The sequence below is a fragment of the Tachypleus tridentatus genome, chromosome 8, assembly GCF_004210375.1.
Source record: "Tachypleus tridentatus isolate NWPU-2018 chromosome 8, ASM421037v1, whole genome shotgun sequence".
NCBI lineage: Eukaryota > Metazoa > Arthropoda > Merostomata > Xiphosura > Limulidae > Tachypleus > Tachypleus tridentatus.
Genome location: NC_134832.1, coordinates 131,434,215 through 131,501,852, shown reverse-complemented (window position 1 = coordinate 131,501,852; position 67,638 = coordinate 131,434,215). Strand labels below are relative to the sequence as shown.

Sequence of the window (67,638 nt, the reverse complement as noted above, 5' to 3'; positions counted from 1 at the left end):
ATATACGTACTGCTGTCCAGCCGGTAAAATTACTGAAGTTTAATTATTTTATTGGTAATTCATTCTAACAAAGAATTTAACATTTTGAGTTAAGATGAATCTTCCAACGAGTTTTATTTCGTAGCTGGTTATTCAGTTTATCAACAGTAGTATTACAAACTACTGTACATATATATGCACTATAGAAGGATAATAGCTGTTATACTTTGCATATTTTCAAATCAAACACGTTTAATTGAACACATTACATATCTCCAAGCAGAACCCGGGAAACATTTGAATAAAATGTTAAGAGAATTGAAGGAAAATATAAATACTTTTACGAAATGAACTTTAGATCAAATGTACACAAATACAATGCCAGCCAAAATGTTAAAACCAATGAACATAAAGAAAAAAAGATGCGTTTTGCGTTGTTAGACTCAACCACTTATTTGAGCAGATCTTCGAAAGATGAAGGTCGGCCCGGCATGGCCTAGCGCGTAAGGCGTGCGACTCGTAATCCGAGGGTCGCGGGTTCGCGCCCGCGTCGCGCTAAACATGCTCGCCCTCCCAGCCGTGGGGGTGTATAATGTGACGGTCAATCCCACTATTCGTTGGTAAAAGAGTAGCCCAAGAGTTGGCGGTGGGTGGTGATGACTAGCTGCCTTCCCTCTAGTCTTACACTGCTAAATTAGGGACGGCTAGCACAGATAGCCCTCGAGTAGCTTTGTGCGAAATTCCAAAACAAACAAAATCGAAAGATGAAAATAAGAAAATGGAAAATAAAAATAAAAACTTTTTTAGCATTTAATATGGAAAATGTGAACACTATGAAATTAGCCTAAATACGAGCTGGTCAAAAGACCATACCAAAAAGAAGTCCTAAACAGGGAAGGAAATGCCCAACAAGAGTTCTCAGTAATGAGTTGCACGGCCGTCATTACGAATAACTGCAAACATTCGCATTGGCATGGTCGATATAAGCGTTTGCAGAAGGCTGGCTGGAATGTTATTCCAAGTGGTGAAAATGGCTTCACGAAGATCATGCACTATTTGGAATTGACGTCCATTTCTATAGACTTCCCTTTCCATCCACCCCTAAACATTTTCAACGAGATTCAGTTCGGCGAACACGCTGGATGGTCCAAAGAATCACGTTATTTGCCATAAAAAACTCCTTTGTCCTGCGGGCATTGTGGATTGCAGCGTTGTCCTGCTGAAAGATCCAGTTATTTACACACAAGCGAGGGCTTTCAGTCTATAAGGATGCTCTGTCCAACATGCCAATGTAGTCAGCTGCTGTTTGACGCCCCTGTATAACCTGAAGCTCCATTGTTCCATGGAAGGAGAAAGCACCCCAGATCATAATGGAACCTCCTCCACTGTGTCGTGTAGAAAATGTCTCCGGTGGGATATCCTTACCGTGCCAGTAATGTTGGAAGTCATCTGGACCATTCAGGTTAAATTTTTTCTCAGAAGAGAACAAAACTTTCGTCCACTTTTCTACGTCCCATGTTTGATGTTTCTCAGCAAAGTTTAACCGAGCTGTTTCGTGGTGTGGAAGGAGACGTGGCCTTTGAAAGAGTTTACGGTTTTTAAAGCCCTTCTCTCGTATATGCCGTCTTACCCGTCTTTCGTATTACTCTCAAATACCCCATTCCACCTTTAAAATGTCAAAATAAAAGTAAAGGAAAAAAACATGAAAATTTTAATAATTTCTTGCATGAGGGGACGAAGAGGAACTACAAAGTTCCTGAACACCCCAGTTGGAGAGAGAATTCTTCAGATTTCTCTATCTCTAAACTAAACCCCTACCACGTTCGTTTGCGTTTTGCCGTCTTATTGTTCTTGAGCTGCATTCTGCGTCCGTAATGGTGTTAATCTAGATCGACGATCGGCTAGTGTTTTGCCGAACAACCCGTCGAATTCTCCTGCTCAACGCCAGCGAAATTGTCTTAGGCCGACCACTTGAAATTTTTGTTCCGTATCCCTCATGGTCTTTTAAGAAATTTGCAACAGCAGTTTTACTACATCCAATCTCACCAGTGGTGGCACGTTGAGAGAGACCTTGCTTTTGCAGCTCGACAATTTTGCTACGTTCAAACTCTGTCACCTTTTTAGCTTTTGCCGTCTTTTTATCCAATGTAACACAGATGTCAGTGGGAGATGTTGACAACGCCGATGTTTGAACATAAATAACTAAATTTCGTTATGTGTTTACCGATTAAAGCTTTGTTTCAGTATGGATTTAAACTTTTGACCAGCTAGTATTTAGGCTAATTTCATAGTGTTCACATTTTCCCTATTAAATGTTAAAAAAGGTTTTTTCTCTTATTTTCATATTTCGAAGCTCTACTCAAATAAGTGGTTGAGTCTAACAACACAAAATGCATATTTTTTATTTGTGTTCATTGACCTTAAGATTTTGGCTAGCAGTGTATTTACAGAAGTATTTTTTTTTCGAAACATTTGATGTTAAATTACGTTAATTTTATTATGAGTTTCTGATTTCACTTTGTGATGTACATAGACTCAAGTACGTTATATTAAGGCGATTTTAGAGTCTTACGACATCGTTACATTCCGTGTCGCCACGTTTCATTATATTCTATCTGACTACCGTGCATCCTGATAATAGCTCTGTATCGTAGTTTCCATTGCAAAACGTTCCGACGTGATTCTGGGATGTTCAAAGCACGCCCCTTCTCTCAGTATCTTTCCAAAACCCACCCAGTGTCCAAGAACAAGTGGTTCACTGCTCCTTCTTCAACTAACTGATCATTCAGAAATCCATAGGTGCTACATCCAGTAATTTTACAGAATAATTCATATAGAATAGCATGAATACCCGTTTCATTATCTAAGTTCTTGAAGTATGCCACATTTTGAGTAGGCATGTCGTGAAAACAAATTGTGTGTGCATGACTTGCATCATTTTACACCTTTTCATATGTTGTAAAACGCTGCTCTTTGTTGATCACTGCTGGGATATGGCTTCTTGCAGGCGTTTTCCTGGATATTTTTTATTCCCTAAATTGATCCATGTTTCTTTGTACTTAATAGCATTGGAGAACAAAATAATATTGATGTGGCTAATTATGAACCCCTGATTTCAACGCATCCTTATGATCTGAACATAGAAATATATTGCATAGAAAAGGGCTGTTACGTACCCTTCCCAAAAGCAATAACTTTTCATTGGTCTTACACTACCTACCAATCACACCAAATAACGTCAAAATGTAGTATTGTCACTCTCTGTTTCTCAATGACTTTGCATTCGTTGTGGTTGGTAAGTGACTTGCTGAGTTACTCATTCAAAAATAGTTTTAATATAACGTACTCGACCCTCTGCATAAACTAAATTACTCGATTGCATTAGTTTCGTTGCATTCTGAACTTGGTATCATAGCCAAGAAGAAAGTATTCATCGTAATTTGAGGGCTAATCGTACTTTATAAAAATAATGTCATATTCCTTTACTTTTCCTCAGTCCATCGAGGTCACTCTAATAGCCACGATTATCTTAAACTCTTAAATTTCCATTGTAACAAGACATGGTGAGATAAGTCTTCAACCACATCTTTCACGAAAGATGGAGTAGTTAGTTTTCGACCACATATTTTTACATACGTCTCACAGATCTTCTCGCACAGCTTATGCGAAAAATGGTTAAATCAGTTTTCAACCACAGGTTTTCACAAACTTCTTACAGAATGATCGACTTAGAAAACAACATTTATACATTGTAGCTCCATCAGAAAACTTAACAAGTGTGGTCAAATGGAACTGTTATAATTCCAATTTATTCAACCACCTTCCTTTATAACGGCCAAATAAAATTGCCGTGATTATAGTTTGTTCACCATCTCCCTCTAGAACGGTCAACTGAAACTGGTGTGATTCTAGTTTATACAACCATCTCTCCTTTAGAATGTTCGAATGGAATTGTTATGATAGTTGTTTATTCACCATCTCCCTCTAGAACGGTCAACTGGAATTGGTGTGATTCTAGTTTATACAACTATCTCCCCTTTAGAATGTTCGAATGGAATTGTTGTGATAGTAGTTTATTCAACTACCTTCATTCAGAAAAACAGCTACTGGATTGTAATAGCGAACATTTGTATTGCGTTACTCCGGGTTGGGATGACATGGTCATCTCACAGCATGTTGTTGTCGTAGACGGTTTTTTTAATGTTTTTTTCTAAGAAGAGTAAATAATGTGTTCTTCAAGACATTTTATTCCTTAGTTATAATCATTTGAATATTTTGATATACGAAACGAGCAGTGACACAACCCTCAGCACTAACTAACGACATTGTACTGTGGATTGGATTGTTTGGGACGCGAACAATATAAACAAACACGTAAAGCGTGTTGTCTGCAACACCATGGCCCACATTTTAAATGACAAACCCAACACATTAATGGTTAGTAAAACTGTTTGTCATTATATTAAGAAACAAACTGAATACGCAAAAAATACGAACAACAGTTTCTCTCACGCTGAATAAATACACTGTCTAATACTTACCCATATGGTGACTTTTCACACCCTGAAGGGTAGATCTTCAATATGTGACTTACAGAATTTTCTGTTATGTTTCTTCTGGGCTAAATGTCTGGTCTACAATTTACGATTTGCAGGATTTTGTTCCTCACACGTTCAATATCTCCTCTGTACAACCTGTGATTTAAATATAATTCTTCTGTTAAGTAACACCCTTTCCACGTTGGTTCCTGCACGTAACGTAAATGTATTGATTAAAGCTTATTGATTCATATGTAAAACCATTTAGTCACGACAAAGTGCAGGCTCTCATGCTTAAAGACCTGATCTTAATGTCTAAACAGTGTGTAGGGCTTTTAAACTCATAAATGGAAATAACGACCATCAAAAGTTTCAAAAACGTTTCGAACGTTAAATTTTCAAAACAACTTTGTAACCCATTAAAATTATCTTGTTGGAGGAAAAGCGACGAACTTATCCGCTACACCTACTTTGATAAACATAACATTACTACTTCAATAATTCAACTTTATTTGTATTATTCTCCTTTAACTAACACAAACTTCTCGGACCAAGTATCACATGTGAATGAGTTAAATCAATATAAAAATGAGTCTGTTTGTTTTTGAATTTTCGCGCAAAACTACTCGAGGGCTATTTGCGCTAGCCGTTCCTAATCTAGCAGTGTAAGACTAGAAGAAAGGCAGCTAGTCATCACTACCCGCAGCCAACTCTTGGGCTACTCTTTTACCAACGAATAGAGGGATTGACTGTGACGTTATAACGTCCCCACGGCTGAAAGGGCGAGCGTGTTTGGTGCGACGGGGATTCGAACACGCGACCCTCGGAGCCGAACGTCTTAACACACTTGGCCACGCCGGGCCAAAAATGAGTCAGGTACACGTATAAATGTACACCAAAAATGGGTCATATATTAATAAATTTCCCTATGGAGTTTTCCTGACACGAAACGAGTAATAAACTGGTGATTTAAACATTCGGATGAAAACGACCATTTCTTATAAAAAGAAAAGGGAAATGTTTAGAGATGTCAAACTGATTATGACTGGGGACTTTATTTTGAATAAATACTAACTTGTTTCTTGCAGCATAAAAGGTCAGTTTTATTTAATGGAAGCAAAATGTCATTTGGAAGAATAACATGAAAGACTCATCAACATACTGAGTAGAACAACAAATAGAAACAAATACACAAATATATTAATTACTAACCTAACATCTAACTGAAACGCCCTCTGTAGTCTTGTATCCGTTCACACTCTCGTTCCAGCAACGGTAATTTGTAAACCACTTTTAACCTCCTTTATATGACCTAAGAATGTCGAAACGTTGTTCTGCGCTTTACTTTAATTAAAGCTTTAATACCCATACCAGCCGTCTTTAGAATACAATAACAAACATTACAATGTATGCGAGTATTATAATATACATTATAAATTAATATCATGAAGTATGTTTTCATTAAAACAAGGAAATTCTCAAAATGTAAAACATGTGATGTCTATTGTCGTATACAAAGTTACTTCACCCTATATGTAAGAGTGTGTTATAAAAGTACTTCAGAAGGATAAATACTTGGACAATAACGTTATTCTAAACCTGAGGAGTTAAAAAGAGTGCCGGTATTACAGCACAATATGTATAGTGACCTGTTCTTGTTTATTTGTTATTTAATACTAAATAACTTACACCTTTCCCTCTGGGTCATATAGAGGGACTTGGATTACTGTCCAGTATCGAAACACTTCCTCTAGTCTCCCCCCCCGAATACAGCGGTAAGTCTACGGATTTACAACGGTAAAATCAGGGGTTCGATTCCCCTACGTGGACTCAGCAAATAGCTCAATGTGGCTTTGCTATATAAAAACACACACACACACTCGCTTCCTCTAGGCTTAGGTTTAGACCGATGAGCAACCTAACCTTCGGCCTGAAATACACAGGATAAATTTTTGAGACTTATTTTGGGAAAAAACAGCGTCTTCGACGCCGGAAAATACAGTAATTTTCAAAAATTAGTTTTAAATTTTTTAAGCCCGTATGAAAAAATGCTTAAGTTAAAACATCATCACCAGGAGGGTAAAAAGTGCTGTAAAAACACATCTCACAGTATCCACCTCCAGCGTAAACTGTTGACTTACTATTCCAAACTTCCATCTAGAGAACGCCTGAAGACTAAATGTTACTTCAGTTTCCAAGGAAAGCTTCCAGTGTTGCCATGGTGTTAACATTGCTGAAACCCTCGTGTTTTCAGATTGCACTATTTCTTTTATTTGTTTGTTTGATTTAGAGTAAAGCCATATTAGGCAACCTGCTGTGTGTATCTTGAGATTTCGAGTCCGAAATTTTAACGTTGTAAGTCCCTATACTTACCGATGTTCCACCAGGGGTCATTTTTCTTTTCATGAGTGATTTTTTATGAGTGATTGTCAAGTTTTCGTTTGATGAACACACCACCCTTTCTGTGAAACCATCAATTGTTTGTTTGTTTGTTTGTTTTGAAATTTCGCACAAAGCTACTCGAGGGATATCTGTGCTAGCCGTCCCTAATTTAGCAGTGTAAGACTAGAGGGAAGGCAGCTAGTCATCACCACTCACCGCCAACTCTTGGGCTACTCTTTTACCAACGAATAGTGGGATTGACCGTCACATTATAACGCTCCCACGGCTGGGAGGGCGAGCATGTTTGGCGCGACGCGGATGCGAACCCGCTACCCTCAGATTACGAGTCGCACGCCTTAACGCGCTTGGTCATGCTGGGCCAAACTATCAAACTCTAAAGTTTTACCCAACTATACTTTTCTGATTTCGAGGTTTTCTTTAGTGTTAATAAAACTAACATTTTTGCGGCCTGTTGGTTCTAAAGTTTAACCCTATTCATACCTCATGATGTTTTCTTTATTTATTTGTTTTGAATGCATTTGCTACTAAATTTTCGCGAAGAAAAGATAAATATATATATATATTTATTTATTCAAGATATAGATGTTTTCGTTATTACTATTCATCATAATCTTCTCAAAGAAATAGTTACTTATCTCAGTCCTCGGGTTTTTTTTATTATTGGTATTTTATGATGCTTGGTTCTTATAAATAAATAAGATATGCCCGGCATGGTCAGATTGTTAGTGCGCTCGACTCGTAATCTGTTGTTCGCGGATTTGAAACCCCGTCACATTAAAAATGCTCGCCTTTCAGCTGTGAAGGTGTTATAACATAACGGTCAATCTCGCTATTCGTTGGTAAAAGATTAATCCAAGAGTTGGCAGTGGGTGGTGATAACTAGCTACCTACCCTCTAGTCTTATACTGCTAAATTATGGACGGCTAGCTACACGAGAGCTTTGTGCAAAATGCAGTAAACAAATAAATCTTAAGATATACGAAATGTTTGGACTTTTATTTCACGTAGTTTCTCTGTTATTAGTAAGTTTTAGAGAACAATGGAATTAGCCCCCCCCCCAGTGGCACAGCAGTATATCTGCGGTATCACACAGCTAAACCCGGGTTTCGACATCTGTGGTGGGCAGAGCACAGATAGCCCATTATGTAGCTTTGTTCTTAATTCTAAACAAACAAATACAACAATGCAACTAATATACTTGTATATTTCAAATTGAAACAGATATTATAACAAATGGAAGACCACATTATAAGAATATGCCTTTCAGTTCAACTTATTTGTATTTTACGAAAAAAACGTTTAACGCTATTTGCTGTCACGATATTAAATGCTGGACCATGGAGCTAAGTTTACGTGGGTTATAACTTCTTACAGTGAAAAGGAAAAAGAAAAGAAATGCGTTCCGCACTTAGAAGTCGTGGGTACATTCTATGCGGTTCGATAAGAATAAGACAAGAGTTGGCAGTGAGTGACATTGGCTAGCTTTCTTCCCTCTGATCTACGTTTGAAAATTAGGGAATACTAGCAGTATTTGTACTCTTACAGCTTTGCACCAAATCATACAAACAAGTAACCCCTATTATGAACTACTTCTCAGAGGGAAGCCAGCCAGCCAGTCAGCAACCTCCGACAATCTCCCGCCAATACTAATAGATTGATATTACTCTTATAGTACACTCACGGCTGAAAGTGTGATGAATATTTTGTAGTACCTCACAGATTCAAACCAGCTCCTAAATCCGGAACTATACAGCAAAGCCAAATCTGGCCTTCCAGTAAACAATTTGCCGTACAGGGCAACCTTCTGGCTCGCTTTCTGGAAAAAAAAAATCAAACCAGAAACTGTTTTGGTAATTCGTGAACTTTAGTGAAATTTTTGAAATATTTAAATAATTTGTTTTATTTTTATACACGGAAGAAAATTATGTGTGTCAGGCCTCAGTCTGAATCTGAAGTTCTTGAAAGATATTTCGCAACGTACAAAATCATTTGGGGCCTGGCATGGCCAAGCGCGTAAGGCGTGCGACTCGTAATCAAGGGTCGCGGGTTCGCGCCCACGTCGCGTTAAACATGCTTGCCCTCCCAGTCGTGGGGGCGTATAATGTGACGGTCAATCCCACTATTCGTTGGTAAAAGAGTAGCCCAAGAGTTGGTGGTGGGTGGTGATGACTAGCTGCCCTCCCTCTAGTCTTACACTGCTAAATTAGGGACGGCTAGCACAGATAGCCCTCGAGTAGCTTTGTGCGAAATTCCAGAAAACAAACAAACAAAATAATTTGTTTCCGTAAAATCTAATCATTCCCCTTTTATTCTTACAGTTTCGAGTACTAAGTCATTGTATCCTTCCATGGCTTTTGTGGTCAAGGTTGGTTGACCACTAGTTATTGGTTCCAGCACGTTCCATCGGCGTGATCTTGGACAGTTCCAGAACCGCCTTAGGTTATCGTTCCAGTGGAAAGCTTGTAACTATAAACAACATACTATCATATCCGGCGGTCAGTAACCTGTAGAAAGTACTATGTAAACTTATCGTGAAACATTTTTTTTGTGTGTGTATGAATATTAGTTTATCTTAAACTTTTCAAAATAATAGATGAAAGAGCCTCGCAAATTAGTCATGTTTAAAAAAAAATTTAGAAATATAACTATTTTTCTTAATCCTCACGTTTCGTGTTTACTGAAGCTTATAATATTAGTAAAAGAAAAACATCAAATAATTTAATTTTTGATGTCGTTATCGTTTTCAAAGTGATTTCGTTGGCCTGTTTCTTCATGTTTATGATACAAAATTGTCTTATTTCTTTCCTTCGGAAAAGCACAATATTCTCTGGGGCAGAATAGATGCTATTATTGTGGAGAACAAATATATGTAACAAATAAAACTTAACGATTTTCTGGACATGTGTTTAAACTAAAAGTGCATATAAACTAAACAAATTGTTTAAAAAATCCTTTATATCTAAAGCAGGTATAAAACGTATGACATGCCTGCATATCACAGTGTCACTAAGTTCTGATAATTGCATATTTGATCTTTTATGGTTAAGTGCAAAGCTACACAATGGGTCATCTGTGCTCTGCCCACCACGGGTATTTAAACCCGGTTCCTATCGTTGTAAGTCCGCAGACGTTCCGCTGTGCCAAAGGCTTTGGGATAATCGCATCAAGTTATTTAAGGACTACAGCGTTCGCTGTTTCTAGTGTTGAATTCAGATACTAGAGGAAGTGCAGCTAGTCGCAGTACCCATCGCTAAATCTTTATAGAACAATGGAATTTGAGCCCTACTCTTATAACGCATATTCGAAAGAAGAGATGAGAGCAATATTCGGAAGTGGAAGGTGAACTGGACACTCTAGTATTCACAATCCTGTATGCATAGCAGGAGCCAATAATTTTTGCGCCCTGGTAAAGTTTCAGTGATTCAGCTCGTCCTCCCCCGCCCCTCCTCTTTTCCTCCACAGCCCGAGCATATTGATTGGTAGGTCGGTCGGTCTGCGGAGGTTTCATATAGTGTACTGGACTTTATGTCTGCCTAACCTTTTCATGTCATACTTCCTCGAAGAGCAAATTTGTTATTCGAGGTCGTTATTCTATCAAACTCAAGTATTTTCCCAACATAAGATAGTTAATAAATATATTTGAAAAATAATTAATAGAAAATAAATGAATTATGGAACAAATCAATGTTCCGTATTTAATTACAATAAATCTCAGTGTTTTACTTTTTTCATATAGCAAAGCCACAAAGGGTTATCTGCTCAGCCCACCGAGAAGAATCGAACCCCTGATTTTAGCGTTGTAAATCCAGAGACATACCGCTGTACTAGCGGGGGGTTCAATAAATCTCACTTTTACTTTGTTTTATAGCAACAACAGATACAGTAAAAAATCCATTTACCCTGTCGAGTAGCCTAGCAAGGCCAGATGGTTAAGGTACTCGACTCGTAATCTCAGAGCGCGGGTTTGAATCCCCGTCACAACAAACATGATCGCCCTTTCAGCCGTGGGGGTGTTAGGATGTCACGGTCAATCCCACTATCCATTAGTAAAAGAGTAACCCAAAAGTTGGCGGTGAATGGTGATGACTAGCTGCCTTATTTCTAGTTTTACATTACTAAATTACGGACGGCTAACGCAGATAGCCCTCGTGTAGCTTTGCGCGAAACTTAAAACAAACCAAACCCTGGCGAGCATGTTTTCTGTAATATTTGGTAGGTAGCAGAATTTTAGAATGTCCCAGAACACTGAATATGCCATTTCTCGAGCCCTAGTTTTCCTTTTCCTGAAAAAGCATACAGATATTACGAAAGAAATATGTAGCTATCTGATATGGTAAATACCATAACATTAGAAAATATAAAAATAATTATATGTTGTAACTTAAGAACCAGACGATGAAGCCGGAGAATAAGAAGTAAAGGCGGAAACTCAAGAATCATACCTAACTAAATACAGAACAAGTTAGGCCTAACTTATGTTTCTAAACATATTAATAATATGTTAACTGAAGTTTGGAAACGATTAAATTATGAAAGAATTCTAACGAGCAAAAACAAATGAAACCACATCAGATAATATTATCAAGATATTCAAAACATTCATATGTCTAGTCATATAATACGCATGCTCAGCATGGACAAATATAGCACTTACACAGATAACTAAATTACAAGTAATACAAAACTCAATACTTGCAACAGCCTACATAGTACCACGTAGCACGTCATCCATATTCGTGTAGTATTGAGAAACCATGTAAACTATCACCGGTAAAGTCTGTACATAATTCTCTAAATCACTTTATTAAAAATGGGCATACGAACGACTTATTCAGTGACCTGAATCGCTACTACATACGCGATGTAAATAGACCTAAGCACCTCTTGACAGTTGATATATATTTTAGAAATAGAGAGTTAACAGGGCCACCTGTTGCTAGACTGAACCACCTACATTAGTTTTAAAACAAGCTGAAGCATTTAAAAATATTTTATATGTTACACATTCTCAAATTAGATTAGAACTGCTGAAATGTGTATGTTACATACCTAACTATGTGAACTACAGAATTAGGTAATATCGAACAAAAGCGACGTTGTACGAATGTAACTTCCGATACCTCCGTGGACATTGCCCTGAAAGATGTTGGAGTAAATGTGGTTTTCTCTGACCATCATCTTGTATCTACACAAACGTTCCAGCAGCTATATAACAAAGTATGGGATGGAAAAGTAGGCCAAAGAACCTGACCCCCTGGTATTTAAAGTCCTATATTCCGACGAAGAGAAAGTGAATCAAGTTATTTTGTTTAATTCGAATGATAAGATGAAATGGTAAGTTTTCTATTTTTCCCTCCGGTCTTTATAAGTTATTGAAGAACAGAGTTAGTGCTCGGACTACCTCCCGTCTCACTACTCCCTAGCTAATGATCTGCCAATACGTTAACCAGTAAGCCACAAATGTACGTTACATAAAATACAAATATAGTGTGTACATATTATATAAAGTGTAATAATAATAGCTTAAAAATCATTGTTGGAATTCGGTAATGATTTCTATTAAACGGAAATAGACATAAACTACAGGCAGTTGGAAAGATAATAGATGGAATAATCACTAAATGTCTAGCACTAACTGTGTTGACAGTACAAACGTGAAAGATAAAGACGTTAATGAGATGTGCTTCAATCCAAGCAATGTCAGACAGGTATTCAACTATATATAGTAATTATCTACAGGTATTCAACTATATCTAATAATTACCTACAGGTATTCAGTGATATCTGGCAATTAACTGTTCCGATCATTTTTTAGTTTTGAAAATGTAAGAACCTCCACTTACAAATCGCGTTTTTCATTTCGTAATTCAGTAAACTGAGATTTTTTTATCATATTTTGCTTCTTATGTCATCGAGTCGAACTTTATATTTTGAGTCTTCGGTGCTTATAAGTAGTGTCATGAAAATAAGTAATATTAGTCTTGAAATCTCCTTCAAATAGAATAGTTTGGAACATAAAAATCATGTTTCAAAATCTCGGGCAATAATGTGAAAATCATATTTTGATCATTTCTTTATTGTGAAGAAGTGAGGCATAGATTAAACTTTTATTGGCATCATCTCATTAACAGAAATGAACATTTAACAACACTTTTACTGTTAACATATAAAGAAGACTGCGATAAACTTAGGAATAATTTCCAGATAATTATGACTTGTTAAATGACGAAGAAATTGCTATCCGCGACTGTAAAAATTTCATAAATTTATTGTGTTATAGCTTCTTTCTTTTGTCATTGTGAATTCTTGCATCTATTAAATCTCGGGCAGATGCGATAAAAAGGTTGTAGTATCATAACACATGTATAAAGAGTAAAATTCTTAGATTAACCAACAGCTTCGTACTTAGGTCATTTCTACTCATATTTTACAAAACTATTAAATCCGACAAGTTTATGGTTTTCAAAGTCCACATAAAAGTTGTTTTTCTTATACATAACATTTTTCTTCAGTTTGTTCCCCTTGCTGACCACAATTTTTCGCCCCACTGAAGCATTTTACAGCAATTTATGTTTAGAAAGTGATTCGCTCCTTCAAAGATACAATGTCCAGAACAGTTTTAGTGCGTTTTGGCCTGCTCATGCTTTTTTCTGCCTTGTTGGCCACAATGTTTCGCCTCAATGAAGCGTTAAGTTCTTTGCATCCGGTGCAACTATGTAGTTTACAAACATAACTCTTGGAATTTAATAATACTAATTATAGAACTGAACCACGTGTTAACAAATGAACAACAAAGGTAGCCAACCACACCACATTTTAAATAATATTAGAGAAGGTAACTAAAAAGCTGACTATCTGATTAACTGACTCGATACAACTCTTTGCAATTTCGTATATGTTTGATTCCAAATGGTGTTCAAAAAACTTTCAACAATACCCTCATTATACAATCATTAACTAATAACCAACCTGATACTTGACTGCATCTTTCAAATAATTCATTGAAAGAGTTTAAACATTTATCAGAGACCTGCATTAAATATTTTTAAAAACAAATAGCATTCATAAGAAACAGACCTTCGAATTGTACTTATTTTGTAAGAGACCACATTCATACAACGTTTATAAGTGGTCCACTTTTAACGTCGCAACAAATTGTATTCAACGGATATCCACATTTTGACATTGTAACGATAGGTGTTCACTTGATATCTACATTTTCACACTTTAGTAACTGCTGTTCACCAGAGATCTACATTTATATACTGTTTACCAGAGACCCAGAACTGGACATAATAGCAATCGGTTTTCATCAGAGATACACATCCAGACATAGTAACGAAGTGTATTGCCCAGAAGCCCACGTTCAAACTTTGTAACGACCAGTGTTTATCAGAGATCCACATTCACATTTTGTAGCAAAATTTTTTCATCCACTTATTTATTAAGCGTTTAAAAAGTTTAGTCCAAGAATACATTATGATCAATCACTATCACAGTTGTTTTAATGTTAGCCAGACATTTTCCAAAGCAAATATAAATCTGCTTACAGATTTATAATTTATTGTATATCTATGAGAACTTACACTGAAACAGCTGAATTATATTTTAGTTCTTTTTATATTCAACGATGTAAGATTTTATTCTTTACGTTTTCGCAACTGGCAACAACAAAAACAACCATAAATTAAGCAGGGACAAAACCCAGGATTTGATAATATTAAATAGTTGTTAGGGCATCGTAATCGTTAAACTGGACAAAGGTAATCGTTTTGTGATTTAAAATTAAGTGGATTGTATGAACAAAGTAGAAATTATTACAAGCAGTTTATAGACATTAAAAGTGATTTTACAACACCCATTGGAAGTCAAACATACTTTAAAAGTTAACGAAACGGCATCATAATAAAAAAAAAATGTGTACAAAAGTAAACAACAACATAAAAAAAAACCGGGACAAACTAGCTCACAGTGTAGGATTGTATACGGACTCCCGAAGTCCACAAACAGTGATGTCCATTTAGTTCATTTCTAGTGTAAGCACCAATAACAAACCATTAGCAAGTTTTAAACCTTGTGTTCTTACAACAAAACTGTATATACATTATTTGTTTAACGGTAGAATATACGAACAAACTGATGAGGTCGATATGAGTTCTTCTCCACTCCTGATTCTTTCCTTCCTGACCTTCTTCCTACTTCCATGTAAAAGTTTGGTTTGAGTCATGTTCCGAAAATTTTGCACCCCAGTGGCACAGCGGTATATCTGCGGACTTAGAACGCTAGAAACCGGGTTTCGATACCTGTGGTAGGCAGAGCAGATAGCCCATTGTATAGCATTGTGCTTAACTTCAAACAAACAAGGAAACCCAAATGTTTTAAGCCTGTATGCCACCTGAAATATGCTGACTATTGTATTTGTTTTATTTAACAATGTTGAGTCAGTTAATGAAATTTCTCCATTTTTTAAAGCGGTAAGTCTACGGACTTGCAACACTAGAATTTGAGGTTCGATTTCCTAAGATGGACACAGCAGGCAATCCAATGCGGCTTTGCTTTAACACACACAGCTGTTTAAAGGGCAATCATCCAAATATAAAGTTTACTGTTAAAAAATCAACAAAATAACACACTATCGTTCTCAAATATCCATGTCTTAAATTACCAGGTATACTTGCTGCCCTCCAGTGGAATAGTGATATGTCTGCGGATTCACACCGCTAGATACCGGGTTTTGATATCCGTGGTGGGCAGAGCACAGATAGCCCAACGCGTAGCTTTGTGTTTAATTAAAAAACTAGCCAACTGTACTTGCTATTGAAGTGTAAACTTTCTTACAATTTTGAAAGTTTGATTCTTTCAGTCTTTAAACAAAAGGGTTAAAACACTGCTTTACAGAACGTTTAGAATACTAGGAAATTAAAACCTTTTATTAACAATAACTGAGAACATTAAACAATTGCTTAGGAAAATTTGTTTTTAGTTGTTGTTCGTAAATAGAATAATTCAAATGTAAAGTGAAAACTTAAATGTCACATGAAAGTAAAAGCATAAGGAAGAATAAACTGTGCAAATACATCTACCGCTAAAGTGAGTCTTAATATTTATAATCTAAAATAAATACATCGACCGCTAGAGTGAATCTTAATATTTATAATCTAAAATAAATACATCTTCTACAAGGAATAGGCCCGGCATGGCCAGATGGTAAGAGCGCTCGACACGTAATTCGAATCCTCGCCACACTAAATATGCTCGCCTTTTCAGCCGTATGGACGTTATAATATGACGATCAATCACAATATTCCTTGCTAAAAGTGTAGCCCAAGAGGTGGCGGTGAGTGGTGATAACTAGCAGCCTTCCCTTTAGTCTTACACTGCTAAATCAGGGTCAGATAACGCAGATAAAGCCCTCGCATAGCTTTGCGCGAAATTCAGAAACAAATAAACTATTAGGTGTAGCTATGACAACCAAACATAGGAACTTGTCTGATGCAAAGGTCAACCGGACAAGCTTGTAAACAACAACAGGTATCATGGAAAGTCGCATTTAACCAATTCTTTCAGTAATGGTTTAGAATTATTTCTAACAATATCTGTGCTCTCTAAGGAGTTCAGACTGTTGGTGGTGATGTAGCGATCAGGGAACCACCCGAGGGTGAGGTTAAATACATTGATTCCATACACGTGTAAAACATAAAATGCAGTTGAATGCTTGTGCTATCCATCTGATAATGCTGCATTTATAGTCTGTTGAATAGTAGTTCTTCCAAAACAGTAATGGAACAATATAATACATATTTGGAGAGCACAACAGTGACTTCAGTAAATTCCTGTACAGCACAATTAATAGCATTAAATTGTATTTATCAAGAAACGACATAAAATGAATCACTATATATTTTCGGTAACGTGTGAAGCCTAGTCCATGGTCTTGTGGTGGCAAAACGTTGATCAACCCGAAAGTCTTAATAAGATGGCTGTTAAGTATATTTTACTTGCATTAAACAGTATTAAATCTGATATCTAAATGAATTAGATAAAAATTGATAACAGTTATATTTCACCTACTTAATCTGGTTCGCGTCATAGCATTTGTTGTTCATGAAAATTAATAAAGATATAAGCGCCTAGACCACTACGATGTCTGTCGTATACAAGCCAATCTGATGGTACTACTCATCGGCACTAGATATGATATGATGTGTGGTTCAAAAATAATTTCCCCGAAAGGAGGCCGAAGACTGCCTAAAGGGACCACCTGTTTTAAGCCCTCGAACCTCTGTGCAATAGTGTGTTCTCTGTTGGTCAGTAAGTAGACACTAAAATGTCGTCACATAAGGGACTTTGACGTTGAAATTTAAACTGTCGTGATGACGTAGATAAAATGTGTGCATATCATGAATTACAAGAATAATTGTGCAACTCTGTAAGCTACAACACAGCATGACAACAAGAAATGAAAATAATTATTACTCCTAATTTTTTATTTATTTTCGAAAAATACTCTATGCGACACCCTGCGGAACCACATCTAATTTTTTTTTCACTTATGGTTTCGTTGATTTAGAAATGTTCAGAAAAGCTCTCGTAAATATTAACTTGCCTGTCTGTTTTGACTTTCGAGTAAGGTTACACGAGGACTATCTGGGCTAGCCATCCCTACTTTAGCAGTGTAAGATTAGAGTGAAGGCAGTTAGTCATCACCACATACCTCCAACTCTTGGGCTACTCTTTTACCAACGAATAGTGAGATTGACCGCAAGTTTATAAAGCCTCCAAGGCTGAATGGGCAAACATTTATGGTGTGATGAGAATTGGAACCCACGATCCTCAGAGTACGAATTGAGCACCCTAACCATCTGGCCATTCTGTACCAAACAGTTACAGAAGAAAGACTGTTTTCTTGCCAAGTGTATATTAGTGAGTCTGTACTTCAGAAAGTATTACTCTAGTGAGTCAAGAACCAGAGTGCAGTTATAGCACTAGGTCTGTACCAAGGGAAGAATTACACAACTGATGTAATAAAAGAAGAATCTTACTATTGACAATGGGTCTTTATCAAGAGGTTGTTGTTGTTTCGAATTACGTACAAAGCTACACAATGGGCTATCTATGCTCTGCCCACCACGGGTATTGAAACCCGGTTTTTAGCGTTGTAAGTTCGCAGACATACCGCTAAGCCACTGGTGGGCCTTTATTAAGAGAAGAATTATACTATTGATAATGGGTCTTTATCAAGAGGAGAATTATACTAATAATAGTGGGTCTTTATGAAGAAGAGGATTATATTAATGATAGTGGGTCTTTATCAAGAGGAGAATTATACTGATGATAGTGGGTCTGTATCAAGGGTAGAATTATATTAATTATAGTGGGTCTTATCAGAAGGAAAATTGTACAAATGATAGTGGGTCTTATCAAGAGGTGAAGTATCTTAATGAGAGTGGGTCTTATCAAGAGATGAAGTATCTTAATGATAGTGGGTCTTATCAGAAGGAAAATTGTACAAATGATAGTGGGTCTTATCAAGAGGTGAAGTATCTTAATGAGAGTGGGTCTTATCAAGAGGTGAAGTATCTTAATGATAGTGGGTCTTATCAAGAGGTGAAGTATCTTAATGAGAGTGGGTCTTATCAAGAGGTGAAGTATCTTAATGATAGTGGGTCTTATCAAGAGGTGAAGTATCTTAATGATAGTGGGTCTTATCAGAGGTGAAGTATCTTAATAGTGGGTCTTCAAGATGTGTGGGTCTTATCAAGAGGTGAAGTATCTTAATAGTGGGTCTTATCAAGAGGTGAAGTGGGTCTTATCAAGAGGTGAAGTATCTTAATGATAGTGGGTCTTATCAAGAGGTGAAGTATCTTAATGATAGTGGGTCTTATCAAGAGGTGAAGTATCTTAATGAGAGTGGGTCTTATCAAGAGGTGAAGTATCTTAATGAATCTGTATCTGGAGGATGATTATATTAGTTATAATAGGTTTTTGTGGAAAGGAGAATTATTCTAACGAGTCTAAATACAGTTGAAATTTGTTATGTGTATACATTTAAAAGATAAATCTTGTATCGAATTTTCCTCAAATAATGTGCTAAAATGAGCATAGGTTCAGGTACGGTTGTAGTAATAAATCTAGAATAGGAATGTATTAGCAGATTCATATCCAGGATGAGGTTACGAGTGTATAATAATAAATCAAGCTTAAATGAAGGATTGTATTAGTATATATATGCATTTATGGATCCACAGAAGATTGTAGTATTTGGTTTTGAATTTCGTGCAAAGTTACACGAGGGCTATCCGCATTAACCGTCCCTAATTTATAAGTGTAAGACTAGAAACAAGGCAGCTAGTCGTCACCACCTATCGCCAACTCTTGAACAGCTCTTTTACCGACGAATAGTGATATTAATCGTTACATTATAACGTCCATACGGCTGAAAGGGCGAGCGTGTTTGGTGTGACGGGGATTCGAATCCGCGACCCTCAGATTACGAGTCGAGTACCTAAATCACGGGCCATGTCGGGTCAGATTCTAGTAATAAATATTGTTATAGAACAAAACTATTATAGCAGGAAATAATTGCGCTGATGAATTTGGATATACCGAAAAATTATGTGAACGTATCTAAGTTTGATTAGAGTAAGATTACTGTAAGGTCCAAATCCAGGCTAGATTAATGCAGAGATTTCGAGCGCAAAGTCGTGTCCTTCTGAAGCTCAACAGTAAGACCGAAGGATTATAACGCTAAAAACTTGGTTTTGATACCCGTGGGAGGCAAAGTATATATATATTTCCGTTGAACAACTAAAGTCGTGGTTCGAGAACATGCTTCATTCTGAAATTTGGAAAGGAATATACCATTTGGTCTGGAAAGAACGTTAGTTTATAACGCTGCTAGTAAATCTAGGTTATTATTACAAAAGTGTGTTTCGATATAATTCTGGAAGTAATAATAAGTTGTGGAAAAGGAGGTGGTTATAGGTGCAAGTTGTGAACGTGCATGATATATGGTGTGAATCATAAAAGGTTGCCTAGACACGACAGTGTAATTACATACGCAAAATAGGGTTAAAATTTGAAGACCTATTTTGCTGCAGGTAATAAAACTATATGAATACAAACATCGAGATAGTTTAAGGTCTAAGAAAAACTAATTCATCAAAATATGTGGAGCGTATTTTACCAAACGCAACTGTTTGCTGTCACGCTTGCAAATAATACTCTGAAATCGAGACCCATGGTTATAAGGGTTGTTTAAGATACTAAACATACGATCGAAGTTTTAAAATATATGTAGATGCTAATATAAATAAATTCCCAAAATATTTCTAAAATACCAGCTACAACGACGCTTGAACATTAACTCCATATTTGTATTGGTTATTGTTGTTATTGTGTTTGTTTAGCTGATGTGATGCTTGAACAAACACAATGACCAACACAAATATCAAGTTTTTGTTCATCTATAGTAACTCTTGAACAAAAACTCGATATATGTGTTGGTTATTATTGCTATTGTGTTTCTTCAACTATTGTGACGCTTCCTTAAAAACTCGATATTTGTGTTGGTTATTGTTGTTATTGTGTTTCTTCAGCTATAGTGACGCTTCCTTAAAAACTCGATATTTGTGTTGGTTATTACTGCTATTGTGTTTCTTCAGCTAATGTGACGCTTCCTTAAAAACTCGATATTTGTGTTGGTTATTACTGCTATTGTGTTTCTTCAGCTAATGTGACGCTTCCTTAAAAACTCGATATTTGTGTTGGTTATTATTGTTATTGTGTTTCTTCAGCTATTGTGACGCTTTATTAGAAACTCGATATTTGTGTTGGTTATTATTGCTACTGTGTTTCTTCAGCTATTGTGACGCTTCATTAAAAACTCGATATTTGTGTTGGTTATTATTGTTATTGTGTTTCTTCAGCTATTGTGACGCTTCATTAAAAACTCGATATTTGTGTTGGTTATTATTGTTATTGTGTTTCTTCAGCTAATGTGACGCTTCCTTAAAAACTCGATATTTGTGTTGGATATTATTGTTATTGTGTTTCTTCAGCTATAGTGACACTTTATTAAAAACTCGATATTTGTGTTGGTTATTGTTGTTATTGTGTTTCTTCAGCTATTGTGACACTTTATTAAAAACTCGATATTTGTGTTGGTTATTATTGTTATTGTGTTTCTTCAGCTAATGTGACGCTTCCTTAAAAACTCGATATTTGTGTTGGTTATTGTTGTTATTGTGTTTCTTCAGCTATTGTGACGCTTCATTAAAAACTCGATATTTGTGTTGGTTATTGTTGTTATTGTGTTTCTTCAGCTATTTTGTCGCTTCATTAAAAACTCGATATTTGTGCTGGTTATCGTTATTGTTGGGTTTGTTCATATATACTGATGCTTGAACAAAAAATTGACATTTGTGTTGTGTATTATTGTTATTGTGTTTGTTTAACTCAAAGCTACTCAATACTGTCAGAAACTACATGACATGTTTATTACCTATAAATACATCGGACAGGTTGCCACTCATCTAGTATATCAGGTGATAACACTTTCCCTAAACTTAGAAAATAGTTGTCGTTTTTTCATTACTAAATTTGAAATGCATGCTAAGAGTCACGGGTTCGAAACCTCGTAACACCAAACATGTTCGCCCTTTCATCCGTGGGGGCGTTATAATGTTATGGTAAGTCCCACAATAAGTTAGTAAAAGAGTAGCCCAAGAGTTGGCAGTGGGTGGTGATGACTAGCTGCCTTCCCTCTTGTCTTACACTGCTAAATTAGGGACAGCTAGCGCAGATAGCCCCCGTGTAGCTTTGCTCGAAATTCAGAAAACAAACACAACACTAGAAAGATATATAATTGCTAGATGACTGGTAGACTTATTCTAATCAATGATTATAGCACTAATCTATTAACCCTAAAGCTTTCAGACAGTCATATTTAAGTTAAAAAATACAGGTAAGCTTATTAACTTTAAAAACTGTAATACATAATTGCGTTATAACCGCTAGAATTTTAAGATAAATGTATTAACTGTTAAAAATCAAAAGAAGCTGGCTTATAAACGTTAAAAAATTATAATATAAAGTTGTTAACTGTGAAACTAGAGGTTGCATTAATATATGTAACTTTATGGTATACAGTAAACTAACTTAGAAAATGATAGCGTAGAGCGTTATTTCAAGGTAAAATGTATTCAACCAGTTACGTTTCCAATAAATGCAAACGGAAAACAATTCATAGCCACGATGTATAAAATATTGAATTCGTCGAGAATTGATAGCTTCATAACAATAGTTTATCTGGCCACCATTTTCTATATATTAAACTATATGTTCATATTAATAACATGAATTTGAAGCTCGCTGTTTTCGGTGCTGCATTTGTTAAAAATAAAAAATATAAATAACAACTAAAACATATATTTATACAAAAAGCAACATTATTTTTAGTATTGAATACAGAAGTCTCTATAATGTTTCACTTTTAAGCTTATTTTTACGGAAATTACAAAGTTTCGGAATAATTAATGTCCATAATATTTACTTTTTTAAACTCTCAGTCATAAAATGTTTTTGCCAGAAATTCTCAAAATTCGTCAATCGCTTTTTGTTTTTGTTTGTGCGCGTTTATCTTTCCGAAGCGGATTTGCGTAGTTAGAAACTAGCTGCTCTCGATACGATGACTTAAGAAGCATGTAGCGCCATCTTTACACAAGAATAGTAAATATTAAGTGTTTTGACATCGTACAAAAGAAACACAAAGGAATCCTCAACAGCCGCGACACTTGAAATTGAATTATTTTAGGCAGGATTAATGTAAATTAATTTATGATACTTTTTATTTTTGTGCTCCACCAAATACCAAGCATAGTGCGCGCATATACTCGATCTGATTTTATTATTGGTCAGGATCTTTACCAGCCTGCCTCAAAATTGAAATTATTTTAGGCAGAATTAGAGTAAATTAGTCTATGAGACCTTGGATGTGGTCAAATACATCAATCGAAAACTGTAATTGGATCTCGAATCGGTCAAGATATAATGGAGCTATTTGTTAAAAGTTTGTACTGGAAAGAAAATCATAAATCTTCGTAGCCATTCTATGAGCCGCTATGCCGCAAAGTTAAACCAAAACAAGTAGAACTATAAGTAACAAAGTTGAGTCTTAAGATTGTTGACCTTAAAATTTACATTTTTATATGGTGATAGCTTCTCACAGTATAAACTGAAATAATTGTTTGTTTGTTTTTGAATTTCGCACAAAGCTACTCGAGGGCTATCTGTGCAACTGAAATAAATTGTACATATTTCTCTATTACACCATTTTATTTATAACTACTAACTCCGTGTTTCTTGGAATCCATTGACATTTAAGACTTTGTCCTCTAACCTACTGAACAACATTGCTGTACCTCCGGTTTATAATTCGACCTAAAAGTGTCAATCAACTAGGAATCTTATCCTATGTTATCCCTAGCAAATCAACAGAAAACTATTTTTCTTCAAAAGTTTTTCACACTTTCTGATGTGCTAATCCTTTCATTTGTGTCAGGTGCACGTGTGTTATCTTGATCTACGTCTCGTTACAAATTCTAATTTTGATTCTAAATTTAAGTTTAAAATTAGTTTCGACTAAATATAGTAATTTCAAGTGACAGCAATTTATAGTGAATCTCAATTTACTGTTAACTTAAGTATTAAATACAATAACGACTCACGCTTTAATAAATGTAACACATCTTTTCAATCATTCAAAGCCTTTTTCCATTTCGTTCTTATTAATGTATTTTTTTATTATTGCAGGTATTTCCAGTTGTCTGTGAATTAAACGGCAAGATTTGTTTGGTTTGAATTTCACGCAAAGCTACACGAAGACTATTTGCGCTAGCCGTCCGTAATTTAGCAGTGTAAGGCTAAACGGAAGGCAACTAGTAATCATCACCAACTGCCAACTCTTGGAGTACTCTTTTACCAACGATATTGGGATTGATCGTCACATTATAACATCCACATGGCTGACAAGGCGAGCATGTTTGGTGTGACGGAGATTCGAACCCGCGACCCTCTAAACGGCAAGAATGGCCAAAAGTATATGGACACCCCTTCTAATTAGTGGGTTTTACTATTTCAGCCACACCCATTGCTAACAGGTGTATAAAATCAAGCACACAGCCATACAATCTCCATAGACAAACACTGGCAGTAGAATAAATCGTACTGAAGAGCTCAGTGACTTTCAACGTGACACTGTAATAGGATGCCATCACCTTTCCAACAAGTCAGTTCGTCAAACTTCTGCCCTGCTAGAGCTGATCCAGTCAACTGTAAGTGCTGTTATTGTAAAGTGGAAACGTCTAGGAGCAACAACTCAGCGACGAAGCGGTAGGCCACACAAGCTCACAAAACGGGACCGCCGAGTACTGAAGCGCGTGGTGCTTAAAATTGTCTGTACACAGTTTCAACACTCACTACCGAGTTCCAAAGTTCCTCTGGAAGCAACGTCAGCACAAGAAATGTTCGTCGTAAGGTGCATGAAATTGGTCTCCATGGACGAGCAGCCGCATACAAGCCTAAAATCACCATGTGCAATACCAAGCGTTGGCTGGAGTGGGGTAAAGTACATCGCCATTGGACTTTAGAGCAGTGGAAACGCGTTCTCTGGAGTGATGAATCACGCTTTACTACCTGGCAGTCTGACAGACAAATATGGGTTTGGCGAATGCCAAGAGAACAATACCTGCCTGAATGCATAATGCAAACTGTAAAGTTTTCTGGAGGAGGGATAAAGGTCTGGGGCTATTTTTCATGGTTTGAGCTAAGCACTTTAGCTCTAGTGAAGGAAAACCTTAATGCTACAGCTTACAATGACATTCTAGAGAATTGTGTATTTCAAACATTGTGGCAACAGATTTGGGAAGGCTCTCTTTTCTTTCAGCATGACAATGACCCTGTGCACAAAGCGAGGTCCATAAAAACATGGTTTGCTAAGGTTGGTGTAAAAGAACTTTACTGGTCTGCATAGAACCCTGACCTCAACCCCATCAAAGTTCCACCCGTTCTCTAAATATATTTAAAGCAGAAAAAATTATTTTAATCAAAACGTAAGTTCATAAAGTTTTTCATTATTTTAATGAATGCTAAAAACAATCGTTTTTAAACAATCAGAGCATAATTAATATGACAAACTAGAAATGTGCTATTTGCATATATATATATATATAGTACAGAAATATTTATAAGTATGTACCTTAACACTGTTTGCCCCCCCAGTGGCTCAGCGGTATGTCTGCGAACTTACTATGCTAAAATCCGGGTTTCGATACCCGTGGGGGGGCAGAGCACAGATAGCCTATTGTGTAGCTTTGTGCTTAATTCGAAATAACAACACTGTTGGACAAAGCTTTTCACTACATCCCGTAAGTGTACATGTTTACTCACTGTTTTATAAAGGAAAATGTAAGTAACGCTTTGAAGTATGAAATAAATTTATCGTAGAACAGCTGCTGGTTAATAAATATAATTACATATACTTTATTAATACAGTTAATAAATTGTTAATAAAAAGTTAATAATTAATTGTAGCAGAATGAAATTATCGAATATTCAATGTAATAAAATTTATGTCTAACATAGCGCAATACACAGGTTATTATGTAATAATTACGAAATAATTAGTTAATAATAGTGGATTTACAAACATTTTCCTATTCACGGACAACTCATACGTAATTATACTTTTGAAAAAAATCGTGTAAATAAGCGAAAACGTATAAGAAATAGAAAAATTATTGAATTTTGTACTTATAAATAAAATGAACAATTGATCAAGGCCATAAATAAAGTTATTGTCATAGATGAGAATTATTCACATTATTTAAACTTTCATTAAATTAAAATACAAAATTAAATTACTTTTCTACATGAATTATATTTTAAATTGTTAAAATAAACTGGAACCGTTAGTGAAATGTGATCATTATGAGGGTAAAATAAGGGATAAAAATAATGTCATCAAAAATTGAAACATCTTTAGCAAATTAAAGAAGCGCGTGCCGAGTTATGAAGGTAAAAAATAATAGATAATGAAGTAAAATCTATAAAAATGAACTAATTAAATAATTGGAAAATACTTGGAAAGCCGTAACTATTATAACTTAACTTGTACTTTAAAAATTAGCCAGAATAAATATACAAAGAAAATTAAAGTAGACAAAGAATTATAGGTTAAAATACAGGATGTTGAAATTGAAGAGTGATCAATGATGTTTCCAAATAATGAAAGACAGGAATATATAATTTATTATTTATAAAGATTCACCTATTTCAGTAGCAGCAGCTAAGTGCCATGGGACTGTCTAGTACCTTCTTAGGCATAGTGAAACCATATTCTCTATATTAGAATATGAAAACTGATAGTTCATTCCAGTGCCCTCAAAAATGAATTGACCAACCCATTATGATAGGTTTACCTAAAAGTATCACGTGGACTTTCGATTTAGTTTCAGTTATTGGAGACAGAATTTTGTATGCAAAATGAGATAGTCTCCAAAGACTGCTATATTAGAAGAAAGTATCTGAAGCTATTACAACTTCCAGCCAATACAGAATGGTAACAAAATTACTTCGGCAACGACAGTAAGGAAGATTGATGGTTTGATCTTGAGTATCAGAAAACAGGATAACTTGTTTTACAAACCAATATCACAGTCAGAGAGTGAGTGAAGTTTGAGTAGTGAAATTAATATTTGCTATCCCTGTGAATAAATGTGATACTGGAGTCCAATGTCAAAAGTAACAAGCTTATTTAGAAAAAAAATTAAGATTAGTTAAATTAAAAACAAATTTAGTTGCAAACAGTTGTAGGTATAATAAGAAAACTTGAAATAGCCCAAATGATGCCTCTAGAGCCAAGATCAAAGCACTCAAGTTCTGGGTATTCAATAAATAAAGAAAAGTTTATACTTCCCTTTATCTTTTTGAGGTCTTGACAAGTGGCCATACAACTGTCGCAATTAACCTGAGTAGATGGAAAATTCATGTATTACTCCGCTTTTGAGTTTATATTCCAGTTTCTAAATAACACTCTCACAAAGATCCTGTCTTAGCATATCTGCATCCATGCTAAAATTTATACTTGGCACCACTCGTATTATAGATATGATTATGAGTAATTATAAATGCAATATTAAAGACTACATGGTCAGTGACAGTTCCTCAGTGCGATGGAAAAGAAACTCTATCTGAATTATTATAGTGACTATTGGCTTTGATACCTTTCTAGAAAGAATCAAATGTCAACCATACGTCACTCCATTGTCTGGAAAGATAGAGTGGTATTCGAGTAAACCTAATGTCTAACGTAACAGTATTCACAGTATAGGAAGTTCTCTAAAATTATAAATAGGTTAATTTGAATGCAGACAGCAAATTAAAAGAAAATGAAATACAAATATTCAAAAACAAACTATTTATCCAAACACAAATTTTATTGGGGCTTTACTTGTTAGTAGTCGACTTCTGTTCCAATAATTCATGAATGAAAATAAAGAATAATGAATAGTACTATTAACACCAAACTGTTTAAACCACCCCCTCAAATCTCCCCCCCCCCCCCCCACCAAACAGAAAATCACATATTTGTTCAATGTTCGTGGATTCCTTATGGAGACAAAATCGTAATCACTTTCGTGAAAATATAATTTTATTCTTTAAAAATTATACACTGTTTATTAATAAATACTTTCTGCTTTTACCGTACTGTTTTTGTTTGTCTATTTTTAAATGTTTAATATACAAATACTATTTTTGTATCTATAATGTTATAATACATATGGACCTATATAAATATATAAGCTCTTGTTCTAGTTGAGTTTGAGACCACCGAGAGTTTAATATGGTTCTGAAGTTACCAATATATATTTTTATGCACAGTAATTTAAAATCAATCAAACTTCTAAACTTTAAAAACCTTGAGAGTATATTAGTCACAGGCAAAATTAGAAAGATGCTTGATGGTTTACAACACATTTAGGATAATTATAAATCATACTAATATATCCAAAATATTCATATGTACAAAAACAATTTTCGAAGAAAATCCGATCCATTTTACAAAATGATATTAGCAAAATTAATCACTGTTTCATTATTTTGGTACTTCACAATATTCTGGAAAATCATAATCATGTGTTGTTGTTTGTGTTTCTTATCAAATATAGAAGCACTTCATTTCTTCTCGTGCATTATGAAACAGTTTCCAAGCTTTATTTAGAAAAATTGGCGTTTGTCAATCGTTAAGCGAGCAAAGACATCTTTTCCCTATCTACTGTGTTTTTAACTCTGCTAATATTAGCAACTGCTTTTCTCATTCTTATACCTTTGTCAATGAAGTGTTTGTTTTACTTTTGTGATATATCTAGTGGAAGATCTGCAGCTAACTGATGCGTGTGAGTGACTAATACTCTTACCCAAGGTCAGTCACTCACTCTTAGTCTTCTCCTACTTTTATATTGTTTTACAGCTGATCGAGAATTTCAAACCTAACCAGATTGGACTTACTGAAAAGGAGAATATGAAGCAAATATAAAAACTGCAGTCTAGCGTGATTTTCTATCATAAATAATTAGCTTACCAATTTATAATGCTTCAACTACTTTGATGTTAAAAACTGTTATTTTAAGTTTTTGTTTGCATACATTTTACATACCGTTTTAGACCAAACTTTGTCTCTTATAGTCTAAACCCAGTCTGATATTGAACGAAAGGGTTCTTAGACAATGACTTATAGGAAACAAAAGCTAGATTTAAAATGATGTTTTTACTCACTTCTGATTGATAATTTAATACCTAATTTAAGAGTAACGTAAAACAAACTAATAAAAAATTAAATATCATTTTTTTTTCTCACAAATATTAGGAAATGACTATCTTACTTAGAGGGCACTCATATCGAAGTGTAAAGTGAAATGTGTTACAAAAACACGACGGAAATATTTTTATATCATAATATAAAGACAGAATTTTGTATAAGCTGATTCGGAAATGGTGAAGTATTCTGGGTTGTGTTTTCCTTATGTTTAAGATTTTTATTAATTTTTACCTGTACCATGACTTACCTAATGCAGTTCTAAACCATGTCCCAATTGAACATGTCAACTTAAGCCTAACAGGTTAACAATAACAGTAGTACTAGTAGTGTTAGTACTGTAAGAATATCAACACTTAAAAGTTAAAGTTTTCAGTATAAATTGGAGTCGAAGTAATGAAATTATTGAACGTTTTATTTGAATTGTTTTGGCTATTTTGTTGCTAGTAAAATTATCAATATTTTTAATTTTAGTATTTAAAATTTAAATTATAGCTCATTTTACTCACTTTCGTGTTTTTCTTTTGTTGTTATAGGTAGATCGATTACGTACTTTTACAGTTCTTTCGCTTTAATTTATAATAGCACTGCTGATAGATAATAAGTTGCAAGAATTCATCTGTATAGATTTTTTTTATTCAGTTGCGTAGACAAGCAAGGCAAAGAAGAGAGTATCTCTACAGAAAATCAATTGAAGATAAAAGGAGAAGTATAGCAGAGAAAAAAGAAAAAGTAAAGAAAGCATTGGAAGGTAAATGCCATGTAACAATAACAAGATAAAATGCTAAATAAATTGATAAATTATTTAAACTAGAAACTTGGAGTATTTTCTGACTGTTATAATTAATATTGCATATTAATATAATATCTTATAGAAAACTTTATATATAAAGTGGGTTTGAAACTTGAACAAACGAAACTGAAAGGGGCAGCAACTGCCTAGTTTACTTTACAGGTGAGAAAGTTCTAGAGAACTAACTAATCCAAAAAGTTAAGTTGGTTGAAAGGGCAGTGTTGGAGGAATAATCAATAAAACAGACTTACAGGTTAGTGCCCCAAAATTGTCCTTTTACCTGAACTAATTTTCTAGATTAGTCTTCAAATACATACTCTATAAATGCCATGTTGAACTAGGCAGTTACTGCCCATTTCACATTTGTTCATAATGAAGTCTATTCCTAAATCATTTATAAGTAAATTTAAATCTTCTGACTACCAATTTAAACAAAAATGTTGGCTCACTTATAATTTGGTACAGTAAATTGTTTTGTTTTTTTTATTGTATGCCACTTCACTGTTTAAAATGGATATGAGGTATTCAGTAACATTGTTATTAGTTTTATTAATGGTAGCTGTATTTTATAATAGAAAACTACCTGTTTCTATAAAAATATTTCAATGCTTGTACCTAATCTTATTTTTCTTCTAAAATTTTCTTAATGAACACCAGAACAGTTTGAGTAATTTTAATATTTCATTAAATATGCATTTAGATTCAGATTTTCCCAAATAATGTTTCAAAATGTTAATTGGTATAAAGCATACATATAGTTAAGTTCAGAACTTTTGTTATAATCTTATGTTGTAATAAAAATTTTTGGTAGTTACTAGCAGTCTTGCCAACTGGAAAAGACAAAGCATTGGAGGTTTTGAATAAATTTAAAAAAACTTAAGAACAGGAAGTTTTTTGTGAGATCTATAAGAATTTTACTCCTAGATCAGAGGTAGACAGTAATAATATGGTAACTTGTGTGCTTTTAATGTAGATAATGTCGAAGGATAGGCACATTGGTTGTATCGGAAAGGCAGAACTACTTGCGTTAAATTTCTTCTGTAAACAGTGGGAAATTTTTCTTGTATGTTTATATATTAATCTTTTTTTTACATGTAGATGAGGAAAAATAATAGGATAATTTTGTTGTGCAAATAATTATTTTAATACTTTTATTGTTTAATTACTTTGTTATTATATAGATCAAATGTAGTTTTTTTCACTTTAAAAAATAACTTAAAAGTACAGTCATTTAAGCATAGAGGAAGGGTTGAGCTTTAGTGAGTGACATGCATGTAATTGCTAAAAGTATAAGCAATGCATGTGAGTATATACTTCTTTACAACTACTTGTAAACAGGCTGTGAAGAAATGTATTACTTGTATACCTAAATTCTTAAAGGTAAAGAGGAAGTTTGAAAATCTTTTAGAACCACTAATATTTCATCGTTATACAAAATCAAATACAAGTCATTAAATGGTAAGTAAGACTTTGAACTAGAAATTTACTTAGTTGTGAATGTTTTACTCAAAGAGTTGCTTTTTTTTGTCATAACTACACAAAGAAGTATATATATATATATATATATATATTAGTTTAGTTTTATCAGAAGAATAACATCTTTATAAGATTTACTATAACTGATCTTTTTACTTATCTAGAGAACAGGCCTATTCCACAAACTGTGAGAAATGATGCTCTCTTTCTACAGAAGGCTCTGGATTGGGATGATGGAGGTGCAGAGGGTAAGGAACAATTTGTACTTGTTTGATTATAAAAGTATATTTCATCATTAAAATTGTGCACAACCTATCTGAAAGAAATGTCTTATTGAGTTACACACCACATTCTTAATGTTTGGAAAAAGCTAATGTTTCTTACTGTGTATAAAGTTATTGGCATGTTTAAGAAATAATACTAGCTTTAGTGGTGTGAAAAAATATATTAAACTTTGCAATTAACAACTGCTTCCTTTGTGGATGTATAAAGAGAAATTTCCTCTTGTAAAACTGTATATGTATAAAAAACTGACCATTCTCTTGATGATGATAAAACAGTGAGACCAATCCATGTAAGTTCTCACATTTTAATTTTTCTCAATGCTGCCACTTTTCTGCAAATTGTTTAAGCACATAATTCAAGCAAATTCAGTGAAAACACCTAATGGTGGGGCTAGGGTTTGTGAAGAGTCAAGAAGTCTAAAATGTATGTGATGTGTATGATAGTAGTAGCTGATGTTTTCAAATTGGAAATTTATACATGGTAGCTGTATATGGTGTTACCTGATTTGATCACTTATAGAACTTCTGATCTGTTGAAGCACAGTTTGTTTTGCCAATGCATTTATGAACTTGTTTGTTTCATGAAACTCACATGGTGAATTTTTTTATTCATAAATCTCTTTTAACCCATATCTGTCACTGTGAAGGTTAAATATTTCCAATCTACAAAAGACATTGATTCTTATGTACAAAAAAGTCACTGCCAGATGTCTGTGCCCAAACAACATAGGATCCAACTTAACATTGTATTAATTTCTTTTTATCTCATTATTTTCTAGTATTCTTTGTGTGGCTGATAAGAATGATCTTGCATCAGTCAATATTTCCTTAACATGTGTGACAGAGTATTTGTAATTTCAAAGTGTTCAAGAAGTAAGTACTGCTCAGAACATAAAGTTCATCAGTGAATTACTTCTAATGTTTCAAGAAATAGCTTATAATTTGTGCTATTTTTCTTTAAAAAGCTTTGGCTTCTGAAAAGGGGAACATGCCCCTTTCAGACTCCATTTGCTCCCTTGCCACAGTTTCTTCCTGCTATCTTACCATCAGTGACATCCATGTTCATTCTGCTTTTGAAGAATGAATGATCCCATATGTTTTAAACAAGTTCTAGGTTACTTTTAGGTTCTATTAGTAAGTACATTTATGAGCTATGATTTTAAAAACTTCCAAAGTTAATAAATGGTAGGAAGTCAAATCAGTAAAAACTACAAGCAGTGAATGGAATCACCTAGATTCAAATTTCTCATTCCCCAATGAGGGAATTTCACATATGTACACTGATAATGAGTTGAGGTCAAGACAATACAGAGGAAGGAGTCACTGGTCTTCAGAGATATTTGATTATTGATTGCAGCATTGGGAATGTGTGTCTGAGATGCTTCAACTTTCCTATTGACACCCATTCCTCTGTGGTTAATATTGCTAAAGAAATACATGGCTGGATGTACCAGAATGAAGTATCATCCCTCTCAACTCAGGTTAATCACATGGATCTGATATTAAATCTTCAAATTCACCATTCAGAATTTTAATAAAGATTCATGACTGTAGACAGTAAATTGAGCTTTTGAATTTCAAGTTTATTATAAACATTGGTATAAAATATTAACACTTGTGTCTTGTGCACTAAATTAGAAAGAAAAACTGGGGAAAAACAAATTGTACTGAACAGTTAATCTTGTTGCTAAATATAAACTTCATATACACAGGTCTGGTGTTGATTACTAATAGTCTCAAGAAATGTTGAAATATATATGTAATTGTAATTTCTAGATGTAAAAAAATAGTAGAGTAGCTATATGGCATGATTCTTTTTCAGGTGTGTTGGAGCTGATTTGTTTGTATTTATTACATTGTAATATTCTGGACAAACTTACCTTGTCTGCTTTTATATGATAATGCACTACTCCATAAAAAAAAAAAACTATATCCAGCAGTGGTTTTAGACAGATAACTAGAAACTTATCCATGAATTAATATGAGTATTCTGGAACATACTAGAATGCTGTATGGTGGGCAGACCCACATAATCTGCTGTACTTGGAACTGCTTTCCAAAATACCTTGCTTTTATTAATACCTGATGTGAGTCCATTTATCATTTGAGGGCTCAGGACCTCCTCCCTTTATCAGCAAGTGTAGTTTCAGTATTTCTAGTAATAATAAATATATGTATAGTTAAATAGTTTTTCTTTAAAATTCATTGCAAGTGTAACAAAATAATAATTTTAAATAAAATTTCAATGATTTCAGGCGTAGTATCCCATGAAGATGATGAGTACAGGTGGGCTGGAGTAGAAGACCCAAAAATTGTAATCACCACCTCTAGAGATCCAAGCTCTCGTCTGAAGCAGTTTGCTAAGGTTACATTTATTTAACTTGGACTTTGTATTATTAACACTAGTTACTTGTATAATGCATGCAGACTTTAAATTAAATGCTTAGTACATATGCCCTTCATAGGCCTTTTACCAACTTTATAAGATTCACTGTACATAAAAAAAATTCATTAATTTTTTATCACTGTTCTCAGCTGTAACCATTAAGTAATTGGGTACCTTTCCATGCTATGAGTAAGCAAGAGGAAAAGTTAAAAAAAAATTATCTTTAATGTCATAACACAGAAAATGTTAAAAATGAAAACAAAGAACACTTGTACAAGTTCTGTTGATTCAGGTTCTGTTACTGTAAAGTTGCATCTTATTCTTGATATCATGAAAACTAATTATTGGGAAACCAAAAAAAATATTCCAAATTTTGTTTGGAGAAAGCTGCTCTGTGTAGTGTTCTTCCAACTAATATTTAGTCAATTCTACTACAAAGTAAATCCAATTTAATTGTCCCTTGTTTCAAGTCTTACAACCCTTGTTTTAACATTTACTTCTGCACCTGCCACCATCAAGGCAGGAGCCATACATACCAAAGACAGTAGTCGATTCTTGTAAATTGTCATCTATGTTGATGTTATGTGACTTACTCTAGTATTATAAAGCATGACCTGTGTTAATTTCTGACTTCTTGTATCCTATACTACCAAATTTTTGCAGCCAGCTAGGGGTAGCCTGGGTGTGTCTTTATCAGTATGGTGTAGCTCCTAGTGACATGTTTAGATTTGTTTGTATATTTTTCCATTTATCCACAGTTTTGAACTTAAAAGGACCAGTGTTACAGACACTCTCAGAGTGGCCAAAGGGAAGCCATTATGCACCATCTATCTCCTGTATATGCATGGCTCTCTAACATCTTGTTTGGTTCCTTGAATCAAACAACCTCCTCTCACCCACCCAGTGGGGGTCTAAATGTGCTCAAAGTTAACCAGGCACAATAGGGTTCTGGAGTAGGCTTACAAAGTCACTGAAATTGAATCCAGCATGTTATTTTGTTTAAAGCTATGTTTATGACCCCAGTCACAAGCTATCAGGTCCAAACTTGGCATATTTTTTAGGTATGACAGATTATTAATGGAGATAACGGAAGAACTGGATTGGTTCACTGGATGTCTGTAAATATTGAAGGAGACTGAACTGGAGATAATAGACAAACTAACAACTTAATTAAACTTGTACAAAAGGGAGGACCAAATAAATTCTGAAAGTTATGTTTAATTTGTCTACAAATAACCAAACATTACCATGAATCTTCTGAGAAATTACTTAATTCATGTAATTCACGGTTCTCACTTGTACTGGAGGATCATTCAGTTGCTTTCAGTTCAAATTTTGTTAAAGTAATAAATCTGAAAAGAAAAGAGTGGTACAAAAACTCCAGAAAGTCAAGAGGTCATACTTGACTATACATGACAATTGTTTATTTCAATCTTTCTCTTTGTATCTACTTAGTTTTGGAGTTTGTTACACTTCAGTTGTTGGGCTCATTTATCAGTTATTCCCCTAAGACTTGGATAGTTGGAAGAATCAAAAATAGTAATAAACAGAAACAGTAATTTTGATTAGTTGAACAAGCTTGAATTAAATGAAAATAATAATCATAATGGCAGTAATTTAATTACTTGAATAATTGGAATAATCAAAAACACTGGCTTGGGTTACTTAATTATTTTCATGACACAAGTCAATGTAATTTACTCATAACTAATTGTGTTAATTGTTGAGCTTTGCATGCCACATTTTGCTAGGTTAATTACAACTTTAATGGATGACCAGTTTTCAATTTCAAGGCATTCATTTAACTGTGTATCTTTTCAAACTTCTATTCTTATACATTTTGATATATGACACATAACCCGAACCAGGACTGGAAAGACCAACTTCAGGTAACTGACGGTGGTTCTTGAACTTACCTGTTAGTCTTCCTGGCGGGTTATGATCATTACCTTTTTGCTAGAGTAAATACCTTACAACTTCTTATACTCTGCCTTCTATCTTAACATTGTAGACTAGGTGTCAACATTGGTTTTATACTTTTTTGTTTTACTTTCATTTCCATTTATGTCTATTACTACATTTATTTATTTTTTATTTTTTTTTACATTTTTACCGAATGTCTGGCGCAGATAGCCTCGCTGCTTTGTGCCATAAAACACTAAATCAATCAATCAATCAACTTAATTATATTTAAGTTTTTTAAAATTGAAACAGTTTCTTTTAATCTTTTAGCTGTAGTAAATCAGATTTTTGTACTTTTGAGAAAGTCTACTTACATAATGTAATGTTTCCTTCACAATTATTCATTTAAGAATTTTCCTTTTTTGTAGGAGTTGAGACTTGTATTTCCCAATGCCCAGAGAATTAATCGGGGAAACTATGAAATGAAACAGTTAATATCTGCCTGTCGTTCAAATGATGTCACAGATTTCATTGTTACCCATGAAACCAGAGGAGAGCCAGGTAATAAAAACAAAATTTAAAATGAAAATTGTTATATTCTCAAGATAATCCATTTCTACTCAAGTCTGTATGTATACATGAAATTACTTAAGATTTCTTGTAAAATCTAAATTTTTTTATGTATATAAGAACTGTTATACCAAAATCATTCCTCTCCCCCCCTCCCCCCAATGGATACAGCAGTATGTCTATGGACTTACAATACTAGAAACCTAGTTTCATTACATGTGGTGGGCAAAGCACAGATAGCATTTCTGCAAAAGTAACTGATACATCTTTGATACATGGAAGTTAGCTAGAATTGAGCAAGATGTAGGAACACTATATTCCAATACAGTATGTACCTCCACTCTATAAATTAGCTGTTCTTATTCAGTACTGCCCTCCAAATGCAAACTGTTTTCTTTACACCTCTTACAAACCTTCTACTCCCATTTTAAGGAATTGGAAGATTCTAACATGTCTCCTCATGCAAATCATCATGTGTAACTTCTTAACCAATAGGAGTGTAACATCCAGTACACTTCTTTGTAGAACCTTCACTTCTTGTTTGGCAGCTTTTATGTGCAGACCTTTTCTTTTGTTCTTCACAGTTTCCAATGTGACACATTTTAAATTTCATTTGAAGTAGTTTTAAAGTTTGGATACGTGTTGCCATTTCTCTACCCATTTTATTATTGTCACATTTCTGCACTATTCTATGTTGTGCAGTTTTATAAGTTAAAAATTCCAAAGTCAATGTTACCACTTCAGGACACGCCTTCTGTTTCAGATTTCAAGGATGAGCAACTCAACAGTGAATCTTTTATTTTTTCTCAATCCTTTTTGATTTTTCCTCCCTCTAATGATATTCAGGTTTATGATGAATCACTTTCTCTCCCAGCTATATAAATGGATCAGTAGGTCTGAGGATGAACCTGTCTTGCATTGTGAATGTTCTCAAGCTTCTGGTGGTTTATTGGGCACTATCTTGTTTCCTTTCTTTCATTTGTCACTGTCTGGTGAGGATTCATTCCAGCAACTTTACCATTGTGGCTCATTTCAATCACCAAAGGAGTACCTAGTTCAGATATCTTCCCCTCAATGTGGATTTGTGTAAGAGGTGAGGGGACCTCCCAGAGAAGGTTCTGTTCTTACAGTTTACCTCCTCTGGGATCTAAACATCCACTTGCATGTTTGCCATGCGTGGTAACCCATGAAGGGGAGGAGAGAATCCTGATGGTTGAGGGATCCAACTCCAACACATCACTTTGGCCTTGAATTCCTGTAAACGGGCTTTCTTGGGGTGCCCCCCTCCCGGATCAATCGGCTAGTCCATTTGGGTCAGGGTCAACTGAGTACCAGCATAGGACATCCACAACGGGTGTTGTGGACATTGTGTCTGACACTGGTGTTCGGGTATAGTGCTCATGAAATCCTGGTATGGCTGCAGTGCCCTTATGGCACTGTAGTGCATCCCCTTGAAGGGCTCCATGGTGGGTGGGGTCAGTGGGCACCGAAAAAATTTCTATTTATTATGGATACTCTTAAAACAAAAAAAGTAACACAACTTGAAACCATCGAGTAAAACCAGACCACGCATTGATGAATCTGTACAGCAATTGGCTATAACCATTCACTTGAGAGTAAGGCATTGGTGTTCTGCTGGCATAGATGCAATATGGCTTCCTGACACTGTTAATGCAATCGCAAGGAATATTCCATCTTCTTCCTGGATAACATGCTCTCCTTTCCCTATATATGTATAAAATCACAAGAGTTTGATGTGTCACCTTACAGTCTGATATGACCTTGTTATCATACATACAATAATGTGGAGCTGATTCATCACCTTAAAGTTGGCATGGCCTCCTGTTACACATTCCATACCACCTGGAGCTGATTTGTTGCATATGCAGTTCATCTCTTTTGATTGAAATCTCTATTCCTAACTTTGCAGGGATGTCAATTTTCAAAGCATTGAGATGTTGAATTCAAGTGAATTAATCTACACAAGTTAAATCCATACTCCTGATGCTGGGTGGCCTGTCCCAGATTGCTGTATGGTGTTGATTATTGTGTTGTACCCAGTAATTAGTGTGGATCTTATCCTCAATCCTTGGGTAGGAGGTGATGGTCTATATGATCCTCATCCTATCTTTGCATAGATGTCCATACCCTGTAGAGAAGATTTTGGATGTAATTGGTGTATCAAGTGTGGTGTGACATGCCCTAACCACTCTACACATAGGCAAAGAGCATACCAGGTTCAGAAGAGGTGAGGTTCCCCTACTTTCATCCTCAGATTTTTCTCTCATGATCAGCAGAATCCTTCAAGTGCATCTATTGTTCCCTTGCATCAAACTCTCCTCCTTCTCAAGGTAATCTTGTGAGAGGAGGTAAGTACCATTTTGGAAGTTATAATTACCTTTACTAAAAATATATTTCCAATGGATACTTATCTCTTATCACATTTCCCGCTCTTTCTCCTTCCCACTTTTCCAGTACTGGTGTCTTTGCCAAGCTTTGAAATGAATGTTCAGTGGATGAGTATAGAGGAAGTTGCATGCACCATGTGAGTGTGTCATGCTCCTATTTGCTAGTAAGGGATGCATTTGCTTGAGAGATACTTTAAAATCTTCCAATTCCAACACTTGAGAGCAGAAGGCTTTGACATCAGATTTATATACTATTCATTTTACTATACATTCCTGACTTAGTGATATTTTGTGGTATAAGAAAGATACAACCTACAGAGATATTGAAACAACTGGAGATATGCATTTCAGAGGTGTTAGAAGTTATGCAAATGCAACATTTAAACCATACAGTGTAAAAAGTATTTTTAATCTTCAGATGAACATTACTTTGCAATTCATATATTCAGAGTTTGAGTTATACTTGCGTCATTAATTCAGACGTAGTTTTGTGCACAACAGACTTGGTTTTCTTAAATGGGAAAAACAGTATTTATAAAATTTCCAAAGAATCAAATATAAATCCATATGGTATAAAAGTGTCCCCAAATTCTTTGAGAAATAAGGGATTTTTTTCACTATTAGGTACAAAATGAAATGTATGTACAAACAATTGAGACAGAAAACCAACCACTGACTGGAAAAGTACAATTCTTTAAGAAGAAATAAATGTTGATTTTTTTCCTACCATTTATAAGAAAAAAAACATTTTCCTTTGGAACATATTGGATACAGTTCATACTATATGGAATATAATTACTCTCAGTTTTAGTGTAATTTAATAATGTATATATTCCAGTAATGCGATTATAGATTGATGCTTAAAAATACAGAAGGAATTTTTCAGAACAAAGTAATCACCTTTAAAAGAAATTATGAACTGAATGAACAAGATTTTTTTTATTTCTGTAGATGGAATAATAATCTCTCATCTTCCATATGGACCAACAGCATACTTTACCATATTAAACACTGTTATGAGGCATGACATCCCTGACATTGGAACTATGTCTGAAGCATACCCACACCTTATTTTTCACAATTTCAAGTCTCGCTTGGGAAAAAGAGTAAGTATATGAAAACTTACTTTATTTTTGTTAAAGATTAACCTTTATTCCATGATGGCAAATGTCTGGTAAGTGTTAAGTGCATACCTCCAAATAAATTTATAAAACATAAGAAAAATACTTTATCTTTAATATTTTGTCCTATGCTTAGTGTAAATTTGCAAAAGAATATTTTAAAAGTGCCCAAACTGCCCAGTTTTTAAAAGTCAACACACTTATATTTTTTTAACAAATTTTCTGACTATCACGTTGATATATATATAAAATTAAGAAACTGTCATTCTCTATAATATAATTAACCGTCTTGTTTTTTTTCATGAATATCCTTCTCTTTCTTAATTTATTTATTATTACAGGCTTTTATTCACATCACATAGTCATAAAAGAAAAAGAAAAAATAAAGTTTTGAAATTAACTACTCAATGGTTATACACCATTAGGTAGAGCATGTTTATAAAGTATTCTTTAATAAGTAGGGCAAATAAAATTCTTCGAGAAATAATTTATGGTTTCAAAGGAAAGTGATGTAACTCTTGCACTGAACAACAACAGAATTTAATTTAGAAGACTTGGGAACAAATCAGATTGGGGAATGTTTCATAGTTTTCTTATGTTCCTTTCATTCCTGAAGTTGTTTTTGTGTTATCATTGTTTGAAAGTTATGTTGATTTTATTTTTATTTTTTGTATAACAAGACATCTGGTAGCTCTTATTAGTTTTGGAGAAACTGGGGTGGTAATGGTAAAAATATTCCATGCCCCATATCATTGTTTATTAAATATTTAAGTTTACCATACCAAAACAATGCACACAAATTCATAATGATGAATAAAATAACTTATAATTTATTGAACACAGAGTATATTTATATTAGTTATAAATTTATTTCATATAGATACTTATGTTTATAAAGTATTATCTAAACTGATCTGACACAACCAAGATTTATATCAATAGTAAATTTTTGTCACTTTTGCATGGCTGGTTACAGTTTATAGATGCAAGTGGAAACTGCTGCAATTGGCAAAATAAAATTTGTAAAGAAATATGTTTAGGAAAATCAAGCAAGTTGAAATTGGAAAAATGAAATAGAAGTTATGAGTTTTATGTGTGGAGCTTTCTTGAAGATAACTCCACGAACTTGTTTGCTTCTTAAAATACTTTTTTAACATACTTTTACACTGCTAGAATGCTTTCATTTTGATGTTCTGTGCAAATCTCTTATGTAGTTACTGGGAAACAAATATTAGAAGATTATTATTCTGATTTTCTTTATTGCATTTGTATAGTTTGTAATTTGTTGTATCAAATATTCAAAGTGGTTATTTGATCCTGTTTCTTTTAAGCTGATGAATATACTTAAGTACCTGTTTCCAGTTCCAAAGGATGATTCAAGAAGGGTGGTCACCTTTGCAAATCAGGACGACTACATTTCATTTAGGTAACGATGCCATAACATTAATATTTTCTTTGAATTTTCCATTATTTTGATGATTTTGTTTTCATCTTGCTCTATGCTGAATTGCTTTTGCCTCCTTCTTAATTTTACAGTTACAAAGTGATTAGACTAAAGTACTTCTACTGGAGTTCTTAGTGGTTTGTACTTGTGTGTGTATGTGTCCATCTAGACCAGACTCCGTCCACTGCTGTTCATAATCAAATTTACACTTTTCTTAACTGAGTGTTTTGGCTACTTTTTCTTTTAAGCTTGTTTTTATGAGTAGAGGTTTTATCAGACAATAAAAATCTGTGGTCTGTTAGCTGGTAAGAACATTGCTTATATACAAGGTCTACATATTGGTAAAGCATGGTAGTAATTTTAAAGTGAATGACCTTAATACTCCTAAATGATAGACATTTTGTTATATAAAAGTATGTATATACCTGTAATCCAAGAGTACTTCTGAAAGTATATAATTCTTTGCTACTTTTAATTGTTTAACTTAGAAGACCGAAAAATCAATTTATAGTTTTTTTCTTTTCTCGGATGGCTAAACTGATCTAGAGTTAAGATTCCATGGCTTATGTCCTGCTACACACTTTAGGGACATAGATGTATTAAAACAGTGATGGTCAAATCCTCTTCTTTGGTCTGACGAGAGTAGCCAAATAATGAGGGTTGGAAGTTGTTGATTAGCTATTTTCACTGTCATTTCAAAATTAGGGGTGGCTAACACAGATTGCCCTCATGTAGTTTTTGGAAAATCCAACAAACAACCTTTATCACAAATTTCATATTTTTTCACCTTTGATAGATATGCATCAGATTTTATGTATATTTTTTAACTTTTGTGATCAAGGAAACCTACATGCTGCAGTATTTTAATACTATCTTTGTTATGGTACTTTCTGTAAATGAAGTGATTTCTATTTATAACTGTTGATTCTTTCACTTTGACCTGTATATATATTTTTTCACATTACTACAAATTTTCATTTACCATTACAGTTCTTCATTCAGACATTTTGAATCTGTGTTAGTAACTAGATATAAATATTTTAAACTTTTTCAGACACCATTTGTACAAGAAAGTAGAAGGAAATATAGAACTGCAAGAAATTGGACCAAGATTTGAGATGAAACGTAAATATATTTTTCTTGTGATGTTTTGCTTCAAAGATGTTGGATAATTTCTCAGATTAGCTTTAGGCTGTCGGACTATATAGCTCTAATTATCTGTAATCAGAAGAACATAAAAGATAAAAGCTTTGACTAGAAGTGCCCATTCAGCTTGATCATATGTTCTAGTAATCTACTGTAAAACAACCAATGATAAGTTTAATATACATGTATAAACTTACTGATTAATTATTTACAATTTTATTATTTTATGGAAAATGGCATCTTGCTCGTATCTAAATTTTTAATGTGTTATGATTTATGGCTGCTTGAACCTGATTAACCCTTTTGTAATGGGTCACAGATCAAATGCCATGTCATCACGTTTGTTGACTTGTATTCAAAATTTTATTAAACTACTATTTTATAAATTTATGTCAGTAAGTTTGGAATTAAATTGTAGATTATAACTCAAACTTGTAAATTATGAAATTAACTCATAATATTAAAAGTAAATATTAAAAGAACACACCCAAATATAGACTTTAGTGAGTCATGTGGTATGTTGAATGTAGCAGTTTAAAATTAGATGTTTGTAATGTAAAAATACTAAGTCTATAGTTTAGTATAAATTAGGAACTCAAATTACTAATATTAACAAGCTAGAATATGAAATAAGAACCTCGTATATTTTTATTTTGCCAAGATATGACTTACGTATTTAATCAAATACTGTGGTCCTGTTCACTTCTTTCCATTTTTGTAAAAGATCTCTTGTATACATTTACTTTGATATATGTCATGTGAATAACCAATGGAGAGCTTAAAATGTCCTCAGTGGTTTTCTCACCCATTTTAATTTGTGAAAAAGCAACCTTGCTCATTCGAATGAAAATTTCAAGAAGGTAGGTTGTGTTTTTAGTCTGCTTGAAGTTTCATATTTTTTAAAATCTAAGATCTCAGTTACTTAGCTTAATAAAATAGTATAATTTTATGGTATCAGTATAGTTAAGATTTTTTTTTTGTTATTCAAATGTATGTATGAAGCCTAAAAAAATATTGTTTGTTAACCATGTGCAAAATTTTAAAAGGCTTAACAACCTGTGTCTAGCAGCAACTGAGTTCAAAGATCATAGCGAGAAAAGATAATTGTTTGGTTTACTTAATTTATTGTTCTATATTTTAAGAAAAATAATTTATTTCTAAATAGTAATAATCTATATACATATATAATGTATAATTAAAATGTGACTGTATATTACAAAATACGATTCCACTAAAACACAGCCAAGACAGGGAAGACTAAAGGTCAGTTTTGTATTATTTGAGATGTAACATGAGTTCACATGCATCAGGTCAATGCAAGCTGTGTAACATTAGTTAGGCATGACTGGAAGGTCAATATAATAAAAATAATAAATATATAGCATTATGAGACTTAAGCTAGTTAGACTAAACATTTGTACTTTTGTGTTATAATATGTAGTCATTCTAGCATGAAAAAAACATAATTTGTATTTAATTCCTTTTTTTATGATGGTTATGAGGTTGGTTAAGCATTTGAAATGTATTTAGGAAATTTTAGAGATTACAAAAATAACATTTGGGATTTTTGGGACAAATGTTAGTTTTTTTTAATCATAACATGAAATCACTTTGTACTCAGACTAGTAACAGAACAGACTCAATTTTCATAAACAAACCTAGTAAAAATATTTCATTAAAAATCCAATTTTTTTATATACAAAATACTTGTAATCTTTACTCAAATCTACCAAATTTTGTAAAGATACACATAATGTATCAAAAGTTATAGTGCAAAAACTTAGTGTGCAAATATGCAAACTCTTGTATATTATACCAAGCCTATCACAAAAGGGTTAATGCTGTGGTTGACATTCTTCACTGCTGATGGGTTGAAAGTTTGTGTCACTTAAAACAAGAAAAAGTAGGTAATGGTAACCACTAACAGCAAAAAGTAGGTAATGGTAACCACTAACAGCAAAAGAAACTATTTCTTTTTATCTTTGTTTCTGTATTTGTGTGTTTTCTATGGTTACGTTGTGTTTATTTGACTTAACATACCATAGAAAACACTCAAATACTAAATAAAGAAACAAAGATAAATAAATGCAAAATTAAAGAAGCCTTACTTATACAACAACTTAAACCCAAAATAAACCAATATAAAGGAACACCTTTATACCTATATTAAAAAATAAAAATAATATAATTAATAATAATAAAATAAATAATATAAAGTTATATATTCAAACATCTAAGCACGCCCTCTACATTCCGACACTCAGTTACACAACCTCTTTCAAACATGTGGTCAGCTTCTCGTCAGTTACCTCTTTCTGTCTTTGTGAACCTGGCGATGACCAAAGAAGGTCGAAACATTGTTCGCTCCTCTACATAAAAAAAGTTTCTCAACTCAAATGAGCCGTTTTTACATATATAATGAATCTTCTTACTTAGAGCAATATTTTGTTAATGTAAAATAGTGCATTTTAGAAGAAACTTATAAATAGATTAGAATAGTGTGGTGTACATTAATATCACAGCTCTACCTGTACTAAATAAAATGTTTTGCTGGACAGTATATTTAGTATCACAGCTCTAATTGTGCTGAATAAAATGGTGTGGTGAACAGTAATGTATGATTACAGCTGTGTCTGTGTTGTAAATGTGGGGTTAGTTTTCTCTGTGAACAATGGGAAAAACTCCAAACTCTCTGCAATCAAGTAGCATTATGCCTAAAAAGTTCTTCACGTTCTAAATACAAGAAAGTTCTTGTATTTAGCACAATATTCACATCATGAGTTTGAGAATATTTTCTGTGTCTAATGCATGCAAGTAGAAACAAACATAATGTAACATATTCTTTAGTAATACCAATTTAAGGAAAACAAACTGTATTAGAAATCAGATTGGCTACTTAGTTTTTCTTGTCTGTAATTCAAAACTAAACATGTAATTTTCATAAAATTTTGTACCTAACCATTCAAGGTGTAAATATATTGTTTAGCATTCGGAGATATTTATATACATGTATACATTAGTTTCACTTAAATGTTTTTTGTAAAAGGGCATCTTATGCCTTTCTGAATTGTTATAATTTGTATCTGCTTAAGTATAATGAAGCCTATGCAGCATACTGTTTGTTAGTTTGTAAGTGTTTGATCATTTGAATTTAAAAGAAAGAAAACAAGTGTGTCTGCCAACACTAGAAGGAACCAGTAAAAGGCTCAAAATTAATGTACATTGTAGATTTTGCAGGTGGTATTTTGGTGATTGTCAACTGCTTTTTCTAACAACATGAATTTGTTTGAGGTATCTTACAAACTATTTGTTAGCTAATTATTGTAACATCCATTGTTCAATGAATTCTCAAAGGATTGTTCTCAACAATTTATTGAATAATAGGTACAAGGTCTGTTCAAAAAATACGCGGACTGACGTCATAAAACAAAATGTACTTTATTTAGAAGTTACAGGTCTGGGACCCCTTCAAAGTACTCTCCTCCCCAACGCACACACTTATCCCAACGGTGTTTCCACTTGTTGAAACAGTCCTGGTACGCTTCTTTTGTAATGTCCTCCAGCTCCTTCGTTGCATTTACCTTAATCTCGGGAATCGTCTCAAATCTTCTTCCTTTCAAGGGTCTTTTGAGTTTGGGGAACAAGACAAAATTGCAAGGAGCAAGGTCAGGTGAGTAAGGGGGGTGGGGAAGAACAGTGATCGAGTGTTTGGCCAAAAACTCATGAGTTCTGAGGCACAAATTTCGCAGCAACACGGTGCATCTTCAATTTTTCGGTCAAAATCTCGTAACAAGATCCAACTGATATCCCACACTCTTCAGCAAGCTCCTTGACAGTCAGACGTCGATTTGCCTGCACCAGGGTGTTGATTTTGTCGACGTGTGGGTCGTCAGTTGACGTGGAAGGACGTCCAGGATGCTCATCATCTTCAATGGACTGTCGACCATCCTTAAAACGTTCATGCCACTTGAAACATGCCGTGACGCTTCATAGCAACATCACCGTAGCGAGTTAAGCATAGCAAAAGTTTCAGTCGCAGATTTTCCAAGTTTAACACAAAATTTCACAGCAAGTCGTTGCTCCTTCAGGTCATTCATTCTGAAATTCGCCAAACGAAAAAATCGCACTTCACTTAAAACCGCGTAGCTAATACACAAATGAAGATATTTGCAATCGGGAAATGGCGTCGTAATCAGCTGATCTGTGCGAACCTAGCGACACCAAGCGGATTCCCCTGGAACCAACTGGAGCCACACAATTCAAACAGTCCGCGTATTTTTTGAACAGCCCTCGTATTCTCATGATATAATAACTGCTGTCTTTGCATTGTTAATGCAACAGATGCATTCTTGCCATTTTCACAGTTTTCAATTGTTATATTTTTGTTAACTCACATCTTTATATTATCTTATTCTCAAAAAGAATTTGAAATTGTCCAGAGTTTTATAGTTCATATTTTATATTTTAAAATTATGTAATAGGTATATTAAAAAAATAGACAGGCTCTCCTACACATGTCAAAAAACAATCTTCACTGTGTATCATTCTTTGCTAATAACCTTGCTAAAAAGGTGAGATCTGATACAGAATCACAGTAAGTAAAGCTTGAAATACCATCTGTCTTAGTAAACGTTTTTAACTTTTATTGTGGCTCATAACTTTAAGTCTTGGCTATTAGAACAACTTTAAAAAGTGTTACCAAAGAAGAATTACTTTTGGCTCAACTTTAACCTGTAAATTACCATTAGGATTCATATTTGACAGCATTCAATTTTTCAATTTTTTCTTAACTGTCTATCCATAAAAATGTTTACAGGTTCATGACTTTGTTGGTTGTGGGTTCAAAAGAAGAATTATCTTTGTCCTAAATTTAACCCTTTAATTACCATTGAGATCCATATTTGACAGCATTGAATTTTATTAAGTTTTTTTTTTTAAACTAGCTAGCTATGCATGAAAATGTTTAAGACTTTGTTAGTTTCAGATTTCTATTAACATAAGTCATAATAAAATATATAAACAAAAATATCTTCAGTGTTTCAATTCCATTTCTTCCTGTGATTTACCATAAAAAAGTGTTTTCACAAGATTTGTTTGGTAATTCTTTATGTTGAATCTTGTAAGTGGCAAAAATACTAAAGTACTCAATATTATATAATATATGGGCCTTATTAGGTTTGAAGGATGTAAAAACAAGATGTTAACTTGAAGGTTGAGATATATTTAATATTATAAAACTTAAGCCAGAAAATAACTTTTCACATCTCTACTGAAATTAAAAGCTAACTCACAGAAGTCTAATCTCATGCCACAAGTCACAGTAGCCATGCATGATTGAAACAAGGTTGTATTCAACACGGAAAAAATTAAATTGTCGACCATTTAATCATCTTGAGATCACCATTATGTAATGTAATTTATCAGTATAAAAACAACACTTCATTCAAAGAAGCTTCCTTGTTGACTCAACAGTAAACTTGAGAACCTTACACTAAAATCAGAAGTTTGGTTTCCTGAAGTGGTAATACATAGATCATTATGTAACTCTATGGTAAAACAACTGTTAAAAAGTAAATTGAAATATGACTCATTGTGTGAGGTTTTGTTTGTTTTTTCACCCACTTTGCTTGAAAAAATATTGCATGTTATAATATGTATAAATTCATTATGACTGTAATTTTTCCATATAAAAATATGTTTTCTGTTAACTTGCAAGCCACTTTTGATGAGCTGTTCATGAATATATGAGAGCAACACCCTTTTCAATGAAACGTTTGCAATAGGAGCTACTTTTCTTCTCGACTTGTGTTTTGAATTATATGTTTGGAATAGCTATTCTGATTTCATCAAATGTTATTATTTGACAAAGTTTTATTGTCCAATTTTTTACTTCATTACTCATTTGTTTTCAGTTGTAATATAATGTTGGTATTTTTTTTTATAAGACCATTGTAATTGAAGTTATTTATCAAACAGTTTGTGTATTACTTAGGCTAAACATTTATGAAAATAATGCCTGATTTGATGACAGTTGAATAATAAATAATGCACGATTTTTATATTAGATATAAAGTAGCTGTCATTTGTTTTAAATGTTGGTTCAATGCAGATATTCCTGCATATCACTGAGTTGGTTTATATAAATATAATTTTATCATTTTTTTTCTAAATTTCGTGATATTAAATATATTTTCTTGTAGGAATAAGATGTTTTTTTTTGTTAATACCTTGTATGTATAATAAATTGAATAATGTTATATTTGCAGTGTATGAGATCAAACTGTGCACCTTGGATGAGGAAGCAGCAGGAGATGTTGAGTGGACATTAAGGCCATACATGAACACTGCCAGAAAACGACAGTTTCTAAGTGACAATCCTTTCTGAAGTATCAACTATAACCTAGTTTGTAAACATATAAAACTCAAATGATATTTTAAAATTTTGTGACGTGTGTGTATTTATTTTAAGTGTCACAGAGCCACAGTTTACTTTTTTGCTAACTTTGTATGGATGTGCACTATTTGTTTCATTATAATGTAGATATTTTACCAACTTAGCTGAATATTCATTTAACCAATGATGAATGTACAGAACTCTTACCAGTGTGGTACAACCCTGTACTGGTGAAGGATTGTTTACTGTAATTCTACACAAAATGTGGCAATCTTCTATTAAAATATACACTTAAAATGAGAAGTATTACAAAAGCATTTTTATTCATTGTATGTTTGTTAATTGATGAAGTCAGTTTGACTCAGACTTTGACACTGTAAAGTGATGTTAGTGTTAAGAAGAGAAATACTTATGTCCACTGTCCAGTTTATATATAGTATTTGCATACCTTCTTCAATACCTCTGAAACGTACATCTACGGTTTTGTTGCAGATTCTTATGCATTGTATCTGGTACCTACCATGAACTATCACAAAATGAACAATATAGGGTAAAGCCAATGATTGATAATTCTGGTATTGAAATATTGAATGGCACTCTGTAAGAAGTTATGGTATACACACTTTGACCCCAACCCATGCACACTTAGACATCATGGAAGTCAGTACTGACTGATAAACTTATTAATTTTGAACTTCTATATCATATGGTCAGCTGTTCACATTACATACGAGGTATTTACTGGGGCCTCCCCAGTTGACAAAATTAATGAGGTTAATTAGAATTTTGAAGGATACCCAGAACCTGAATATAAAGAAATAAAAATGCAGTCCCCTTAAATAATGCCAAATAATATTTTGCACATCTCTGATTTGAAATCCATGACAAACAAATTCAGAGAACTTTGAAGGAAAAAACTTGAGCCTAACAGTTTTTGACATTAATATTAAGATTGTAAATGTGTGACAATATTTCTATTTTTCAGTATGTGTTATAAACATAAGTTTATGAAGGTTTTCTAAAGTTAAAAGCATCGCAGACGGTTCTTCACATATTTAACTCAAAACATTTGAATTGAGGTAAATGAAGAAAATGCCACGGCAGTGAGAGAGAAAAAGACACAGGACAAATTGTCAAAATAACTTGAAATGTTTATTAACTTGTAACAAAAATTAAGTTTTATCATCTGGAGTTGCTAGAGAGCATTTTTATCAACTTGGTGAGAGATCTCACCAGGAAGTCTCCTGTTGGATCAGCAGTAAGGCTTAGAATTTTGAAAATTGGGTTTCATTATCTGCAGTAGACCAAAGATAGCCCATTCTGTTGTTTTGTAACTTTTGTATAGTAATTACAATAGCATCATCTTTCCCAGAGCATTGTTTCTTCTAGGTCACTTGGTCATTTCTTAAGTAAAAATAGGACACAGCCTACGAGTGTTTTTAAACTTCATTACAGTTGATCTCAATAGAGATCACTAATGGAAATAAACCACACAGTTTTCCAATGACACCTTCCATGGTATGTTTCAGCAACACCAAAGAAGAATATCTCGAAACAATGCGCTATCAGGGCAGTAAGTGAACTACAGATTTTTTTTAATATACACGTTAACTGTGTGCCCTCCCGAAATCACGTAAATACCACAACTTTTAATCTAATGATTTGTATACTAGTTCACTAAACCTGTAAGTTTACAAAGCACGAATTAAGTAATGGAATCTTTTCAATCAAAATAAATCTCTTCATGTTTGGTTCTGTAAATAGGTATTGTATTTTTTAAAATATCGAGCTTTAGTGTTTTTAAATCTTAATTTTCCCATCCTTACTCCACTAGCTCAGTGGCAAGTTTGCAGGCTTATGACAGTAAAATTGGAGTTTCGATTCCTGTGTTATGCAAAGCACACGTAGCCCATTCTGTAGCTTTGTTTAACAACAATCAACCAAATTAAACTCTTGCGGTAATGAACTAAACTTTCAAGAATGTTGAGTAATTTATTGTAATTGAAAAACTGGATAGATATATATGTTTACGTAATTGAACTTTTTCGGAACAGTTCTGTCTTCAAAATTTAAATTTTTGTAAATGGCTTGAACATAAAACATTTAAAATTTTTTTGCCTTTAACAAAATTTCCTGGTTTTATAAATATGTGAGGTTTTACATTGGAAATCTTGAACCGTGGATTTCAAAATAATAGATTCACGTATTTCAATAGCTGTATGTATTTATTCTAAAAACCTTGAAAACGAAATTGAGTTGTTAAACATACCACGGATTTATTGTTCGCTCTCATCAGAAAAAAAACCATGAAAAGCGAACAGTATAGAGTATAGCCTTTGAAGTATTTCTTTTGATTTTGGTCAATTATTACGTTTATTTTGATCATCCATTTTAGAATTGAAAAAGACATTTCTCACAGCACTTACACATTTAACTGTTTTAGGACAACATGTAGCTTTGTGCGAAATTTAAAAAACAAACCAAATCATTTTGAGTAGAAAACGTTGAAGTTTTAGTCTTATGCAAACTTAGTGGTGTGTTAAAGGTTTGAACTGCTCAAATATAATACTAAATGAACTTGTTTCTCAATCATTTCTCACACGCAAACAGAGAAATATACGATGTTCATCTTTGTTTTTTTAATACAATGCTTGCCTTCAGTCACTGAATGCTTTAGTTTTATTATTAAAAAATAACCATTTTGGCCATGAACATACCAATCTCTCTCTCTCTCGGTGTTTGGGTATGATACATTCGTACCCTGGAGGGTCAGGTTCTCTGTGACCTCTTTCTCCTCCTCGTACTTATGTGGTCTTGCAGCATTTGGTAGTGATAGTTACAGCATTTTTTGGATCAGAGTGAACTGAATATTACTCCGACTCTTTTTCAAGGCAATGTCCATGTATTGTGATACATATAAGGGTATTGTTTTGCCCTATCAGCAAGATGTCAAGTTTGTTGGTGGCACTTTTTTTTTTCATTATATGTATGTATATATATATATACACACAATGTTAGTATATTTTTATTTTTTAATGTTTAAAGTATACATTGACCAAGGAGAGATGTTTTGGACTTACTTCATCATGTATGAGGTACCTATCTAGTTCGCACAGCAATTCGTTTTTCATCCAATTTTTATCGAAATACGTTATTGTACTAAGTAGGAGTCTATTGGGTATGGTTAGTATGTTCGAATATTTGTGTATGAATTGAGATGATGTAGTTCTTGGAACCCTTTATGCTGTTGTGAGGAATGTGTTTTGGATTGTTTGTAGTTTGGTTTTAATTATTTTATCGTTTACAAATATCCATGCTGGAGCTGCGTAATCTATTACTGGTCTAATATATGTTTTGTAAATTTTTGGTATATTATCTGTTGATGCTCCACTGTTCTTGCCAGTTAGACTCCTAGCATAGTTGGTTCTTCGCCTCACTTTGTTTTTAATTTCGTTAACATAGTTAATCCAAGTTAATTTTGAATCATAGGTTAGACCTACAAATTTTGCCGATGGAGCAGTCTGAAGTAGTGTGCCATTATATATATTTCTTGCTGTAGTTTTTTTCTGTTTTGTCAGTTTTGTAAAGACTACGAGTTGTGTTTTTGCTTTTTTTTTATTATTCTATATTTTTAACAGTATTCACTTATTCTACTTAGTTGTGGTTGTATGTTTGTGGTTGCTATTGTTGGTGTTGCGGCATTTTTCCAGACTGCCATATCATCAGCGAACTGTGAAGAGAATCCATGATTAGGATCCTTCAATGATATATTATTTACATACATGATGGAGAGTATAGGGCTAACCACCTCTCCCTGAGGGACACCAGCTTCTGGAGTAAAGTACTCAGAAAAGGTACCCTCAACATTCACTCTACATTTTCTATTTTACAAAAAGGTAGATAACCAGCGAATAATTCCACACAGTAGTCCCATTTCATTCATTCGGAACCTTATACCATCATCATAACGAGGTTTTTTTTTCTTGTTTTTAAATTTCGGGCAAAACTGCACGAGGATTATCTGCGCTAGCCATCCTTAATTTAGCAGTATAAAGCTAGAGGGAAGGCAGCTAGTCATCACCACCCACTGCCAACTCTTGGGCTACTCTTTTACCAACGAATAGTGGGATTGACAGTCACATTATAACACCCCCACAACTAAAAGGACGAGCATGTTTGGTGTGACAGGGATTCGAACCAGCGACCCTCAGATTACGAGTTGAGTGCCTTAATCACCTGGCCATGCTGGACCTTAGAAATGAGTAAACGCTCTGTTGATTGGACTGACCACAAGTTTTGGAAGTTTCTGCTCATGTCTCGCGATACGTCGCTAATGAACGTAATTACAGTGGACTAAATACAAAATTTTGTAAGAGGCATAAATGCTGTCAGGTACTAACAGGTGTTTCCACACGTAAAGTCATATAATCTACCTATTCTTTCGACAGGGCTGGTAATGTCAATTACAGAGGCCAGCGGTGGTTTTATTGTTTTGAATTTTTTATCTGTTTTCCGCTGAATCGAAAAATACCATTTTTTTTCCATTTTTCATTTGGTTATGCTTAAAATATTTACAACTACAGGCTATAGATTTCTCTAGAACCATCGCGACGTGAGAGTCTTATCGATCGTTTTAGAACACAAACATTGTGATAGAAAATGTTTGTTGTGGTAAACGAAATAATTTTATCTTAGTAAGAAGTTTTTTGTTTTGCAAGATTTGTAAAAAATATTTACGTGTTAGAAAAAAAAACTACTAGTTTCTAAATCTGCCTAGCTGAATCATGGAAAATCCATCATTGAAAGCAAAAGACGTTTAATGAAATTTAAATTTGCAGAACTGTGTTATAATCGGATATTGTCAGGTGTTCTCACGCGTTGTAAAGCCATAATCTTGCTATTCTGTCGTCATGAGTGATAATGTTGCTTAACATTAAGTATTGACAGGTGTTCTTACACATTGTCTAGTCATAATCTAGCTAATATTTCATAACGAATGATAGTGATAGTTTTAATTAGATATCAATAAGCGTTCTCACATATTATGAAGTCATAATCTAGCTATTCTTTTGTCACGATTGATCATGTTAGCTTGTATTAGATATTGACAAGTGTTCTTACACGATGTAAAGTCATAATCTAGCTTTTCTTTCGTCACAGGTAGTAATGTTAGCTATAGTTATGTATTGACAGGTGTTTCCACATATTGTAAAGTCATAATCCAATTACTTTTTCTTCATAGGTAATAATGTTAGCTATAGTTATATATTGACAGGTGTTTCCCACACGCTGTAAAGTCATAATCTAGCTATTTTTCGTTTCGAGTGATAATGTTAGCTATAGTTATATATTAACAGCTGTTTCCACAAGATATAAAGTCATAATATAACTACACTCTTGTCAAGGTGGCTAATGTTAGTTAATATTATTTAAATTAACAGGTGTTTCCACATTGTGATCATAATCTAGATATTCAAGTTATGGGTAGTAACGTTAGTTATAATGAGATATTACAAGTGTTTCCACACATTGCAAAGAGACAACATAGATAATATCTCTTTAGTTTCAGGTAGTAATGCTAGTTGTAATTAAATATTAACAGTAGTTTTCACATTGTCTTAGAAAAAGATACACTACTGAAGTAGATGTGAAATCAGTAAAATGCCACTCCATTTAATATCATACATTAATGCAGTTGTATATGTGATACTGTGTTCGTAAATTATGAACAAAGATCTAGTTTAATTTGAATCACAAAACCCACACTACAATAAGTCTCGTGCTACATTAGTCTGTACAGTTACGAACTAAGTATTTTATATAAAAATACCCTATCTTCAGGGCCGAACTAAGGAAAATTGGGCTCAGGGCAAACTTCAATTTTAGAAGTCTTTTTATGCTTTTCTTGTGGTATGTCACTACCCATACAAATTACTTCTCCCAAATTTCATGGAATTTTACCTCTTGCAGAGGTCTAAGTGAGGTTAAAAAATAAAACTAAGATATTATTACATTCAAAAACTAACATTTATAAACTTGAAAAGTTTCGACCTATTTATTTTTTAAATAGATCTATTTTTACTTTTATGTTTTACTATTTAACTATTTTCATTCATATTTCTTCATCAAATTTTATGTTTTTATTTTTAACTTTTGGGGGTTCTGAGCAGCTGTCCTGTTTGCATTGCCTGTCTTATACACTTTATTTCAACTCGTGCTTGTATAACTGGTTACAAATTATCATTTTATTTTATTATAACAGCAAAAGGTAAAAGTCACACCAAATCACACATTAGTCCAAAATACCTCCACAAGTTGGTATGTCACTGAAAACCCCTATGATTGAAAACGATAGGATAGACAAGAAGTTAACTTAATTACTTATACATATTAAGAATTTCGAGGGTTTGTGGAAATCTAGACTACTTTTATACATATCAAGACAAAGAAATGAACATAAGTCGTACATGTGAGATAAAACTGAAAACCGTTTTAAAATAATATGTGTTATTATTTTCAACAGCAATTTTAGTCCCCTGGTCCCATCATCATCATTCCGGGAGGCTGATAAGGACGTTGTCCAGGATGACCAATGCCAATTGGTTGTTGTCCTGTAGAATGTGGGAAGCTTGGTTGATGTGGTTTAGATGGAGAGGGAAAACTTGGTTGTGACGGATAGCTTGGTTGACGTGGTTTAGATGGAGAGGGAAAACTTGGTTGGGATGGATAGCTTGGTTGGCGTGGTTTAGATGGAGAGGGAAAACTTGGTTGGGATGGATAGCTTGGTTGGCGTGGTTTAGATGGAGAGGGAAAACTTGGTTGTGACGGATAGCTTGGTTGGCGTGGTTTAGATGGAGAGGGAAAACTTGGTTGGGATGGATAGCTTGGTTGGCGTGGTTTAGATGGAGAGGGAAAACTTGGTTGGGATGGATAGCTTGGTTGGTAAGGACGCGAATCTGGAATTTTGCCAAGTTCTTCATTTTTGTAGTAAAAGTTTGGTGCAGCTTCACAGTCTACAGTCCCCTCAAAATCACACGCCAGAATCTCTTGGTTGAAAACGGTTCCTGGTGCGCAGTACATGCTTTCCATTCTACCTTTATGACATATGTGGTAAACCTTGAATAACAAAAAAGGCAGAAACTTACAGGCGGAAGAAATAGAAACGAAATCATCATTATCAAAGCTAACAAAGTTCCTTCGGTTTCTGAACAATGGGGATAATTAATATCCAAGTACTAAATAATAAATTACAACCGATTGGATTTTTTTTCTAAGAGATTGAATGGATTTAAAATTATTTGTGAGGAACTGGTTGAATAAATTTTGATGAAATCTGGTAAGAAAAATCACATGAATTCCTAAAAGGTCAGGTTTGGCACCACTTCGAGTTTTATCACCTAAATGCCATGAACCGAGTAAAAGCAGTTTGGTAGCAATATACATGAAGCCAATGTCAAACGAATATGCTATTTTCAATGCTGCGTGTAACCAAGGTAACTTCACGTGGAATGAAATGTTTGTTTTCGCAAAATCTGTAACTGCTGGATATTTCTAATTGAAGTTGTAGTTAGTAATTGAACTGAAACAGTAAATGTTGTTCTTGAAAACCTAAACTCAGTTAAACTAGTGTTTGGTAATTTTATATGTTAACAACCTAAATTTGAGAACAACAACAAAAAACATGTAACCAATAATCGTTAAACACAGAATACAACTCAATAAATAGCGCATTTGAGTTCTAGGAAAAACAATAAACAGGTACTTCAATATTTTTGATGGTTTAAGATATTCTCCAAACTGGATAGTTATAACGTAACGAGCGTGCTACCATGTAAGACTTTTAAAATTAAACGGAAGTTAAAAATATTCTGCGATAAACTTAAACTTTAAATGTACTCTTCTATTTTTAACACAGGAATCATTTTTTGAGTAAGCAAACGCTAATAAATTACCCGGTATGATACAATATACGAGGCCACATCGGTATTGGTTTGTTTGTTTGGCTTTAGAATTTCGCGCAAAGCTGCACGAGTGCTACCTGAGCTAGCCGTCCCTAATTTAGCAGTGCGAGACTAGAGGGTTAGTCATCACCACCCACCGCCAACTCTTGGGCTACTCTTTTTACCAACGAAGAGTGGGATAGATCGTATCATTATGACGCTCCCATGGCTGAAAGGACGAGCATGTTTAGTGTGACGGGGATTTAAACCTGTGACCCTCAGATTACGAGTCGAGTGCTTTAACCACCTGGCCATGTCGGGCCATCCATCACTATTGAACGGTATAGAAAGCTCGTCGATAATTTGAAAGGAAACTAATACTTATGATAGATCAACACAGAGGTTGCCAGAAAAACAAAATGGAAAATTGTTTGTCCTATAGTGAGTCACGTGACTAATTTAAGTTTTAGTCACAGTGGAAGTTACCCACGTTATATAGCCCCCTCCTACTCACAGTGGCCGGTCCCAAGATTTGGAACACTAAAAAAATGCATTTCGATATCCGTGGTGGGCACAGCCCAGCTAATTCATTGTGTAGTTTTGTGCTTTACTACAAACATATAAACACTTCTTGTAAATCTCCTATAATTCCAACAGCTTTATTTTAAAGTTACGCTTTTGATTGTCTGTTAACAGCAAAAGCAGAAAAGGAACCTCTTCGTACCAAACATGCTCGCCCTTTCAGCCGTGGGGGCGTTATATTGTAACTGTCAATCCCACTATTCGTTGGTAAAAGAGTAGCCTAAGAGTTGGCGGTTGGTGGTGATGACTAGCTGCCTTCCCTCTAGTTTTACACTAAATTAGGGATTGCTAGCGCAGATATCCTCGTGTAGCTTTGCGCGAAATTAGAAAACATAAAAACATAACAGAAAAGGAAAGAAAAAGATAACCAAGCGATGTTCGCTATTATTTGCATTTAGTCTTCAATAACGATATAACAGTAATTCTTAATAGAAGGCTGTTAATGGGTTAATACAACCTGAGACTCAAGCTGTATTTGGCCTTTCATAATTTACAGAAAAGGCGTTCTGGAATAGATAAAAAATCCTAAAGTAATCATCAGGGAAGTATTAAACGGGACTGAAACACTATATCTTATTGTTTGACACAACTGACGAACTGCTGAACCGATGGTCTCCAAACCTTACTTGTACTCTTAGAGCCCGCAGAGAGGTGATAAGAAAGTGGGCGTTCGGATATGACCCTCCTTGTCACTCCATAAGGACCCTATGTCTTTCTTGGGCGTTATGACTGATTGCTACTAAGTATGGCACAAACTTTTATGGCCTTCCGGGGAATGATATTGAGGATTGACGTTCGAATCTGGTCCCACTATGCAAGCGTCCCCTTTATCTTCCCCCTACATTGAATGGATGTAACAGCTAATAGAGTAACAAAACAAAGATTAAAATATTTTGTAAAATCTAAAAGAGTAAAGTTACTTCACGTTAGAACTTGACGCTTTGTATAAAGGAGGGGATACTTTCAATGTGTTTTTTTTAAAACTAAAAGTGCTAAATTTTACCAGCATAATCATTTATTTATTATTATGTTTATTGTCTGTGTGGACTAACCTTGCACTGTGTTTCTACATCGGCGTAATATCCTGGGACGTAGGGTTGGTTCGAGCACTTAAAGCTTGTTTTCGGGATCGTTCTTATTTCATCTGCCAAGACTCCAGCATCATTAGTGGGGTAGTGATCGCCTCCTCCCTGCCAACTACCACCTCCACCACCGCCTTGCCAACTACCATCATCACTTTGCCAACTACCACCTCCACCACCGCCTTTCCAACTACCATCATCACCTTGCCAATTACCACCTCCGATCCCACCTTTAACCTGAAAAACGGAATATAAATAAAAGATGTAAACATCCGAATTTTTTGAAAAATTAAAAACTTAAAAATGACGTTTTTCAACAGCGTTAAAACATTTTGTTAAACTCGCTTTACAATAATAGACAAAATAATCTAGAATATACAAGTAACCATTATGTTGAACTTAAGACACGTGCTAATAACATTTGTATTTAAATAACAACTGGGGAAACCACCGACAGTGAGGTGTTTTAAGTTTTAAACAAAAAAAAAATGTGGCTGGTTATTTTAGAACATGTTTGTCTAGATAAAACAAATGTTCTTCAAAAGGATGAGGGAGTGAACTGAAATAAGATAATCGTTTTAGCTTGCTAAACATATGAAAAAGATAGATAAATTGTTTATACTACACGAAATAAACATTTCTTAAAGATTACCCTTTAAGGACATGCTCATAAAATCATAAATTGTCTTCATAATAATAATAAAATTTGCATTTGTTATGGTTTCAAAGATATAGATATCTTTAATTCAAATACATTTATTAAAGTTTTGATGTAATAAAATAAAATATAAAGAAATAGTTTGAAATGCATTATTTAACTTACTTGGGTACCACTGGAATCAGATAGTAGTCCTATTTAGAAATACAATAATACAAAAGATATAAATATCACTGGGTAATACTTATTGCTTAACAGAACATGAATATGTCATTTATTCAATAAAATAGAAAAATATGAAAATATATTTTATCAGAAAGTTTGAAAAGAACGCTTTGCTATTTGTTGGCTATAACATTAAATGGCGAGTTTGAAGAACGATATACCTCATCACTAGATGTCTAATTTAGAACCAAAGTGGAGTAAATTTTTGCAATTATAATAATATTTTTGTTAACAACAAACTGGCCACGCTCTAATGGACAAAAATATTAAATTAGAGTCTTATATAATATTGTTGTTTATCATTAGGAACAAAGGGCGATCTGTGCTGCGTACACTATGCGCATCGAAACGAGATTTCTAGCGATATAAAGTCCACAGCCTTCCCGTTACCACCGAGGAACCTTATATAATATATTTATATCAGTTGTTTTAAGCTTTAAGACGCACAACGTTTTGTACAACTTTACCTAATCGATGCTCAAATACTACTGAAATAAGCATATTTTTGAAAGAGATCTCAGTGGCTTCCTTTTTTACAAATGCCTCTAAAGGTAGTTAAATATTCTTCTATAGTAAACAAGAATAATCTTTAAAATAATGATATGAAATATGAAAACCAAACAAAGTCCATTCGTCTGATGAAAATCATAAACATTTGACTTCATCTGGGGTTTGATTAAGTAACAACTAGTTCCTTCAATAAACTTTTCGCGAAGGTTCTGAGACAGTTTTTCCACAGCTAAATTTTTGTTAAGACAATACAAAAATTACTCAGTTAAACTGAAGAAACTGAAAAGGTGTCAAACTGACTTAACTTATAAAGAAAAAAACGTAAATGAACTTTTAAGTTCAACGCACACAAGTGTATAATTACCTCAACGATAATTAAGGGGATAAGACTGTATTAAATAACTTTTATAAAATGTTAACGTATGAAGAAAACTGGTAAACATTGTTATGTATTTCATGTATATAACACAAAATTGAAACACTTTTGTTTCAAAGTATCAAGTGTTGTTACCTTAACTAATACGCTTGATGTATAAAGTACAACTATATAATTTATTCAGTGTCATTTATTCTAAATAATTCCGGCATTACCGTTCTTACACCGAAAGATAATTTTTTAATTTTAAAAATACTCGTAGAATGAACTATAGTTTTATGATGTTTCTCACTTTTTAAAACATTTGTTTGATATTGTTTTTCTTTTCTTTTACTAATCAAATTATATTGGTGTACAAACGTGTAAAATTAAAAATCTTCACTAAATAATAAAAGTATGTGTGTTTTCTTATACCAAAGCCTGGCCCGGCATGGCCAAGCGTGTTAAGGCGTGCGACTCGTAATCTGAGGGGCGCGGGTTCGCGTCCCCATCGCGCCAAACATGCTCGCCCTTTCAGCCGTGGGGGTGTTATAATGTGACGGTCAATCCCACTATTCGTTGGTGAAAGAGTAGCCCAAGAGTTGACGGTGGGTGGTGATGACTAGCTGCCTACCCTCTAGTCTTACACTGCTAAATTAGGGACGGTTAACACAGATAGCCCTCGAGTACTTTGTGCGAATTTCAGAAAACAAAACAAACAAACAATTATACCAAAGCCACATCGGGCTATCTGCTGGGTCCACCGAGGAGAATCGAGCCCCTGGTTTTAGGGTTGTAAATCGAAAGACTTACCGTTGTACAATAACAAGTAAAATTCCATAAATGACAAAGACGCGCGATTCTTAGTGTGCTTAATATTATATACATATATATGTATGTATGAAAAATACATTGATAAAGTAACTATTAACCAATCAAACATAAAGACAGATTACGAAATGACTTCAACAGACGCAACCACATTAGATGGTAAATAAATTGAATTGTCAGTGAGCAAAAATAGTTAGTATTTTTTTAAAACAAAAACATTATGGGCAATCACATAATGTTTGGAAGGGAAAGCCGACCGAACAACTTTATGGTCTGGAACACTTAGAATTTTATCAAATTATTCAAAATATTCTTTAAGTTTTGAAACATTACATCCAAAAACCAAAATCGTAAGAGTGAATGTGTTTTCCCGATTGGAATAAGTCAAAATTTATTTTCTTTTTTCTGAGATTTTACTCACCCACTACAAGTAAGATGGCAGTAATAATCCACTTCCACTGATCGTCTTGGCTCATCCTTTTATAACTGTTCAATCCAAACTACAACAATGAGGAAAAGACCGTTGGTTGTCAGTAGTTACAATACGTGCTATTTACGGACATCTAGATTGTTAAAAAAAGGTTTAACTGATATTTCTATTGTACGTGTTCACAAACACAAGCATACATAAAGTTGCTAAGAAATCACACCTGTGATTCCGCAGCGCGTTTCTTCACAATTATAAGTGTTTTTTAAAGCTTTGTTTTATTTTATTATTAGTCGTATATAATGTGATTCTTTAAATTATTTCCTTTACTACAACAGTACTGTAATACCTGACATTGGAAAATTGCCAGAAGTAGCAAAGTAACGCCTGTTTCTGTTTACCTGTCAGTGAAATTTTTTTTCTGTTCTTAACAACTGTAAAAATACTATTGTTATGTCACTGGAAAACAATTACACGTACAATAAAATATAATTCACACTAATTAAAATAAGTTTTGTAACTTCCTGTTTTTTTTTACTTAAGTTAAAAACCCTCGAACAAAATTTTTCGAATTTAAATTTCGTCAAAGTTATTAAATGTTTTCGATAAATATTTGACATGTCTAGTGAAGAATTACCAGTTTTCTTAAATATACTATACTAATATAATGGAAAATATGTTAAGAAACATATAAAATTTGGCACTTGTAGTAGATGAAACTTACTTTTCCACTGGCACATAAGTTGTTGTGGTAATAGAGGAAACTTCTTTTAGCCAGAAATAATTAATCGAAAGTGTAGTTATACCTTCATCCGATTGCTTTAAATATTCTTACATAGTGTGGGATGGGAAAAAAAAATCCTTGGGAAAGTCCATCGTAACCACAACCTTCGGCGAATGAAGCTTTATTAAGTGGCTAAATGGTTGTTGAAAATTAACACTGGCTTGTCCCCCTTTCCTCTCCAGTTCGTGCTGGCTAAGGTCAAGGTTCCCGTACACGCTGCCACGACGAAAGTGAAAGTGTTTGTTTTATAGCTACTGTAACCGTATTGGGTTTGTTCGTGATGAACGGTTGTGCACTTATCAACTTGCACGTGCGTCACAATAAACTTCCTTTTTCTGCTGTTTATATTGAACTTTAGCATGCAGCCTACGTATAAAGATGAATTATGGCTATTATTAGCAACTATCAATTACAAAACAATAATTTACATTTTGAAAATCTGATACCGGTGGGTATGGATTATTGACAAATATATAAGCTTATACGTGGACAGCTATTTCGGGGCTAATTGAAATGGGCATGGCCTACTGCTTAATATTTTCAAACAGTGAATACGAGGAAACATGGCTCACAAATCTCTCTTCCTCTAGACCAGAGATTCTCTATTTATTTTCAGTTCGAGACCATTTTTGTGAAGGTGAACATTCGAACCCAACCTGGAAACAAAGCAACAATAACAAAAACATACTTGTAGCTAGCACAATAGTACAATTTTATATTAACAGTTTAATATTAAATTATCTTAAGCTCTCCAGTGAAACAGCAGTATGTCTGCCGACTTTACCGCTAAAAACCGGATTTCGAAACTCGTGGTAGGCAGAGTACAAATAGTCCATTGTGTAGCTTTGTGTTTAATTCTAAACAAACATATATCTCAAGACGGCTGGTATGGGTATTAAAATGTTGATTAAAATAAAGTAGAGAACAACATTTCGACCTTCTCGGATCATCTTTAGGTTAACTCAGTTGCAAACTCTCTTTGTTGACCTGAAGGTAATCTGAGGTCGAAACGTTGTTCTGTACTTTATTTTAATTAAAGTCTTAATACCCACACCAGCCATCTTGTGTGTGTGTGTTTCTCTCACAGCAAAACCACATCAAGCTATCTGCTAAGCACACCGAGGGGAATTGAACCCCTGATTTTAGTGTTGTAAGTCCGTAGACTTACCGCTGTATTAGCAGAAGGCCCAGCCGTCTTCAGATACATTTTTACTTCAAGTTGGTTTTTCGTCATCACGGTTGGTTTGGTTTGTTTTGGATTTTGCGCAAAGCTACATGAGGGCTATCTGCGTTAGCTGTCTTTAATTTAACAGTGTAAAACTAGATGGAAAGCAGCTAGTCATCACCATCTACCGCCACCTCTTGGGCTATTCTTTTACCAACGAATAGTGGGATTGACCGTCACATTATAACGCCTCCACAGCTGAAAGGGCGAGCATATTTGATGTGACGGTCTTTCAAACCCGCGACCCTCGGATTACGAGTCGAATGCCTTAATCACCTGGCCATGCCGGTCATTGTTATCACGAAAGAAACAAACAGTTATCTCAAAGTTTGAAATCCTCAATCTCAAAACAAATAGACTAACCAAAAGAAGAGACTGGAGTGATTTAGAAGTTAACGTACCGGGACTATAAATCCAAAGATTCGTTTTTTCGAATCCTCTTGCCCTAACAATTCTCTCTGTATTATGGAGCATGAGTGCACTATAATAGTGACTGGCTACCAATCGGCCAATCAAAACTTACAAGTTTCAGAGAAGAAAGAAGACAACTATTAAAACACTCCCACTTTGCCAACATTTTTAGACCTAATTTAATGGTATGTGACAGTTCTTGTTATAATACACCTACTGCCCCAAAGTGAAAATTTGATTTTTAAATATTTTTAGATGGTTTTGGTTTGTTTCGAATTTTCCGCAGAGCCACTCGAGGGCTTTCTGCGCTAGCCGTCCCTTATTTAGCAGTGTAAGACTTGGGCTACTCTTTTCACCAACGAATAATGGGATTTACCGTCACATTATAACGCCCCCACGGCTGAAAGAGCGAGCATGTTTGGTGTGACAGAGATTCGAACCCGTGACCCTCCGATTACGAGTCGAGCGCCTTAACCACCTGGCCATGCCGCCTTTTTTTTAGATGAAATAGGACTCGAGCCTCGCAATCTCGAATTTATATTCTGGTGCGTTAATTACTCGGCCTTTAAACTATTCAAGAACATGAGATGATGTGTGTAAAACCAAACGATATATACATATAAAAAAAAGTAATAAATATATTACGCCTGCAAAAAACGCAAGACTCCAGTAGACCATGAACGATTAAAATTTATCAAATCAAATAAACCATTAGTAATAAACTAACGTAAAATATTTTATCATAGTATCTTAACAATATAACTTTGAGAAAGTTAGGAATATTTATTTACGAAGTATCTTAATACTTCGAAAAACTCATTTTCGTCCATTGTAAATGAACAAAATTAACGAGAAGTTCATTTCAATATTTTTAGTAACTAATTCTCTATTATTCCCCCTGTAAATACAGCAGATAACCATGTGTGGCTTCACTCTAAAATAACAAAGTTATGCTCTAATAATAATACGTTTTTATTGATATGAAATCACTGGAACTTTGTAGAACAGTTGCAAGTTGTAAGCTTAAAATTGAAATATTTATATAGGGCATCTAAAATTTGATTTTCTATAAAGCATTTCTTTCACAAAATACTGTTTGTTTGTACAGTGACTTTTTATGAGTGAAAATTTCGGCGCTTAGAAATTATTTTTCTTAACTCAACTTACAGAAAGTGGAAGTTTATTTGTATTCAATAATGCAGATAAACGTATGTAGACGCACTCTCTCTCACACACACATATATATATGTATGTATTTATGTTATTTTGTTTGCATGGCCTAGCGCGTTAAGGCGTGTGCTTCGTAATCTGAGGGTCGCGGGTTCGCGCCCGAGTCGCGCCAAACATGCTCGCCCTCCCAGCCGTGGGGGCGTTATAATGTGACGGTCAATCCCACTTTTCGTTGGTAAAAGAGTAGCCCAAGAGTTGGCGGTGGGTGGTGATGACTAGCTGCCTTACCTCTAGTCTTACACTGCTAAATTAGGAACGGCTAGCACAGATAGCCCTCGAGTAACATTGTGCGAAATTCCAAAACAAACAAACAAACATATATTTTGTTTGTTTGAAGTTAATCACAAAGCTACACAATATCAGTGTTCTGCCCACCACGGATATCGAAAATTGGTTTCTAGTATTGTAAGTTCGCAAACGTACGGCGTAGACTGGAAGATTCAACCAACTCCTCATTGTCAGCAGTGGATGCGTTATAAGAATGACAGTTAACCTCGTTAATTAGTAAAGAAAATCTTTATAAGCGGAGAGTGCTCCTAATTAGTTTGTCTTCGACTAGTAAGCAATTGTAAATTATAATTATGAATGGCTATGCATGAACTTTAGTCATTAGCAGAAATAGTTACAAATGAACCAAAAAACGGGTCAGAGACTGCACTTGAAGTCAATCGTAAGGCTCCAAGACTAATAATTTAGGCAATATTAGGGAATGAAATTTCTCAAGAAAACAGTTTATTGATAAAATTTGAATATCACATTTGTTTAATTTCTACTCTGAAGGGGTGATCACTTATTTCTTTTCTAGAAAAAATGTTTGAAAACAAAGCTTTTTTACCACCTCTGTATCTACAATGAAATATATTTTGCTTTAACTAAACCATAACGAGACTCTCTTGTAAGTTCCTGTGATTTAATAGCCATAATTAACTTAACATTATTACTCCATATAAATTTTGAAAATACCAAGCTAAATAGTTTTTAAATTTCTGTTTATGTGCTCATGTTAAAAAAAAAAACACACATTATTTATTGGATTTCAACATATACATCAGATCCCCCCCCTCCAGTGGCAAAGCGACATGTCTGCAGACTTACAACGGTAGAAATTGGGTTTCGATATCCGTAGTGGGCAGAGCATAACTTTATGCTTGACTTCAAGCACAAAACAAAACAGTATAACAGAGCAAGAGAACTTAAGCTATGATAAGAAGAACAGTCTTGGCAAATGTATTATTTATTTGAATTTACAAGTAATGTTCAAACTCCATATCTACGCAAATGTTACTTGCAGTAGGTTTATAGAAGGACTGAGCTACAAATCTTAGAAGTCTGTAACCTAATGTGTTCAACGTCTTCTTGTTTCCATAAACTTGTGAAATCACTAGATTTGTCTATTGTTCTCTTCAACTGTCATTTATCTACTTTGGAAACCTGTATTTTTCTAGACCTGTGTATTGTTTATCTTGCAGTTTTTAATGAGTGTTAAGTTGTCTAGTTTCAATATTTAGTAATGAAAAACAAAGACTTTCATAATTGTATTTAAATTGCAACTCTGTATAGATAAACCATTAACATTTTTATTTCTACAGAAATAGGACCGATATAAGAACAATTCTAACGCTACAAAAATGAAGAACTGATAACTTATATCCAGATAACTGATAACTTATATCTAGATAACTGATAACTTATATCTATTGTAGATAACTGATAACTGATAACTTATACCTATTGTAGATAACTGATAACTTATATCCAGAGCGGCATGTAAGAAATAATACACCTTTCCGGACATGTTTCTATCCGTTTTTTGTTTTTTTTTTATGCCTTCTTTCAAACATTATTTATCCCATCGTAACTTTTCCACTTCTAACACGTCCACCATAAGTCACTTGACCTTAGTACGTACCTTCTAACACGTCCACCATAAGTCACTTGACCTTAGTACGTACCCATCTTTCCTGTCTTCGAATTTCCCATTGGTTCCCAGCCAACCAGGAAATTATAGTTTCACATCGTTATTTCGACTCACGTCTTTCTTGATGAAGGCCATCAGATCGAAGGTTGTTCAAATTTGTTTGTAAAGTTCGTTATGTTCACAAAATAATTCAATATCCTTCTATAAAATATCATCGGATTGAAGGTTCTTCAAGTTTATTTGCAAAGTTCGTTATATTTACAAAATAATTCAATATCCATCTATAAAATATCATTCATCTACTCACTGAAAATATCACATATCCCCAAGAAAACATATAGCAACCAATACATTCATGTTGGACGTCACATAATTATTCCAATTTTCTTTTTTTGGAACAAAAAGAGAAGCCCAGTGGAAAAGACAATACATATATATATATATATTGAGTTTAAATAAAACAGTTTGGATAATACCGTCACTTTAAAATCTTCATCATACTAGCAGTCACTCAGTCAGTGTCCAACATAGTAAAAAGCTCTTAGAAAAGAAAATTTTTGTTTTTAATTTCGCGAAAAGATACACGAAGACTACCTGCACTAGTCATCTCTAATTTAGCAGTGTAAGACTAGAGAGAAGGCAACTAGACATCAACACCCATCGCCATCTCTTGGGCTGCTCTTATACCAACAAATAGTGGGATTGACCGTCACATATAAGGTTTCGCTGCTTAAAGGGTTAA

At 34.0% G+C, this 67,638-nt stretch overlaps 2 protein-coding genes across 4 annotated transcripts; one reads left to right on the top strand and one right to left on the bottom strand.

The window, feature by feature from the left end:
- The first annotated feature begins 28,844 nt into the window (after nt 1-28,844).
- On the top strand, nt 28,845-49,021 carry LOC143223503 (U3 small nucleolar ribonucleoprotein IMP4). Its single transcript, XM_076451573.1, has 9 exons — nt 28,845-28,973; nt 29,437-29,545; nt 31,228-31,311; nt 33,603-33,712; nt 36,064-36,196; nt 39,565-39,719; nt 41,066-41,160; nt 42,233-42,303; nt 48,591-49,021. Exons 1-9 carry the CDS (start codon nt 28,971-28,973, stop codon nt 48,707-48,709), a joined length of 879 nt encoding a protein of 292 aa, XP_076307688.1. The 5' UTR covers nt 28,845-28,970; the 3' UTR covers nt 48,710-49,021.
- Nucleotides 49,022-54,944: 5,923 nt separating this feature from the next.
- Nucleotides 54,945-62,192, bottom strand: LOC143223502 (uncharacterized). Of its 3 annotated transcripts, none has more exons than XM_076451571.1 (5): nt 62,053-62,192; nt 61,323-61,464; nt 59,146-59,174; nt 58,293-58,559; nt 54,945-55,834 (listed from the first exon to the last, which is right to left on the bottom strand). In XM_076451571.1, exons 2-5 carry the CDS (start codon nt 61,375-61,377, stop codon nt 55,247-55,249), a joined length of 939 nt encoding a protein of 312 aa, XP_076307686.1. In that variant the 5' UTR covers nt 61,378-61,464; nt 62,053-62,192; the 3' UTR covers nt 54,945-55,246. The 3 variants fall into 3 exon arrangements, with proteins under 3 accessions (XP_076307686.1, XP_076307685.1, XP_076307687.1); XM_076451570.1 differs by having other exon boundaries at nt 61,323-61,401; nt 62,053-62,191; XM_076451572.1 differs by lacking the exon at nt 62,053-62,192 and having other exon boundaries at nt 61,323-61,566.
- Nucleotides 62,193-67,638: the final 5,446 nt, after the last annotated feature.

Excerpts from the sequence above, each read along its gene's own strand:
- LOC143223503 (XM_076451573.1), top strand. Across the intron at positions 29,546-31,227 it reads AGTAAAGAAAGCATTGGAAG|AGAACAGGCCTATTCCACAA; the intron begins GTAAATGCCATG and ends TTACTTATCTAG. Across the intron at positions 36,197-39,564 it reads TGAAACCAGAGGAGAGCCAG|ATGGAATAATAATCTCTCAT; the intron begins GTAATAAAAACA and ends TTATTTCTGTAG.
- LOC143223502 (XM_076451571.1), bottom strand. The coding sequence starts at position 61,377 with ATGAGCCAAGACGATCAGTGGAAGTGGATTATTACTGCCATCTTACTT. Across the intron at positions 59,175-61,322 it reads TGCCATCTTACTTGTAGTGG|GACTACTATCTGATTCCAGT; the intron begins GTGAGTAAAATC and ends ATTTCTAAATAG. Across the intron at positions 58,560-59,145 it reads CTGATTCCAGTGGTACCCAA|GTTAAAGGTGGGATCGGAGG; the intron begins GTAAGTTAAATA and ends TCCGTTTTTCAG.